Raw genomic sequence first — 72,089 nt, 5'->3', positions numbered from 1 at the left:
TGCTAAGCAAGCGCTCTACCATCTGAGCTACATCCCCACAATTTTTGCATCACAAAATCCTAAATTTCCCGTCATCAATAATAGTGAAAATGAAGAAATATTGCTACCCAACATGTCATGAATAAGGAAAATTTGAAAAGAAATAATATATTTAATAATAGATAGTCTTATTTTTGGAGGTGCGGGGTATCGATCCCCATGTACCTCTCGCATGCAAAGCGAGCGCTCGACCATCTGAGCTACATCCCCATGATTTTTACATCATAAACCCTAAATGTCCCATCATCAGTAATAGTGAAAATAAAAAAAAATATCAAAATATTAATAACAAATAGTTTGGTTTGGTGATGCAGGGCATCGATAATTGTGAAAATGAAAAAATATAATAACAAATTAAATACTTTCTTTTGGAGATGCGGGTTATCAATCCCCGTACAACTCGCATGCAAAGCGAGCGCTCTACCATCTAAGCTACAATTCCACAATTTTTACGTCACAAAACCCTAAACGTCTCGTCATGAATAATAGTGAAAATGAAAAATATCGCTACTCATTATGTCATAAATAAGGAAATATTGAATAGAAATAAAATAGTAATAACGAATAGTTTCTTTTGGAGATGAGAGGTATCGATCCCCGTATCTCTCGCATGCTACAATCCCACGATTTTACATAAAAAAACTCTAAACTTCCCGTCATCAATGATATTTAAAATGAAAAACTATCCCGGCTCATTATGTCATTTATAAAGAAAAATTTAAACGAACTAATATATTTAGTAATCGTTTCCTTTGTTGATGCATGGTATCGATCCCAGTAATTCTCACATGGGATGCAAACGCTCTACCATCTAAGCTATATCCTCAAGATTCTTACGTCACAAAATCCTAAACATCTCGTCATCAATAATAGTGAAAATAAAAAAAATAACGCTATTTATTATGTCATAAATAAGGAAAAATTGAATAGAAATAACGAATAGTTTCTTTTGGAGATATGGGGTATCGATCCGATCCCCGTACCTCTTGCATGCTAAACAAGCAATCTACCATCTAAGCTACATTCCCACAATACTTATATCAAAAAACCCTAAATGTCCTGTCATCAATTCTAGTGAAAATGAAAAAATATCTCTGCTAATTATCTCATAAATAAGGAAATGTTGAATAGAAGTAAAATATTAATAACAAATAGTTTCTTTTGGAGATGCGAGATATCTTCTTACCTCTAACATGCTAAATGAGCTCTACCATCTAAGCTACATTCCCACAATACTTATATCAAAAAACCCTAAATGTCCTGTCATCAATTCTAGTGAAAATGAAAAAATATCTCTGCTAATTATCTCATAAATAAGGAAATGTTGAATAGAAGTAAAATATTAATAACAAATAGTTTCTTTTGGAGATGCGAGATATCTTCTTACCTCTAACATGCTAAATGAGCTCTACCATCTAAGCTACATCCCCACAATTCTTGCATCATAAAACCCTAAATTTCGCCTCATAAGTTACATCCCACCATTCTTGCATAATAAGACCCTAAATTTCCCATCATAAGCTACATCCCCACAATTGTTGCATCATAAAACCCTCAAATTCCCATCATCAATAATAGTGAAAATGAAGAAAATCTAGAGATGGAGGGCTCATCAATAATAGTGAAAATGAAGAAAATCTAGAGATGGAGGGCTCATCAATAATAGTGAAAATGAAGAAAATCTAGAGATGGAGGGTATCGATCCCCATACCTCTCTCATCATAAGCTACATCCCCACAATTCTTGCATCATAAAACCCTAAATTTCCCATCATAAGCTACATCCCCACAATTCTTGCATCATAAAACCCTAAATTTCCCATCATAAGCTACATCCCCACAATTCTTGCATCACAATTCTTGCATCACAATTCTTCCATCACAACCCCACAATTCTTGCATCACAATTCTTGCATCACAATTCTTCCATCACAATTCTTCCATCACAATTCTTCCATCACAATTCTTGCATCATAAAACCCTAAATTTCCCATCATAAGCTACATCCCCATTCCCATCATAAGCTACATCCCCATAATTGTTGCATCATAAAACCCTCATCAATAATAGTGAAAATGAAGAAAATCTAAAGATGCAAGGTATTGATCCCCAAACCTCTCGCATGCAAAGCAAGTGCTCTACCATCTAAGCTATATCCCCACAATTCTCATGTCACAAAGTCCTAAACATCTCGTCATCAGTAATAGTGAAAATGAAAAACTATCCCTGCTCATTATGTCCTAAATAAGAAAAAATTGAAAAGAAATAATATATTTAGTGATCGATTCATTTGGAGATGCAAGGTATCGATCTCCGTACTTTCCACATCCGAAGCGTGCGCTCTACCATCTGAGCTACATCCCCACGATTCTTACATTAAAAAATCCTAAACCTCCCGTCATCAGTAATTGTGAAAATGAAAAATATCTCCGTTCATTATTTCATAAATAAGGAAAGATGTAATAGAAATAAAATACTAATAACATAGTTTACATATGTGTCACTTGTGTTATTTTAATGTATTTATTTACTTGGTAAATGTCTTTCATACTACAATCTCTTAAAGGTGAGAATCGAATTTTCATAGCACTAGACCAAATGCCCTTGTTATACCACTTGAAACGTATGTATGAAGCCTTAGGCCTAGGTATTATACCACTTGAAACGTATGTATGAAGCCTTAGGCCTAGGTATTAAGGTCGTATTGCAGGAAACACATGAAGTCCTCGGATGTAGAATGTCTTGGAGAATAAAGCCTTGGGATGGGATGTAAAGAAAGACTATGAGTATTAAGAGCATGATGGTAAGTGTAAAATGTCGAATATGAAGTTAAGTTGATTTCGAATATGAAGTCCTTAGATAAGAAAAGATTTAGACATAGGGGCATTTCAAGAATTGAACTCAAAACCTCTTGCACCCCAAGTGAGAATCATACCACTAAACCAAATGTCTTTTCTTAAATACCCAATATTTTTCTCTTAGTAGTTGGAGGGCTATAAAACGAAAAGTTGAATTGTGATAATATACAAGGGTTATCAAATAAACCAACAACCCAACAAAATAAACAAACTAATCAATTTTGGTTGGATTGATTCGGTTTAGTTCATTAGTTTGTTTGATTAATTTTTCTATTTTGCCTCGTATGACAAGAAAATAAAGTTGTATTGAATGCACCTTAGTTTCATTTATGAAAAACTCATACGAAACATAATTGCATTAATAGTACTCAGAGTTGGAGTCTATAAGCATTTCATGAATTTCAGCGCAATTCATGCTTCATTAAAGATGAGATAAACTTTAGTTAGGTAAGGAGAACTTTAAATTACTTCATGTGGAGCTTCAATTACTATATGCTAGTTACAATCTTTAGGATTGACTAATTGGACACGAATTCATGGATTTAAGGAAATTTTTGTGTAATTATCAACTACCACTTATGTTTTCAAATTTTTAGGACATAATTTAGGTAGTTGTTTTTATGAGTAGTAAACTTGTTTCTTTGTATAAAATGGATTTAGTTGAACTATTATTATCCATAAGATGGAGAAAGAAATTGTCTTTGAATTGACTAATAGACCTAGGTTCATCGTTGTTGTCTTTTAACTTGTGATTTTGCAAAAAGCTTAACTAATATGAACTATCATGTCCCAAGAACTTTAAGGTAAATCAAGAATATACCCTACACATCATTCAAGATGGCAATAAAATGGAGTTAAATTGAACGCACTTTAGTTTCATGTTTGGCGTGTTCAAGATAAAACATAATTGTATTAATGATATTGAGCCTGGAGTCTATAAGAATTTAATGATCTTAAGAGAAATTACTGTTTTATGAGAGGATACCAACTTTATTTATGGTACTAGGAGTTCAAGAATCTGAATTTGAATCTGGTTAAGGAACAGTAAGATTTGAAAGTTTTTGTAAAGATAGATTTATCTCTAAAGCTTTCGTCACGAAACCATGTTTAGACTAGCAGTTTAAAGTTAGGAGATGCGATCACAGGTGTGATTATTTTGGATGGGTTCGTAATAGAACTTACCGTGAGATGAGGGAGCCTTCAAAGGTTGTTCACTCACAAATGGGGTTGTTATGTAGCGTTAGTCTGTCTTTGTGTTTGAGTTTTTTTTGTACTTTTTTATTTTTATTTTTTGTAATTGTATCCCAAACACTTTTTTTTTTTGTTGGGATAAATTTGAACAACACCTTCTTATAATTTAATTTAATTTTATATTTAATGTTGTGTTGTTTTCTCAATCTCATTTTAATTTTACAACATTTTCTTATTTTATATTAATTTACTTTTATTTTTATTTGTTTTCACTCTCAATTTTAGTTTGTATTTGAGTTTTGAACCCTTAAAAGTTGGGTTGTGACAGATTGGTATCAGAGCAGCCAGATTTTAAATTATATAGATTTTTTCTTAGGATAAAGAGTCGTATATATCTATGACTCAGCTCGATGACACGTCTCTCTGCGACCAAGTAAGCAGTATATGATATGTTGTAAAACTTGTATGTATTTATTGTATGTTTTGATTTTCGTGGTAGTTATAAAATGTCCTTGGACATTAAAGAGTGAACGTTAACTATATAAGACAATACTGGATCAACGTTATAGTGTCAAGATATGGTGAGGAGGAAAAGAGTGGTCATGAGATATCTGGCTAGCCTTAGGAAAACAGAGAGTTGTCGTTGCACAGGGCGAGACCTCTAATCCATGAAATTTTGGTACTAGAAATGAAGAAACTGGAGATGGTCCCCAAACGTCTGTATGGACCATTTCCAATCGCACTTTCTTTGGTTCCCTGGCAGCGTCAACCAGATTAACCCTACGGCGTGACAATCCTTGAGCTTCCACTTCTCCGTGGTCATGGTATCCAGCTTCACCCCCAAAATGGGTTCCTGAATATCTTTCTCGTACAGATAATCTTCAATCTGCATCTTCTAGAAACTAATATCGAATTCATCAAACTTTTCAATTCAAGTCTTTGAACTTTCCATCTTCACAGATCGTGGTGAATCTCTCCTCGCTTTGATACAAGTTATTACAATCACACAACAACGCACACACTTGATCTAAATGAACACAAAGAACGTGATAGAGAAAATGTAAGAAGAAATATTGACTAATGGTTTTGTATTAATGACTTCTGGTATGCAAAGAGAGGATATGGAGAATGAGAAATGTACATTTAGGAAACACTGACTAATGGGTATACATATGATTTCAGTTTATTATATATAGCTTCACTATATGTAACCGCCTACTATAAATAATATTTAGTATATATATCTCTATCAGATTTTTACTATAAATAGTCAGCCTTCATATCCAATCTTCTAGAGCCCAAATAGTCAGGGATTGACATCCTACTAGAACACAAAGTCATGTACATGCCCCTAGAAAAATGTCTAGTAGTAACGGAGTCTAACCCAACGATCATTCAGACAAACATCCATCAACCAAGATGGGTGAAAATGATGACGATAGTACAGTTGAGAAAGAATCTTAGCCATGATGAATCTACACTTGCTGCGATTGTTGTATTTGAAAATGGGAGCTCAAGTGTGCCAACCTCAACAAAAACTTTATTGCCACTACATGAACACCACGACCCAAAACAAGAAGGTCAGATATTGGGTTTAACCCCACCAAGAGAGATAAATCACAAGGTTAGTTTTACGTCGCCTACCACAAATAGATGTCATGCGGCTCAGCCTGAGCTAGTTGAATTCTACAAATAGCAAAATGGCATGTTCACAGTCAGGTTTATTTGACCTGCAAAGGCTCTGGTCAGTGATCACTCAAATGCTTGGCAAAGCCACCAAGCCAACACCTCTACTGAAGAAGGGAGACAAAAACAAACCACTAAAGCAACACATGTTCACGCAAAAATACCATCCAGACAGATGTAGAGAAGGGTCAACCACGATAATTTCAAAGCAAATAGAGAGTTATGATAAGTTAAGGTCAGATCAACTTTGAGTTCAAAGCAACAAGAACCAAAGACTGGTGCGAAAATTCTATGGACTAGTCGAAGTTATCCACAAGATTAGGAAGACATCATATAGGATCCAATTGCTCCTATCGATACAGACTAACCCTGTTGTCCACGTCAGTAACTTGAAACGTTATTATTCCGACAAAGAAAACATCAAGTAAAAGCAGGTGGTATGACATCATGCAAAGAAGAAATTGTTTCAAGTGAAGAAAGTAGGATAAACACCAACAGAGAAGACTTGAAAAGTTAACAAACCGAGAAGTGATTTTCAATAGCTCCTAATAGGTTAGAAAAGACTCCTCAATACTGAGATCAGCTAGAAGTGCGTCGGGAGACCTAAAGTCAGCCTCATCCAACAACGTTGAGTTTATGAAGAGCCGGTTGATAGAGATATTGACAAATTGTGTAAGGGCAGATGTCGCGGTCATGATTGGCCGAGGCATGTTGCATGTGGCTGCATGTTAGATGTCTCAACTATTCTTGTAAACGATTTGTGATTCATGGTGGCATGCTCATTCCAAACACCTTTTATTGCTTTCATCTTAGATAGGCTTTTACTATTATTGTTGTGCCAATACGGGGTGTATGATTAGCTCTCAAAATCATATCTACACCCATTAGGACTAAAATGTCCCAAAATGTACTATAGGAGAACTTGACCAGTTGTTGTTTCTTCACTTTTAGCTTATAACATTGCTTTATTTGTAATTGTTTTTAACGTATTTCCTCGCTCACGTTTTCTAAAATATTTCTTTTAAATGTGATTCGAGCATACACTGCTATTGTTCGTTCAGTCTAAATTTTGCATGGTTGACTTGTTCATTGAATTAGAACAAATGTCACATAATCATTGTCTCACTACTGCAAGAGTGCGATTGTGACACTTGTCTTCCGTTCAGTTGTGGGCCGCATCTTCTGACTAGTTACGTAAGTTTGGCCTGGAGCATACGTGTAGGTTGAAAAAGAAACAGTTGGATGCTGATTGCAAATAAGGGTTGGGCCACGGAAGGTTTTTTTTTTTACCACATATGGACTATGAGCTAGTGAGTCTTGAATTTGGGTTCGTTTGAAAAAATTTGGTTTGTTTTTTAGTTCAAACGAACCCAAATTAAACCTACTAGTTCCTTCTTCCTTGCACGACTCACTCCTATTCTCTGTTTTGCCTCTTCTTGCTCTCTGAAACTTCTTTAAAGGCTATTGTTCACCGATTATTTGGGAGCATCTTCCTTAATAAGATTGTGACCATAGATGACCTATGTAGAAAATATGTACCCCCTTTCTTACAACCTTTAGCGGACAACATACCCAAAACAGATGTGCTGACCAGACTGCGCTACACCTCGTCTCACCCCCCCCCCCCGGAGCAAATGGATCCACCCAATTGATGAACACTCAAACCAAACTCGCCCATTCTTTTTGGCACACGGACGCGAGAACCAATCCGAGTAATCTACAGTGGGGAGACCCCTTAAAGCAACAAGCGAGAATGACTAGGTTGATAGCAGGGTTAAAGGAAAGGCGAGTATGAAAAGACGTATCGCATAACCGTCCCTATAAGCAGCTTCATTCTTTCTTGATCTATGAACCGACTTTATGAAAAAATCAGTCTTTCGGCTGAAAGTGTGACTGTTGGGTATAGATAAGCAGGACCTCTTGGTTTGAGGAAAACCGGAGATGTTGGTTAAGAAAGCTAAGCAAGAAAGTACAGGACGGAAAAAATGCACATACAAATTGATTGACATGATTCCTCTCCCTCTCTCTTTGGCTAGTTGGCTAGTTGCATGATAAGTGGAAAAGCATACCAGGTAGGAAAAGAATGGCTGCTCGATCTCCTGTAAGGCACACCCTCAACGGCGAGCTCACCAGGCAATGCTATAAGTCTGATAGAAGTCCAAGATTTCGTCTACTACGGACCAGGAAGCTCTTGGAGGAGCTAACATGAAATGAGAAATACATTCGATTACAGCAACTAATAGATAGCAAACTTTTTGGTAGAAACTGAATGATCCCTTGGCTCGGGCAAGAAAAGGAAAAGGTAGTCGTACTTCTACCTTTTTCGTCGGACGATAGAAAAGTTTGAGCTGAAAGATTGAATCACACCTGGTAAGAAAGGCGGGCTTAGCAGGTTTCTCCAAACATATAAACAAAAAGAGGAAGCAACTGGTCCTGAAGAGGTCAACGCATACATGCTTTTTTCTTTCGTTTAGCGAGATAGCTTACCAGCTCTTTCGGCTCATAGTAGCAGTATGAAAAGCGAAATCCTCATCCTGAGTCGAGTCCACATTGCCATACGAATCAACATCGGCCAAACCAAGAGCTACTATTTTTTCTTTAACGAAAGAGGATCTAACAGTTTCGATAAAACCAACCTCTTTTAAAGAAGGAGTCGCTCTGCCTTGATCACCGTGGATATATGCAGCTCTCGCTTTACTTTTGCCTACCATGAAAAGGAAAGTTCCCTCACGATAGGCCCTCCCAGCTCCCGAACGTCTTTCTATCAATCGAGAGAGGTATAGAATAGTACAACAAACCAACAAGACAAGAATGGACTCATAAGATTGGCGGTCAGGGAAACGATTTCATTTGTGTTATCCGCCAAGGAAATGATCAAGGAATTCTCTATACACGGTTGAGAGATGAGCGTATTTTTGCACATCCTGAATAAAGTACCGTAGGCAAGCGAAGCTTTAGAATATGAAAGCGTGTAGAACTCAGATCCACTTTCTCTTCGATTCGTAAACTTCGGATCTGATCATCCTTTCGTCTCTGGGTGACTGAGAGAGAATTTAGGCCTGGCATACATCTGATTCGGTCAACAATAAGGTACAAAGCGGATTGAAAAAATGGGCTTGAAGTTCCATTGTCGTTAGGTCGAAGATCTCTACTAGGTTTAGTGCACTTTGGTAGTTGCGAATGTTGCCGTAATCGAATGTCTTTCTCATTCGACATTCTCTCTTACCAAGCACTCATACTCGCCAGGGTTGAGGAGACAGTCCGTGAGCTAATTGAATTTCGAGATTGCGTATACGCGAAAAGAGCTCGCTTTCGACTTTCTCCTCGGTGTTTTATGCCCGGTTCTGGTTCAGGAAAGGGTCTCATCTCTTTCATTGGAGCACATTGATGTCGAAGGAGTCTTCGGAACCGGTGGAGAGGCTATGATGACTTCAGGCTATTCAAATAGCATGGCTGATACCACAAAGAAAGGGTATCTAAGTCACACTAGTGGAATAGATTTTTCATAATAATTATCTCGATATATGATACCAAAAACCTGCCTGATGACTGATAAGGTAAGGGGTTTCAAAAGACAAAAGAATGACAATTCTACGTATGATAGAAAAGGAGATCTTTTTTTTTCAGTGCGCGTGGTGACACAATCGCGCTTTCGAAGGCAGCGGACTAGCGATTGTGCGGCACTCACTTTCCAGCGACAAGTGAGCTTAAGCCAATTTGTTCTTGCGTTGCCTACTGCCAAGCGACGTACGATCGAGCCTCTAGCCTCGATTTTAAAAGAAGGTTTTAGAAAACGAGGAGAGAGAGAGATTTTAGAAAGAGAGATTTTGGAAAGAGACGTTATATAAGCAAGCAAGAGAAAGATAACAAGGGCTTAGCATATATAACCTTGGGTAGGGAGAAGTTGACAACTAGTCATATCCCCCTATAGTACATTCTGAGCCATTTTAAGTCTGGCAGGCCTAGACATGATATTTTTGAGGCGTCATACGCCCTAGAATTACAAAAGGAGAAACATTAGAATGAAAAGACATGACAAGGGTTGGCTTGTCATGGGCATGCGGCCATGGGCAACATGCCCTGGACGAGCATGACCGTGACATCCTCCCCCACCTAATTGGTTGATGACACCGTCAACCGACTACTTTCAAACCTTGCGATGTGGGTGGCGGCGGAGTTCAGATCTTCGGCGCGTTCCCAGCTTGTTTCCTCTGTAGGGAGATTCTTTCATTTGACAAGGAATTCACGAATCGTCCGTACAGGTCTTCCTATCTTCCTAACCCTGTCAGCTAGGATCTCTTCTACTTCTTTCGTTTCTTTCTGCTTTAGATCGATGCTCGGTCTTGTGGTTGCATTCTATTGGTCGTCGTCTGGGTCAGGGTGATAGGGCTTCAAGTTGCTCACATGAATTACTGGGTGGATTTTCATCCATGCGGGTAGTGCAACTCGGTAGGAGGTAGCCCCGATCTTTTTAAGAACTTCAACCGGGCCTTCATATTTTTGAACTAGTCTCTGGTCCTTTCGGCTGCGAAATCTGATCTGTTCTGGTCTCATCTTGATAAGAACTTGATCTCCTGCTTGGAATTGAAGGGGGCGACGCTTCTTGTCCGCCCATTTTTTCATATGCTTGGAAGCCTTTTCTAAATATGCCCGGGCTATATCTATCGTCTTCTTCCATTCTCTTATAAAGTTGTGAGCTTGAGGATTTTTCCCTGCATAAGGATGATCAATAATATGGGGTAAGGCCGGTTGTCGTCCACTTACAATTTCGAAGGGACTCTTCCCTGTAGACGAGCTTGTTTGACAATTGAAGCAAAATTGGGCGACATCTAACAGTTGTATCCAGTTCTTCTGGCGAGCGTCTACGAAGTGACGTAAGTATTCTTCGAGCAAGCAATTGAACCGTTCTGTCTGTCCATCGGTTTGAGGGTGATAACTCAAGGAGATGTTTAAGGTTGTTCCCAAGAAGGCGAATAACTCAGTCCAGAATGTCCCAATGAATCTGCCATCTCTATCACTGATGATGCTTGACGGAATGCCCCATAGCTTTATAACGTGTTTGAAAAACAGTTGAGCTGTGAGTTCTGCCGAGCATAATTTTGGAGTGGGGATGAATGTCGCATATTTTGAGAATCGGTCTACAATAACCAAGATGGCGTCATATTCCCCGACTTTTGGGAGGTGTGTTATGAAGTCAAGAGATACACTTTCCCAAGGTCTTGTCGGCACAGGTAGAGGTTCCAAGAGTCCAGAGACTTTGGCTTTCTCGACTTTGTCTTGTTGACAGATGAGGCACGTCTTGGTGTATTGCATGATGTTGTCTCGCATGTTTGGCCAGAAGTACCCCTTCTTTATTAGGGTGTACGTTCTTTGCAACCAAGGGTGTTCGGCCCATAAGGTATCGTGACATTCTTGAATGAGCTTCTTCCTCAGTTCCCCCGTTCTTAGGACATACAATCTGTATCCTTTGGTCAACAGAAGATCTCCCTCAACCCAAAACTGTCATGTTTTTCCAGCTTTAGCTAGTTCGACGACGGCTTTGGCCGATGGGTCTTTGTGTAAATGTTTCTTGATGATGTCGCGCATCGATCCATCGATCCTACTTGAGTGAATATGGGCTAACATGCACAGGGCCGCATGTTCGCGCTTCCGACTCAGTGCGTCGGCTGCTTGATTACTCTTTCCTGCTTTGTGTTCGAACTTGAAGTCGAATTCGGCCAACGACTCCTACCACCGGGCTTGTTTTGCTGTTAGTTTTGGTTGATCAAAAAAGTGGCAAGTGGCGCTGTTATCCGTCTTCACTACGAACTGTGATCTCAAGAGATACTGTCTCCAGACTCGAAGGCAATGGACTACAGCCAGCATTTCTTTCTCGGAGACAGTGTATCTTCGTTCGGCATCGTTGAGCTTTCGACTTTCGTAAGCGATGGGGTGACCTTCTTGAATAAGGACCCCACCTAGAGCAAAGTCGGAAGCATCGGTTTTTATTTCAAATGGCTTTGTGACATCTACCAACCCAAGGACAGGACCCCTCGTCATGATTGATTTCAGATTTTCAAAAGCCATTTGACAATCATTCGACCACGACCAAGGGTGGTCTTTCTTCAACAGCTCTGTCAATGGGGCGACTCATCGTGAAAACCCTTCGACGAACCGCCTATAGTAGTTGGCTAATCCTAAGAAGGACCGCAACTCAGATACGGAAGTAGGAACCTTCCAGTCTTGGATAGCTTTTATCTTGTCGCTATCCATACTAATTTGTCCACAGCTGACGACATGTCCAAGGAAGTTGATGCATGTTTGTGCGAATGCACATTTCTCTTTCTTCACATACAGTTGGTTCTGCCGTAGCTTGTCAAACACCAGCTTCAAGTGCACTTTGTGTTCCTCGAGGGTTGTGCTATAAACAACGATGTCGTCGAGGTATACTATGATGAACTGATCCAGGTATTCGTAGAAAACCTGGTTCATCAACATGCAGAAGGTAGCTGGGGCGTTCGTCAAGCCAAAGGGCATTACCAGGAATTCAAAGGCCCCATATCTTGTCACGCACGTCGTTTTGGGTTCGTCCCCTTCGGCAATACGTACTTGATAATACCCTGATCGTAAGTCCAACTTCGTGAAGTACTTGGCCCCGTGAAGTTGGTTGAACAAGTCGGATATTATTGGCAGAGGATATTTGTTGCGTACAGTCACCTTGTTTAAGGCTCTATAGTCTATGCACAGACGCAACGTCCCATTCTTCTTCTTCTGGAATAGTACGGGGGCTCCATAAGGTGCCTTTGCCGGGCGAATGAATCCCGCCTTCAGCAACTCATCCAGTATTTTCCTCAATTCGGCTAGCTCGAGTGGAGCCATCCGGTATGCGTTCTTTGCTGGCAGTTTAACCCCGGGGAGAAGTTCGATTTCATGGTCAATGCCTCGACGAGGTGGTAGTGTTTGGGGTAGACTCTCTGGCATTATGTCGGTATAGCTGTTTAGTACTTCCTTGATTTCCTCTGGGACAATCTCTTCGGTGGTTGCTTCTTCCATCAGTGGTATGGCCATGAATGTAGGTTCCTCTCGTGCGAGTCCCCTTTTCAGCTGTATGGCCGAGATCATTCAAAGATTACCCGGTTGCTTGATGCTTGCAGGTATTACTGTGGAGTTGCGGTCGGTGATCACCAAGCATTTGGCCAGTGGCATTGGGATGACCTTATGTTCTAGGAGGAACTCCATCCCAAGTACCACGTCGAAGTCGTCCATGCGAACCACGACAAGGTCTAGCTCTCCAGTCCAATCCCCTATTTTGAAGGGGACTCCTTTGGAAACTCCCACAATAGGCAAGGCCTCGGAGTTGACAGCTTTCATCTTCCCCGGGTCCTTTCCTATGGTGAGTCCCAATCTTCGGGCTTCTTGATCGGCAATGAAGTTGTGGGTTGCTCCAGAGTCTATCAGAGTGCTCTTGCTCAGTCGAGAATTTATTGTTGCGTCTACGAACATGAGTCATTTCTCTATTATCTCCTTCAGTTTGATTTTCCGTTGGAGGGCTGACAAGAATTTGAGTGCGCCCATTTGGGGGTTGTCGTGATCTTCTTTCTTGTTTAGCATAGTCTCGACCCTTGCCTTGTTGCACTCTTGAATGGACACTTGGAGCGCAGTGACAGAGGCCCGATGAGGACAGTAGGATACCTTGTGGGGGCCTTTACACAGTATGCATTGCAAAGGCGTCGTCGGGTGGTTCTTTTGATGGTAAGGCCCTCGAGATGTCCCCGCTTGGTTGTTCTGAGGAGGTCTATCCGTCCATCCGCTCGGTCTGTTGGGGCTTCCATTTCGATGACCTGGTGGCCTATATGTTTTGCTCCCATTGTTTGGGGCCGGTGTCATTCTTCTTTGGGATCCTGCTTCGTTCCCACAGTCTACGAGTCTCTCGACGCAGGCCATTGCGGCAGCTAGGGTTTGGACCCTGTTCTCATGTATCTTTGTTTTGGCCCATGGTTGTAGCCCATTTATAAAGAAGAACACATTGTCCTTCTCTGCTGTGCCCCTGATATCTAGCATCAGGGTTGAGAACTGTCAGACATAGTCCCGTATGTTTCAAGTGTGTTTCAGGGCTACTATTTTCTCTATTGCTATATGTCCTACGTTTTCGGGGAAGAATTGTTCCCTCAACTCTCTCTTGAGGTCCTCCCATGAGTCGATGGTGCACAATCCATCCTCGACGTCTTGCACCTTCGTACGCCACCACAGTTTGGCGTCGTCTATGAGATACATCGCGGCTACGGTCACCTTCTTGTCGTTGGTACAAGCCGTTGTGGCTTTGAAGTACTATTCGACATCAAAGATGAAGTTTTCCAACTCTTTGGCTTCCCGATTCCCTTTGAAGGCTCTAGGGTCTGGGAACCTTAGTTTGTTGGATCCTGCATTAGTTTGCCCAGCCGTGACGCCCTCCATGGCTTTCATGGTCACTTCAATTCGAGTGCTCATGGCGGCCATCCTGTCTTGGAGGTCATCGATTGTTGTTCTGAATTCATCAGCTAATCCATTGAACAAACTCATCATTGTATTTTGTAGTACGTCGAACTCTTCGCCACGTCCCTCTTTGTGCGCGACAGAGCTATCCAGACTACCAGACGGTTTTGGGCTACTCGTAGGAGCAACTCTTTCTTCGAGCGAGGTCTCTCAAAACATCAGTTCTGCGATTGGCAACCCATCCAGGCGGTTACCCATTGCATCGACTTCTACGACTTTCTCGCTCAGTTCGGTCACCCGCTTTTCCAGGAACCGGAGCGTGTCAGGGACTTCTTTGAGGAACAGCATTTCCTCCTCTATTAGCGTAAGCCGGTCGGCTTGTGCTTTGGGTGTCGACTTTGACGTCGACATGATCTTGGTCTTTATGACGTTACGGAGCTAACAAAGCTCTGATACCACTTGACACAATCGCGCTTTCGAAGGCAGCGGACTAGCGATTGTGCGGCACTCACTTTCCAGCGACAAGTGAGCTTAAGCCAATTTGTTCTTGCGTCGCCTACGACCAAGCGACGTACGATCGAGCCTCTAGCCTCGGTTTTAAAAGAAGGTTTTAGAAAACGAGGAGAGAGAGAGATTTTAGAAAGAGAGATTTTGGAAAGAGACGTTATATAAGCAAGCAAGAGAAAGATAACAACAGCTTAGCATATATAACCTTGGGTAGGGAGAAGTTGACAACTAGTCATATCCCCCTATAGTACATTCTGAGCCATTTTAAGTCTGGCAGGCCTAGACATGATATTTTTTAGACGTCATACGCCCTAGAATTACAAAAGGAAAAACACTAGAATGAAAAGACATGACAAGGGTTGGCTTGTCATGGGCATGCGGCCATGGGCAACATGCCCTGGACGAGCATGACCGTGACACGTGGCTCGCCTGCCTTCCTGACCACTGATAGGCTTTGGGGATTTGCACTTCGGCCCCTTAGAATACCACATCAAGGTGACAGGATTCGAACCTATGGCTCTCTGAATCTTCTTCATCGGTTATTTGGGCGCATCTTTCTTAAATAGATTGTGACGACAGATGACCTATGTGACAACAGCGGACAACATGCATGCCTTCCTTACCACGGATAGACTACGGGGCTTTGCATGTCGACCCCTGAGAATATCACATCAAGGTGACAAGATTCGAACCTATGGCTCTCTGAAACTTCTTCATCGGTTATTTGGGCGCATCTTTCTTGAAAGGATTGTGACGACAGATGACCTATGTGACGACAGCGGACAACATGTCTGCCTTCGTGACCACGGATGGACTACGGGGCTTTGCATTTCGGCCCCTGAGAATACCACATCAAGGTGACAGGATTCGAACCTATGGCTCTCTGAAACTTCTTCATCGGTTATTTGGGCGCATCTTTCTTAAAAGGATTGTCACGACAGATAACCTATGTGACGACAGCGGACAACATGTCTGCCTTCCTGACCACGGATAGACTACGGAGCTTTGCACTTCGGCCCCTGAGAATACCACATCAAGGTGACAGGATTCGAACCTATGACTCTCTGAAAATTCTTTATCGGTTATTTGGGCGCATCTTCCATAAAAGGATTGTGACAACAGATGATCTATTTGATGACAGCGGACAACATAATGAAAAGTTCCTAGAAAGAATACAATAGAACAATTTGTGTAATGCTCTTTTTAAAGTCCGACCCTTCCAAGAATATGTTTCATTTTGTATTCTCTTCTTCTTGGTTCAATGTTTAAAAACCACATTTTAAATCATATTATCTTGCATAATTCATTTTGATATAATATTGTTGGGGGCATTTTAAGAATCGAACTTCAGACCTCTCACACCCAAAATGATAATCATACCACTTAGACCAAATAACTTTGTAGAAGATTTATAATTCTTATTTGCTAGTCTATATATTTTCCGTGCCTCAATATATGAAAAATTTATAAAAGTTGAAGGTGCATTGCCACGCATTCCTTTGGGTTAGGCCCCATTGATAACTATTTTGTTTTTTTTGTTTTTTTTTTCTTTCAAAATTGTGATTTTTTTCTTTTGGAGGGGCATTTCGATTATCGAAACTTGAGACCTCTTGCACCCAAAGCAAGAATCATACCACCAGACCAAATGCCCTTATTAATGACTATATATTAAGTTGTTTATGGAATGTATCATCATTATTTCATTTATTTTCTTTGTTAATGAAATCCATGAGCAATTATTATTATAGATTTTAGATCTAGACCGCTGTTAAATTATTTACGTAGGGTTTGCGATAATTACTGTAGAGAGAAGAAAAAAGAATAGAAGTTAATTAAAGAATAAAAGAATAGAAGTTATTTAAAGAATAGAAGTTAATTAAAGAATAGAAGTTAATTACTGGAAAGAATAGAAGTTAATTAAAGAATAAAAGAATAGAAGTTATTTAAAGAATAGAAGTTAATTACTCGAAAGAGAAGAAAAAAGAATAGAAGTTATTTAAAGAATAGAAGTTAATTAAAGAATAGAAGTTAATTAAAGAATAGAAGTTAATTAAAGAATAGAAGTTAATTAAAGAATGGAAGTTAATTACTGGAAAGAGAAGAAAAAAGAATAGAATTACTATAAGTTAATTACTGGAGAGAGAAGAAAAAAGAATAGAAGTTATTTAAAGAATAGAAGTTAATTAAAGAATAGAAGTTAATTAAAGAATAGAAGTTAATTACTGGAGAGAGAAGAAAAAAGAATAGAATTACTATAGAGAAGAAAAAAGAATAAAAGTTATTTTCTACCGGTTAATTACGGTAGAGAGAAGAAAAAAAAGAGAAAGAATAGAAGTTAATTAAAGAATAGAAGTTAATTAAAGAATAGAAGTTAATTACTGGAGAGAGAAGAAAAAATAATAGAATTACTATAAGTTAATTACTGGAGAGAGAAGAAAAAAGAATAGAAGTTATTTAAAGAATAGAAGTTAATTAAAGAATAGAAGTTAATTACTGGAGAGAGAAGAAAAAAAAGAGAAAGAATAGAAGTTAATTAAAGAATAGAAGTTAATTACTGGAGAGAGAAGAAAAAATAATAGAATTACTATAAGTTAATTACTGGAGAGAGAAGAAAAAAGAATAGAAGTTATTTAAAGAATAGAAGTTAATTAAAGAATAGAAGTTAATTACTGGAGAGAGAAGAAAAAAGAATATAAGTTATTTAAAGAATAGAAGTTAATTACTTGAGAGAGAAGAAAAAAAATTTAAAGAATAGAAGTTAATTACTGGAGAGAGAAGAAAAAAGAATATAAGTTATTTAAAGAATAGAAGTTAATTACTTGAGAGAGAAGAAAAAAGAATAGAATTATCATTAAAACAGGTTAATTACTGTAGAGAGAAGAAAAAAAATTTAAAGAATAGAAGTTAATTAAAGAATATAAGTTAATTACTGGAGAGAGAAGAAAAAAGAATAGAATTATCATTAAAACAGGTTAATTACTGTAGAGAGAAGAAAAAAGAATAGAATTATCATTAAAACAGGTTAATTACTGTAGAAAGAAGAATAGAAGTTAATTACTGGAGAGAGAAGAAAATTACTGTAGAAAGAAGAATAGAAGTTAATTACCGGAGAGAGAAGAAAAAAGAATAGAATTATCATTAAAACAGGTTAATTACTGTAGAGAGAAGAAAAAAGAATAGAATTATCATTAAAACAGGTTAATTACTGTAGAAAGAAGAAAAAAAAGAGAATTATCATTAAAACAGGTTAATTACTGTAGAGAGAAGAAAAAAAAGACAGGTTAATTACTGTAGAGAGAAGAAAAAAGAATAGAATTATCATTAAAACAGGTTAATTACTGTAGAAAGAAGAAAAAAAAGAGAATTATCATTAAAACAGGTTAATTACTGTAGAGAGAAGAAAAAAAAGACAGGTTAATTACTGTAGAGAGAAGAAAAAAGAATAGAATTATCATTAAAACAGGTTAATTACTGTAGAAAGAAGAAAAAAAAGAGAATTATCATTAAAACAGGTTAATTACTGTAGAAAGAAGAAAAAAAAGAGAATTATCATTAAAACAGGTTAATTACTGTATAGAGAAGAAAAAAAAAAGAGAATTATCATTAAATGATAATAAACAAGGTTGTATCATCTTTTGATGACATGAACATAGGGGCATTTCGAGAATTGAACTCGGGAACTCTCGCACCCTAAGCAAGAATCATACCACTAGACCAAATGCCCTTTCTAAAAAAAATACAACATTTTTAACTCCTACTCAATATATTTTTTTCTCTCAAGTTTGAAATCTATTTTCTTGAGCGGTTGTTGGACTATAAAACAAAAAGTTGATGGTCTAGTATTTTACTTGTAAGTAAGGCTTGTAATATTGAATTGTTCTAATATGCAAGTGTTATCAAATAAACTACAACCCAACAAATGAATCAAACTAATCACTTTGGGTTGGGTTGGATTTATTCGGCTCAGTTCATCAGTTTGTTTGATTTAATTCTTCTATTTTGCTTCGTATGACAAGAAAATGAAGTTGTATTGAATGTACCATAGTAGTTTGATTTATGACAAACTCATATGAAATATAATTGCATTAATAGTACTAAGAGTTGAAGTCTATAAACATTTCATGAACTTAAGTGCAACTCATGCTTCATTAAAGACGAGATAAACTTTAGTTAAGTAATTGGAACTTTAAATTACTTCATGTGGAGCTTCAATTACTCTATGTTAGCTACTATCTTTAGGATTTACTAATTGGACAGAGTTCTTGGATTTAGGGGATTGTTTTATGTAATTTTCAACTACAACTTATGTTTTCAAATTTTTAGGTCATAATTTAGGTAGTGGTTGTATATTATGGATGAACACTAGAGTTTCTATCCCGTTCACCACAACTATTCTAGTTTTTGTTTGAAGGCTATAATTGTCATCTATGTTGTATGGCAATAAAATTTGTTTAGATGAAATTTTAGTTAAAGTTGCATATTTTACTTCTTGCGAGTAAAAAATTTGTTTCTTCGTCTAATATGAATTTAGTTGCAAAGTTTTTAGGAATAAGATGGAGAAAGAAATTTTCTTTAAAATAATAAATAGACCCAAGTTCATCTTTGTTGTTGTCTAATTGTGATTTTGCAAAAAGCTTAACTAATATGAAATATCGAGGTAAATCAAGAATATATCCTACACGTCATTCAAGATGACAATAAAATTGAGTTAAATTGAACGCAATTTTAGTTTCATGTTTAGTAGGTTCAAGATGAAGCATAATTGTATTAATGATATTAAAGAGAAATTCGTGTTTTATTAGAAGAGACCAACTTCAGTTAAGGTACTAGGAGTTTAAACTACTTCCATTGTAATTTCAATCACTCCACAATGATTACAAATTTAGGGTTGGCTAATTGGACATCAATTATCAACTTTAGGTTATAATTTAGGTAGTAGCCATTATAATATTGATAACTCTCTAAAAGTAGAGTTATATCAAGTCTTTTTATAGTTAATATTGCACCCTTATTCACAATTTTCTCATTTATTACCCATTTATTCTACTTAGTGAGCATGAAATCATTTATTGCGGTCTAACATGAAAAAAAAAATGATTTGGCATAAATCGATCATAATTGTATATTTAGTTGAGTTATATGGTAAAATTTCAGACATTTATGCTAAACCATGTAGGAGTAGCAAATTTGGAAACAAATGGGGGATGACATGAAAATTTTAAATCCACATCATCAGTCCAAGTGGGTCATTGACTACCCAATGAGAAACATCCTATGTGGACTACTTATTCCTTTTCAACCCTAAAGGGGAACCCATGCTCAATATAAAAGGAAAAGGAAGACCAACAGGAGAGAAGCCACATTTTGGGGAGAAAATCGAATTACACAGCAGCAGCCTCTCCTGTGAAACCAGAGAAGAAGAAGAAAACACTAATCCAGCAGCTGTTGACAGCAGAAAGAAAAGTTGACAAACAAGGATTGATTAGGGCAAAGAGGTGGACGTGAGAGCTCAAGAGAAGGAAACTTCCATTGACGAATTCCTCTGTTTAATTCAGTTTGTAGGGAGAGCTAAACTTAATAGGGGAGGTGAGAGAGTTTTATATAGTTTAAGTATGTTGACGGTATGATTTTAGTTTATTAAAGAGTTGTTGTTAATAGCCCTAAGCAATGCTCCTAACGTTCTATTAACGACCTTAGTTTGCTCGTTAATCTGAAGATGACATGTAGTTGAAAACAATAATTTGTTACCCAATTTATGACTTAATATTCTTATAAATAATAGCTCTAAGTAATGCTCCTAATATTTTGTTACCCAATTTATGACTTAATATTTCAAAAGTGACTTAAAAATTTAACATCCCTATCTTTTTTTGTGTGCAGTAAACATTGGCAACATTGACTACAAAACTTATAAACATCGTGGTTCATGGCAAAGGTCATATGGATCGTGATGAGCATTTTCTCCCATATGGATCATAAGGACGAAAGTTATTTTAAGGGGTAGGTAATGTAACGGAACCCAAAAAAAAATAATAAAAAAAAAAATAATGATGGTCGTCGGCAGAGCCGAAAACTCTGGCGTGCTCGCACACGACCCACAAAGGGCGGCTGAGGGCTGGGATGCCAAAAGATCGCGTCCCTGACCTTCAGCCACCCTGAAACACCTGCAAAGAAACGAGAACGGGAAGGAAAAAGGAGAGAAAACAGAAAACCGACGGAACTCCGGCGAAGCCAAAGCGTACGAATCGACGTCGAAAACCCCCATTTCACACCACAAAAGTAATCCCAGAACCCTTTACACACATCAGGAGTAGGTTTTAGACGAATCCCGTACGCTAAACACCGTCGGCAAGGAAGACGGAACGGCGGACTTTCAAACTTCTCCAGATCCCGGAGTGCGAGGCCTTTACCAACGAAATCTGTACCAAAAACGGGGTTAGGGTGAAGGATAAGCTCGGGAACGGGGAAAAAAAAAAGGGAAAAAAGGACGTCGGGACGACGTTGTCGAGGAGAGAGAGAGGCCGCCGGAAAATCGCGCAGGAGTCGGGCGAAGAGGACGAAGTCCGACCCGAGATCCAGCTCCAGAAACCCGAACCGAGCCCCGTCCCTTCGGTCGACCCAGAACCCACGTTACCCGCAGCCCAAACACCCGGCCTTCACCCCGCGGCCCGTCACCCGCGAGTCGGCCCATCACCCGCGTTCGGCCCGAGACCCGCGAGCGACCCGTTAACCCGCGCCTCGACCCGAGACGCCTGCACACGCGTCACTCTCTAATTGTGCCACGTGTCAAGTCTGCAGCGCGGCTCCTCTCGGCTCAGGCGGCTTCATCGGCTCCGGCGGCTTATTCGGCTCGGGAAACCTGTTTCCAGCCCGATTGACACCGTTCCGACCCTCCCGGACCTTGTTTCGGCCCTGTTTAAGGAACCAACCACCAACGGAAGCGTAGAACGTCCACGAGGAACTAGGAGCTTACGTTATATTCTAGGGAGTACTTCGGCTAAGGCCTACCAAGTAAGTGGCTCACCCGTCGTAGGTTACGCATTAAATGCTGTATGTTGGCATGTGCCCGTGGTTATGCACGTGCCATTAAATTGTTTGCTAGCTTAATATGCTTAAGTACGAAATCATGTGAACGTGAATGTATGTTATTTATGCTGCTTATTGGATGTGATGTGAATGCATGTGACGATGTGTGACTCGTGTACGATTATGGCTTGTTGTATGAGTATGCGAATGTGATTGAATGAATTGCATGACATGAAATACGGTAAATTGCATGATACATAACCCCGCTAGGAATATGTATGATATGTAACGAATTGAGAATGAGAATGACATGTAAGCATGAAAACGTGACACGGGGTTATGTTCATTAAATGATGACTGTAGGACTAGTGGGACCTCATGCATATTGTGTGATCATGCATTTGGGGGGATACCCCTATCCCATCACGAGGGTACGGACGCGTACATCCAAATGGCAGGACCACGATCGTTATGCCCTGCATAGCGCTGCCGTGACAGTTTTAGTTTTAACGGGTCCCGGTGGGCCCCCAGAGCATGCCCACCGGCTAGGGATAGTGGCCCAGCGGTGTGCGAACTAGCTGGTGAGCCCATACTCGCACGTATGGGCTGCGTGTAGAGTATATGGTACACGTCCACGATTACCTGTTAGGATTACACTGTTTGGAAAACGAAATGAAACGAAACGAAACGAAAAAGAAACGAAACAGAACGATAGGTCCCATCATTTCATTGCATGTGTTTGACGCATAACCCCGATAGGGGGTCACTTACTGAGTATTTATTTAAATACTCAGGCCATGTGCTACTACATTTTTCAGGTTAAGGCAAGGCATTTCTGTACGGCTGACGACGACATCGCAACTCGAGATCATGGCACATGCATAGGATAGTGGTATTTATTTTCTTAGACTTAGGATAGAATAGGATGTTTTAAACTTAAAATGCTTATTTATTTTATTTCGGGTCTTTTGTTGTGTCGTTTTAAAGATGTTTTCGAAACACGTAAGTCCATGGCTGTGTTTTTAAGTTAAAGGTTATGTCTTATGGAATTTCAATGAAGTCTTCCGCATTCAATGTTTTATGGTATGTACATAGTAGCGACCTTAAATTAAGTAGAAAATTTCGGGTCGTTACAGTATTGTGCTGTCCCACGTTGGTTGGGGAGGAGAACAAATCACCATTTATAAGGGTGTGGAAACCTTCCCCTAGCAGACGCGTTTTAAAGCCTTGAGGGGAAGCCCAAAAGGGAAAGCCCAAAGAGGACAATATCTGCTAGCGGTGGATCTGGGTCGTTACAAATGGTATTAGAGCCAGTCACCAGACAATGTGCCAGCCTTCTCGCTGTTCCCCGAAGGGGGGGTAGACACGAGGCGGTGTGCCAGTAAAGACGCTGGGCCCCAAAGGGGGGTGGATTTGGGGGCGGTCCCACATCGATTGGAGGAAGGAAATAGTGCCAGCGAGGACGCTGGGCCCCGAAGGGGGGTGGATTGTGCTGTCCCACATTGGTTGGGGAGGAGAACAAATCACCATTTATAAGGGTGTGAAAACCTTCCCCTAGCAGACGCGTTTTAAAGCCTTGAGGGGAAGCCCGAAAGGGAAAGCCCAAAGAGGACAATATCTGCTAGCGGTGGATCCGGGTCGTTACATTTCTCGAACTATATGACAATCTATTTCAATGTGTTTCGTACGTTCGTGAAAAACTGGATTGGCTGCTATATGTAATGCTGCTTGATTATCACAATATAATAATGCTGGTTCGGACAGTGGAACATTCAAGTCTTGAAGAATGTATCTTAACCAAGTTAACTCTAAACAAGTATTTGCCATAGCTCTATACTCGGCCTTCTGCTGATGATCTGGACACATTAGTCTGCTTTTTAGACTTCCAAGAAATAATTGAATTTCCGAGGAAAATGCAGAACCCAGAAATAGACCGTCTGGAAGTTTGACAACCACCCCAGTTAGAATCGCAATATGCTTGTAATCTTAAATTGTTTCCAGATGGCAGTAAGAGTCCTTGACCAGGAGTGCCTTTGATGTACCTTAGAACTCGAAGAGCTGCCTCCCAATGTGGTTTTCTTGGTTCATGCATAAATTGGCTAAGCATATGAACTGAATAAGCTATGTCAGGCCTAGTAACGGTCAAATATATTAATCTGCCAATCAACCGTCTGTATTTACTTGGATCATTCAACTTCTCTCCTTCAGTTAAAGAAAGTTTCAGATTTTGCTCCATAGGAAATTTTACTGGACGTGCTCCTGTAAGACCTGTGTCTTGAAGAATGTCTAGAGCATACTTCCTTTGAGACATAAAAATTCCTTTTCTAGATCGAGAAAATTCAATGCCTAGAAAATATTTCAAATTTCCTAAATCTATGATAAGAAATTTCTGGAGTAAACTAGTCTTGAGATATTGAATTTCTTTGAGATCATTGTCTGTCAACAGAATATCATCAACATAGATTAGAACTACAGTGAAAGAAGTACCTTTACTCTTAGTAAATAAGGAGTAATCTGCTTTTGACTGAGTGTAGCCTGCATTTTGTATAGTTGTAGAAAATATGGAGAACCAATTACGAGAAGCCTGTTTTAATCCATAAAGAGATCTATGGAGCCAACATACTGTATTCTCCCCCTGTCGGCGAAGACCTGGTGGTAAAGACATATAAACTTCCTCGTCTAGATTACCATGGAGAAAGGCATTTTGAACATCCAACTGATGGGTGAACCATTTTCGAGCAGCAGCAACAGTGAGTAAGCAACGAAGTGTAGTAAGTTTCGCTGTAGGGGAAAATGTTTCTATGTAATCAATACCTTCAACCTGAGTGTATCCCTTTGCTACAAGTCGAGCTTTATAACGTTCAACAGAACCATCAGAGTTGTATTTAATTTTGTACACCCAACGACAACCAATAGCTATATGACCAGGTGGTAGAGGAACGAGAGACCATGTATGATTACGTTCCAAAGCTGCAATTTCATCATTCATAGCCTGCTGCCATAACGGGTCGCCAACTGCCTCGTCATAGGTTTTAGGTTTTGTTTGGGATGTAATAAGAGCTAGAAAAGCACGTTGAGTAGAGAAAAACGAGAGAATGAAAGGTAATGATGAAGGGGATACCTGGTGCCAGTGTCGGGACTTGAGCTAGAGGTTAAATGATTGGCTCCAGAAGACATCTCATAATCCTTATGCCAAGCTGGAGGTTGTTTAGTACGAGTAGAACGTCGGAGTGGAGCTGATATATCAGGTGGGATAGGATTGGAATTAGTGGGCGAATCTGAAGATGGTGGAGGAGACGACGAAGTAGTAGGTGAAGGGATAGGAGGTGAAGGAGGAATAGGAGGTGAAGGAATAGAAGGTGGAGGATGGATGTTTGAGTAGGATGGATCATGAAGTGGTACAACAGGAGTCGAAGGAGCTAATGTCGAAGTTTGTGAAGCTGATGAAAAAGGAAAATCATCTTCACAAAATTTAACATCACGGCTGATAAAGAATTTGTGAGATTGCATGTCATACAACTTGTAACCTTTATGACCACAAGGATATCCTACGAAAACACAAGGAATTGCCCGATGTTCAAATTTTTGCTTAAGATGTACTCTAGTTGCATAACGTTTACAACCAAAAACTTTAAGATGATGAAAGGTAGGTGGTCATTTGTAGAATGTTTCAAAGGGTGTCTTGTTAGATAACAATGGTGATGGCGTTCTATTTATAAGATAAACAGCCGTTAAAATGCACTCTCCCAAAAAATTAAGTGGAACCTGTGACTGAAAAAGAAGAGACCTAGCTACATTTAGGATATGGCGATGCTTACGTTCTACGACTCCATTTTGTTGTGGAGTATAGACACACGTGCGTTGAAATTCAATACCACAAGAAGTAAAGAATGGTTGCAAAGATAGGAACTCAGTCCCATTGTCTGATCGAACTATCTTGATAGTAGTATGAAATTGAGTTTGAACGAATTTAACAAAATTCATTAACAAATGATGTACTTCTGACTTATGTTGCATTAGAAAAACCCAAGTACATCGAGTAAAATCATCAACAATAGTGAGAAAAAAATGCAAACCAGAATGGGTAGGAATTTTATGTGGTCCCCAAACATCACAATGTATCAGATCAAAGGCAGAATGGGTTGTTATTGAACTTCTTGGGAAAGACAACCTAGTTTGTTTTGCTAACGGGCAGGTACTACAATTATGAGAATAACTCGCATTATTAAGATGCAATTGATCAGCTAGAAATTTAAAACGAGAAAAAGAAGGATGACCTAGGCGTAAATGCCACAAATCAGATGACTGAGATACTTGATGAGCTGAAGATTTGATTGAAGATGAAGAAATATGATAGAGACCTCCAAATTGTTTACTCGAGCCAATCATCTTCCCCGTAGCCAAGTCGTGCATAACACAAGAATCAGGATAGAAGGTGACATAACAATTCAAGTTATTAGTAAGTTTGCTGATCGACATTAGGTTTAAATTGAATGAAGGCACACATAAAACGTTGTTTAATTTAAGGTTAGGGCTAAGGGAAATATTGCCCGTATGTGACACACGTGCTGTCTCTCCATTAGGCAAATTTATTGTAGACATGATGGCAGCCTTTGGTTCAGTCATAACAGAAGATTTTGATACTATATGATCCGTAGCTCCACTATCGAGAATCCATGAATTAGAACTCGCGGAGTTAATAGATAATGTAGATATGGGAAACAAACCTGCAACATTGATGTGATTGTCAGAATTACCAGAAGGGTGATGATTGATTGCAGATAAGGCTTGTGCTATCTGTCGTAATTGCTCAGAAGAAAAATTTGGAATAGAATTAGGTGACTGTTCTTCTGTATTCAACTGTGAAACATCGGTCATATTTGCAGATGATCGATATCCACGATTATTGTGTTGATTGACTTGTCTTGTCCTTCCTGAATTATTTTTCTGTCGACACCGATCTTCTGTATGGCCCCTTCTATCACAAAACTTACAGTGAAACTTAAGAATTTGACACTCATTGATTGTATGACCACTTTTATTACAGTGTTCACACGATTTGTCCTTGGCGAATTTTGAATATATTGTTTTCTTCTGCACTGCTGATGCAATCGAGAAATTCTCAGTAGGTTCAGAAGTTACCTGACGCTGCATCTCTTCTTGTACAAGTAATGAATAGGCTTGCCTCACATTAGGTAATGGAGACATCATCAATATGTTAGATCTCATTGTTTTATAAGACTCATTGAGCCCCATGAGCAATTGCATCAACTTGTCTTCTTCGCGTTGATCAATATATATTTGACGTTGATTACAGGTAAATGGTGTGCGGTACGCTTCCAGCTCATCCCAGAGTGCTTTGAGATTGGTGAAATATGTTGACAATGCCATGGTTCCTTGTGACATCGTTGCTATCGAGTTTTGTATTTGAAAAATTGCTGGAGCATTCTTTTGTGAGAATTGATCGTGAAGATCAACCCACACTTGATGAGCTGTCTTGGCATGAATAATGCCTTTAGCAATATCTGCTTCAACGGAATGAGTTAACCAAGATATTATCATACTGTTGCACTAATTCCATAGTTCGAATTCGGTTGAATTTGCATCTTGGGACGGTTCCTCAATTGTGCCATCAATGAAGCCAATTTTCTTCTTGGCAATAAGAGCATGCATAACTGATTTACTCCAGGATTGGTAATTTGCTCCATTTAATTTGATTGAAACAAGTGAATATCCTGGCTGATCAGAATGCTGAATATAGTAAGGATGTGTTAAATCAACATCCGAAATTTTGAAGCTGAATTTGGCTGATTCCGCCATGAAGGAAATTTTGATATTTAAGAACACCAAGATCGGTGCTCTGATACCATGTTAAGAATGAGAAATAGAAATAGAATTGGGATCGAAAGTATGAACTTCATTCAGGTTTACCACGTTTAAATAGGATACAAACTATCAACTAATACCTAAAAATAGAAAAAGAATATATAACTAACTAAATGTTGTAAATAAATAAAATATACAGTCAATCAAATCTATACTAAAACTTCCTAAATATCTAAGATATATTCTAACTGATTATTAAAATATATCTCCAAAATATCCTCTTAATATTAATCCACGTTCACCGCACTTGGTTTACGTTGCATAAAAAATAAACTAGTTATTATTTATTTTTAAAATTTCAACGAATAATGAATTAGCGGAAATACCTTTACACATAAATTTTGATTTTTAATGTTAGCGGGGATAGCTTAGTTCGGACTGAATATCTGAAGGTTACATGTTTAATCCACGTTCACCGCACTTGGTTTACGTTGCATAAGTTCATTAAGTTGCATAACTTTATTCAATCTAAAATTAGTGATTATTTCTTTTTAAAATATAATGAATTAGCGGAAATACCTTTACTTATGATTTTTTTTTCAAATATTAGCGAAGATAACTTAGTTTTGAGAGCGTCAGACTGGAAATGTGAAGGTCACGTGTTCGATCCACGTTCACCGCACCTGATTCAAGTCACATAACTTCACTCGTGACTATTCAATTTAAAATTAGTGATTATTTCCTTTTAAAATATCAATGAATTAGCTAAATACTTTACTAATGAGTTTTCATTTTTAATGTTAGCCGGGATAGCTTAGTTGGGAGAGCGTCACTGAAGATCTCAAGGTCACGTGTTTGATCCACGTTCCCTTCACCTGATTCAAGTTGACTAAGTTGCATAACCTGGCTATTCAATCTAAAATTAGTGATTATTTCTTTTTAAAATCTCAATGAAGTAGTGAAAATATCTTAACCGATGAATTTTTATTTTTAATGTTAGCGGGGATAGCTCAGTTTGGAGAGCGTCACTGAAGATCTGAAAGTCACGTGAGAGCATCACTGAAGATCTGAAAGTCACATGTTTGATCCACGTTCACCGCACCTAATTCAAGTTGACTAACTTGCATAACCTAAATATTCAATCTAAAATTAGTGATTAGGTAATGTGTTTGATCCACGTTCACTGCACCTAATTCAAGTTGACTAAGTTGCATAACCTCGCTATTCAATCTAAAATTAGTGATTATTTCTTTTTAAAATCTCAATGGAGTAGTGAAAATATCTTATTAATCGATGAATTTTTATTTTTAATGTTAGCGGGGATAGCTCAGTTTGGAGAGCGTCACTGAAGATCTGAAAGTCACGTGAGAGCATCACTGAAGATCTGAAAGTCATGTGTTTGATCCACCCTCACCGCACCTAATTCAAGTTGACTAACTTGCATAACCTAAATATTCAATCTAAAATGAGTGATTATTTCTTTTTAAAACTACTTAGACTATTTAATCTAAATTTAGTGATTATTTCTTTTTAAAATTTCAGAATTTTCATTTTCAATGTTACAGGGGATAGCTTGGTTGGGAGAACTTAATATTGAAGATTTGAAGGTCAGGTGTTATTCGACCTTCACCACACCTGATTCAAGTAATATAACTTACTATCTTAGAGATGATTTCTTTTTAAAATTTCAATGAGTTAGTGTAAATAATTTTAATGATGAATTTTAATTTTAATGTTAGTGTGGATAGCTCAATTGAGAGTGCGTTTGTAGATAGCGTGGATTCCTAATTCTTTATTTGACTTTAAATGCTCTATAAGACATTTAGTAAAATGACTCATTTTATTGCATGGAACAATAAAATTGATCTTCCCTTAGAATCTTCAATACATTCTACTTTCAATGTTGCTAAGTTGAGTTCTTCTGATGTAGGTGATGATTTTTCTTATTCGAGGACGAATCCTAAAGAGGGAGATGATGATAAGAATCACAGTGTACATTCTACTTTCAATGTTGCTGAGTTAAGTCCTTTTGATGTAGGTGATGATTTTTCTGATTCGAGGACGAATCCTTTTGAAGAGGGGGATGATGATAAGAATCACGGTGTTCCAACTGGACCTATTACACAACCCAAGGCCAAGAAGATTCAACAAGCATTCATACTTCATCTACAAAATTGGATAGGCTAGGTTCAACCATCATTTCATGTGTGACAAGCTGATTCGTTTGAGTCAAGACCATTTGGAGATTCAAAAGTAAATATTTGCATGGTTGAAGTAGCGGATGAAGTTGCAAGCATCATTTCATGAGTGGTTAGAAAACTTTATTTCTTATTTTAATTTCATAAAGTTTGTAATGCTCAAATTGACTTCGTCTTCTGTGGAGATCTAAAGGGATCGAGATTAAATCACGGCCACTAACTTCTTTTGTGGGGAGACTATAAATACCCACACATTATTATGTAAAAGCATATTTGTGATCAATGAAATTGATCTCTCAAGTTGAGATGATCCCTCGTGTAGAAATTCGAGCATATCTTTGTCATTTCTAAGTTTTATGCAATTCTTGTGGTAGATTGCATCTGAGTCATTCAATCAAGCCTTGATCAAGTTCGATTGTGGAGTGACTCAATTTAGAAAAAGGTTCCATAATCTAATTCTAGCTTTATCTCTTGGTTGATCCAAATTTTGTATAAGAAGGAGCGTCGATTGCATCGATTCCATCAACAGTCTTCCCATGAGTTTATGGTGCATGACCCATTTTTTATACCATTCACCTTCGAGCGCCACCATAGTTTCGCATCGTCCATGAGATGCATTGCGACCAACGTAACTCTTAGGTCCTATGAGCAAGTTCAAGTAACCTTCAAGTATTGTTCTACGTTAAAAATAAAGCTTTTTAATTCCTTAGCATCCCGGTTTCCATTTAAGGGGTTGTGTTCTTGGATTTTAAGTTTGTTAAGCCACATGAACTTGGCTTGAAGTGTGGTTCTCTACAGCCCAACTTGTCAAACTCACTCGGGTGCTCATCAACCATGATGTCGTTCAACAAGAGAGACCTCGAAAACGACTGGATTATCGCATTAACCATTTGAATCACCTGCTCATCTCAACCATGACGTCGTTCAACAAGAGAGACCTCGAAAATGACTGGATTATCGCATTAACCATTTGAATTACCTGCTCATCTCAACCATGATGTCGTTCAACAAGAGAGACCTCGAAAACGACTGGATTATCGCATTAACCATTTGAAATTGAACAAAATATCTATAACCTAACTCTAACAAAGGTACGAAGTTCATAAAAGTCTTTTTAGTCTAAGATAGAAACGGTAAAATAAAATGATATAAGAAAATAATATTCCATTGCCGGGAATTGAACCCGGGTCTCCTGGGTGAAAGCCAGATATCCTTACCGCTGGACGACAATGGATTTTTGGTGTAGATGTCCTGAAGTCTTTTGTCAGATCGCTGAAGAGTTTTAGCATGATCTTTTGCTCAATGTCTAACTCTTCGACACGTCCTTCCCTATGTGTGTTAGAGTTCTAAAGGCTACCGCGACGTTTTCAGCTGTTCGATTGTGTGGCTCTTTCTTCAAAAGAGTCAATATAAAATGTTAGGTCTTTGATTGGCAACCCATCCAGGGGAGTGTCGATTGCATCGATTCCATCAACGATCTTCCCATGAGTTTATGGTTCATGACCCATTTTTTATACCATTCACCTTCGAGAACTACCATAGTTTTGCATTGTCCATGAGATGCATTGCGACTAACGTAACTCTCAGGTCGTATGAGAAAGTTTCTGTAGCCCTCAACTCTCAGGTCGTATGATAGAGTTCTTAAAGCTACTGCGACATTTCGAGGTATTCGATCGTGTGACTTTTTCTTCAAAAGAGTCAACATCAAACGTCAGGTCTTTAATTGGAAACCCATCAAGGGGAGCGTCGATTGCATCGATTCCATCAACAGTCTTCCCATGAGCTTATGGTGCATGACCCATTTTTTATATCATCCACCTTCGAGCGCCACCGTCCATGAGATGCATTGTGGCCAACGTAACTCTTAGGTTCTATGAGAAAGTTCCTGTAACCTTCAAGTATTGTTCTACGTCAAAAATAAAGCTTTTTAATTCCTTAGCATCCTGGTTCCCATTTAAGGGTTCGTGTTTTTGGATTTTCAGTTTGTTAAGCCCAACATGAGCTTGTCTTGGGGTGTGGTTCTCTACGACCCTCCTTGTCAAACTCACTCTGGTGCTCATCTCAGTCATCTTAGCCATGATGGCGTTCAACAAAAGAGACCTTGAAAATGACAAGATTATCACATTAACCATTTGAATGACCTCAACCTCACTTAATGAAATTGACCCAAATATCTATGACATAACACTATTAAAGGTTCAAAGTCCATAAAAGTCCTTTTAATCTAAGATACTATTGAACTTGACCATTATAGTGCCTCTCAAACCAAGTTCATAAAAGTCTTTTGAATTTAAGATACTATTGAACTCATCCATTATAGTGTTTCTCAAACCTAGGTAAAGTTTAAATATAATTGGTGACAAAAGATGAACTATAAAATAAACGAAATAAGAAAATAAAATTTCATTTTCGAGAATCGAACTCGGGTCTCCTTGATGAAAGCTAGATCTTCTGTGTAATGTCTAACTCTTCGACACGTTTTTTTTATGTGTGTGATAGAGTTCTCAGAGATACCGCCACGTTTTTTGTTGTTTGATCATGTGGCTCTTTCTTCAAAAGAGTCAACATCAAACATTAGGTCTTTGATTGGAAACCCATACAGGGGAGCGTCGATTGCTTCAATTCCATCAATGGTCTTCCCATGATTTTTTGGTGCATGACCAGTTTTTTATACAATTCACCTTCAAGCGCCACCATAGTTTTGCATCGTCCATGAGATGCATTGTAGGCCAATGTAACTCTCAGGTCCTCTGAGCAAGTTCCTATAGTCTTGAAGTATAATATCAAAACATATTAACGTATTTGATATGTTAAATATTAAAATAATTGATGTGTATTATAAACATTAAATAAAAATATATATTTGAAATTTGAATGAGATTCATATTAATTAAACATATATTATGATATTCTACGACATTTTAATATTATTGAAATAAGATATTATATCTTAATGTATTAGGTATTCAAATATATAATTTGACAAAAATTATCACAAGTTCACTTTAAATAGAACCCTAGGGTTAAGTAAAAAAGCATCGAACACTAAATACTGTGACAGTTTAGATGATATTTTGCCGAGGAAGCTGATAAGGTCTTCAAAGAGCATGTGGTCATGTCTGGGATTTTAGGTTAGCAACATTGTGAAAAGAAACGAGAAATTCTGATACTGGTAATTAACTACAAACCTTTGAATAAGGTTTTAGAATAAATAAGATATCCAATCAAAAACAAAAATGATTTGATAAAAAGAATTTAGAGTCAAATGTTTTTATAAAATTGGACATGAAATTGGGATTTCGGAAAATTTTAATTTCCTAAAAGGACAAATATAAAATAGCATTTAATGTCCAATTTAGAAAATATGAGAGGTACGTCATGCCACTTAGGCTAAATAACGCTCAATCCGAATTTCAGAAGATTATGAATGATATTTTAAATCCTTTAAAAAAAATCGATAGTTTATATCGATGATGTGTTGATATTTTCTAAAACCATTAAGATCAACACTTTAAACATCTACATACATTCATTAATGTAATCAAAAGAAATCAGCTAGTTGTGTCCATACCTAAAATAAAATAATATCAAACTCATATACGTTTTCTTGGATTTTAAATTTATTTGAGCCTTATTAAAACCCATCCAATGGTCTTTGTCTCAAACTTTGGTGATGACGTATCCTAGAAAAGCAAACTTCAAAAAAAATTTAGGTTCTCTCAATTACGTGTCTTATATCCTTCAAGATATCTGGCACATTTACAAATGTCTTGATGAGTGTCTTCAAAATAATACAAAGTCTTGATTTGTAAGGGATATCTCTACAACCTAAAAAAATCAATTCATTAGTCAAATAAACTCTCTGCTTAAGTCTTATTGACCCAAGGGCAGATCTCATAATGAAACGTGACGCATCAAATATCGGATATGGAGGTATCTAAAATTGTCAAAGAGGACAGAGAATCAATTATCATATTTCATTCAAAAGCCTCCAATAATACCATACAAATTACAAAATAGTAAAAAAAAAAAAAAAAAAAAAAAAAAAAAAAAAAAAAAAAAAAAAAAAGAAGTATTATTTTAAAGAATATTTAATTAACAAAACTATTAAAATCTATTCGACAGTCAAATTTAGTTTAAGAAAAAGAAGGGAATAATCTTGTTTCAAACAAAAAAATAATTTTGCTAGATAGAAGTAAATTTTGTTGTGGTTTGATTTTAAAATTCGACCTATAAAAGAGGTTGAAAACACCTTGGGGGATTACCTATGGGAGAATTTCTAACAAAGTCTCTCTTCTCTCCTTTGTCTTCCTATACTGATACTAAAACAACCAATCATTTACATGGACTCAAAAGTTCAATTACCTATAAAAGAAGTTGAAAACACCTTGTGAAAGTATCTAAGGATACTACGACCTCTAGCTTTGCAAAATCCAGCGTTGTTGGCGCTTATCAAAATCGTTGCCAAAATAAAGTTTAACAAGTGGTTCTATGGTGTAGTGGTTAGCACTTTCGACTTTGAATCTAACGACCTGTGTTTAATTTCCGATAGGTAATCCACCAATTTATACAAAATTGGTCCATAGCCGATTCAGTAGGGTCACTTTTGGACCAATAATCTGTAGAAGGGGTCACTAAGGTTGAGATCATACAAAATGGGACCATAGCTCAATGTTAGAGTATTTGATTGCAAATCAAGAGGTCACCAATTCGAACCTAGTTGGGCCCTGTTAGGTTATGGAGCCTGCTGCTTATTTATAGCTTGGTCAACAGTTATATCCGATAAAGCTATATTTGGTAAAGCTATATTGTGTAAAGCTATATATAGTAAACTGAACCTATATATAGTAAACTGAACTATATATATATATCATCCACTAAAGCTTTGAATTCAAGTCTACAGCACAATAGACATGAACCTATGAGGGCGAAAGGAATGAAGAGGCTGGTTGCGAAAGAAGTTTTAAAGGGTCTCAAATTTGTTGATGTGGGTCGTTGTGAGAACTACGTTATGAGCAAGCAGAAACGAGTTAGCTTCACAAGGACCACTAGAGAATTGAAGAAAGTGCGATTGGAAATGGAACCAGATGTGGAGCAAGGTTTCAAGACCACGAAGCAAGTGGGAGTTAAACTTGAGTTGTAGGGAAACTCACCTAGTGATGTTGTAGAAGATACTCAAGAAACTCCTGAGACTACTGCTGGGGAACAAGATGTGGAGCAAGGTTCCAAGACAACAAAGCAAGTGGGAGTTGAGGTTGAGTTGCGGAGAAAATCACCAAGTGATCTTGTAGCAGATACTCAACAAACTCCTGAGGTTGTTGCGGAGGAAACAGCAGTGGAGCAACTGACACCTGAACTGGTGTTGAGAAGATCATCCTGTACTATCAGAGTACAAGATATGTATGTACCTTCATTACACTATCTATTGCTAATGAAAGGGAACCACAACCCTTTGATGAGACCCTACAGTTGGAGGATACAACCAAGTAGAAGCAAGCCATGGATGATGGGACGTCTAGGCTTCAAAAATGCGTTGTACTGAGATTGAGTACGTGGCAATAGTTGAAGCTGGAAAGAAGACAATATGGATGACTGACTATCTGGTAGAATGGGCAAGAAGCAGCACGAAGATTCTTAACAGAAATAGTCAGAGTGTCATACAGTTGGCGAAGGAACCCGGTCTATCATTTAAAGAGAAAACACATAAGACGATACCATTTCACTTGCAGGTTAGTGAAAGATGGTGATGTGTTTGGAGAAGATAGAGGGTGCAAAGAATCCAGCAAACATGTTGACAAAATGTGTTGATGTTGGAATATTGAGGTTGTGCAAAGCCTCAATTGATATGGTGACATGAAGACCATGAAGATGCTCATGGTCGTTTGAGAATGAAATTCTTGGTTGACTAGATCAGTCTCCAAGTGGGAGAATTGTTAGGTTATGGAGCCTACGGCTTATTTATAGCTTGGTCAACGGTTATATCCGGTAAAGCTATATTTGGTAAAGCTATATCCGATACAGCTATATTTGGTAAAACTATATCCGATAAACCTATATATGGTAAATAGCTATATATAGTAGATGGTTAAATCGGGTAAAGCTATATATAGTAAATGACTATATATAGTAAATGGTTAAATCTAGTAAACCTATATATAGTAAACTGAACTATATATATATCTCGTCCGCTAGAGCTTTGAAGAGTACTTTCTATTCTCTGTAATTCTCTCTTACTGTACATACGTGAAGTCATCAATAGAAAAATTCTTTTAGCCAGAGTTCTCCTTGCACTTTTCTCTATCATGTTCTTTGTGTTCATCTAGATTGAGCGTGTGCGTTGTTGTGCGATCCTATCAGGCCCTTCTATCTTGGATAGAAATTTGTTACACTTTTTGGACCGACACTATGTCTAAGGGGTCACTAAGGTTAAAATCCTACAAAATGGATCCATGGCTCAGTGGTAGAGAATTTGACCGGTCACCCGTTTGAACTTGGTTGGACCCTTTTATTTTGGAGAGACTTTTTACACTTTTAGACTGACACTCTGTAGAAGGGGTCACTCAGGTTGAAATCATGCAAAATGGGTCCATAGCTCAGTGGTAAAGCATGCAGATCAAGAGGTCACCCGTTCGAATTTGGTTGGGCCCTTTTATCATTTTACTTTGTTTTCAACCTCTTTCTTTTAACTTGCAATCGTGCTTGGAGAACCCACCGAAATGTGAGTTTGTAACCCATCCGTTAGGGTTCTTGGAATGATTCTCTAGATTATCCCTTCCATGTTGGGAGTCGGGCCATGGGTCTTGGGTGAAGGAACCGTTGGTTTTCTCATTGTCTTTGAGATAACAATTCTTTTCAATTTTATATAAATTTTTTAAATATGGGTTCATTTTCAAATGCATGCTAACACCCTTATTGTTGAATAAATGACATGAAACTAGTTTCACATAGTAACGTTGCCTTTTGCTCCTATTGGTGGAAGGATAATAGGTCGATTATACCTATAGAGTAGTTTTAAGCGTGACAACGAGACTAATTTTTTTTTTTTTTAGTTAAAAATTAGAATTATAACAATCTGCGTAAAACCCTCAGACTAATTTTGCTTCATTTCTAAATGCAAGCAGACAAAGTAGAAAAATGAAAACATGTAAATGGTAACATTTCAAAGAAATAAATAAGTTTTGATGGTACCAATGCTAACCAGAAAACAATCAACCAAATTTATTTCGAACATAGAAAACTTCATGTCTCAATCTTCTAAAGCCAATAAACCAAAGGGCCTAATATAGTAGAGAAATAAAAAAAAAAAATTACCCACATCTGTGTTGTGCTGTGCCATAAGTGATCAATGGATTTGACCAATTCCTACTATTTTTTTTTTCTATATTTTGAAACTATTTTAAACACTTTTTTCTTGTACTCCTTATAATTTTACCTTTTAAGGTTGTAAATATTTGTGCACCGGTGACTATTATGATTATTAGTCAACTGAGTTAAGTGGAAATAAATTTTGAAGATGAAATTAAAGTATTAATTTTGATGCCATCTTTACCTGAGTTTTGGGATATTGTTATTAATGAGATTCAATCTAATGCCATCAGTAATTCACAATAATAATATTCAAAATACTTGACAAAAAAGAATGGTCAACGTAAGATATTTGAAACAAATGAATATTTTGTCTCTATGATATATCAAATCACTCATTTGAAATTCCTTAATAATAAGCCTGAAGTCTTACCTCTTTTATAGTGAAAAGTTCCTTAAATAGAAGTCTTATTAGATACTTCTAAGAATTTAGAGATCAGCTAGACACAAAGCTAAACATTCTAAAAAAGATTAGGGGTTAAACTTTTAAGTTAACTTAATTTAAGAAACTTTTGATTTTTATATTATCAAGAGTTTAATTGAGCTACGTCAATTCAATCTAGTGTTCCCAAGAACTGAACCAAACCAAACCAACTAGTTAGTAACATGATTTAGTGGAAGCATTTTCACACAAAGTAGAAGCAATAATGGAGGGTTTGAAATAATATAGTTTTCACCCCTTGTTTCTCGAGTGAATATTGAAATAATATAGTTTTCATGTTAAGTTTTGTACAGAAGAAAGAAAGACGGGGATGTAAAGTATTATTTCAATTTTTTTGTAATATACAACAATATATAAATTAACTATAAGAAATATATAAAATTACATGTTCTCCACGAGCTTCAATCAACACCGGAGGGTTACTTCTGCAACCACTCTAAAGGTGCTCAAGATCACAAGGAGTTAGATAAAACAGCTCTAGAACTTTGAATCCAATAACTTGAGTTTGACTCATGATAGGATCTCCCTTCTTGTGGAATCGGCATAAAATAGGAAAACAATTCCAAAATAAATTTTTACAAGGGGTTCTATGGTGTAGTGGTTAGCACTTTGGACTTTGAATCCAACGACCTGGGTTCAACTCCCGGTAGGACCTTTATGAAATGACCTTGATGTGAAAACACAGAATAAGGAACGACAACGTAAGACATTTTAAAACAAAATGGTGTTACCACTTTCATTGAGTGCATAGGTGGCGTTGTCATACTCGTGGCATCCTGCTAGCAAATCTTAGCCTAAGATATTCGCTACCAAAGTTCATCCAAAATCTGATGTTCATCCAAAATCTGATTTATGTCTTCAGGCTAAAGGAATTGGTGGTTTGGAGGAACGTCTTTGAGTGTAGGTGTCTTCAGGCTAAAGGAATTGGTGGTTTGGAGGAACGTCTTTGAGTGTAGGTGTCTTCAGGCTAAAGGAATTGGTGGTTTGGAGGAACGTCTTTGAGTGTAGGTGTCTTCAGGCTAAAGGAATTGGTGGTTTGGAGGAACGTCTTTGAGTGTAGGTGTCTTCAGGCTAAAGGAATTGGTGGTTTGGAGGAACGTCTTTTTGAGTGTAGGTGTCTTCAGGCTAAAGGAATTGGTGGTTTGGAGGAACGTCTTTTTGAGTGTAGGTGTCTTCAGGCTAAAGGAATTGGTGGTTTGGAGGAACGTCTTTTTGAGTGTAGGTGTCTTCAGGCTAAAGGAATTGGTGGTTTGGAGGAACGTCTTTGAGTGTAGGTGTCTTCAGGCTAAAGGAATTGGTGGTTTGGAGGAACGTCTTTGAGTGTAGGACCTTAGATCGTAGATAGGAATTGGTTTGGAGGAACGTCTTTGAGTGTAGGACCTTAGATCGTAGATAGGAATTTTGACTCTTATACCCAATTTAATTTTGAAACTTATTTCCTTCAATTTGGCACGCTCTCGAGATTATTTTTCTTTGTGGTCTTCTATGGAAGCATTCCTTGGAGGTACAGAAACTGATTGGAATCATTCTTGCTCAACGAGTCATCATGTATCGTCGGGTTGGATTTTCAAGTTTTTCTTAAAGTTCTTCAATGGCAGATTGAATTGGGGGAATGGTTTCTAGGCACTTTCAGCACTCTATTCCTTCATAGAACTTGTGGGTAATCTTGTTGAGAAACGGTAGGAATAAGTTTGAAGAGAAATGGTGGAGGATTGCTCTCGAATTTGGAAGAAATCTGAGAGTAGGAGACCCATAATCTAAACGCCTTTCAGCACTCTATTCCTTCATAGAACTTGTGGGTAATCTTGTTGAGAAACGGTAGGAATAAGTTTGAAGAGAAATGGTGGAGGATTGCTCTCGAATTTGGAAGAAATCTGAGAGTAGGAGACCCATAATCTAAACGCCTTTCAGCACTCTATTCCTTCATAGAACTTGTGGGTAATCTTGTTGAGAAACGGTAGGAATAAGTTTGAAGAGAAATGGTGGAGGATTGCTCTCGAATTTGGAAGAAATCTGAGAGTAGGAGACCCATAATCTAAACGCCTTTCAGCACTCTATTCCTTCATAGAACTTGTGGGTAATCTTGTTGAGAAACGGTAGGAATAAGTTTGAAGAGAAATGGTGGAGGATTGCTCTCGAATTTGGAAGAAATCTGAGAGTAGGAGACCCATAATCTAAACGCCTTTCAGCACTCTATTCCTTCATAGAACTTGTGGGTAATCTTGTTGAGAAACGGTAGGAATAAGTTTGAAGAGAAATGGTGGAGGATTGCTCTCGAATTTGGAAGAAATCTGAGAGTAGGAGACCAATAATCTAAACGCTTATTGCCTTCGATTGGGGAATCGACCTTTCTCGAATCTTATTCCATATTGTTGCTCCTACTTTAGACTTTATAGGAGGAGCTTAAACCGACATTGAGAGCTCCAGATTCTTCATTATTTAGAAGTTTGAAGAGAAATGGTGGAGGATTGCTCTCGAATTTGGAAGAAATCTGAGAGTAGGACAAACACAATCTAAACGTTTATTGCCTTCAATTGGGGGATCGACCTTTCTCAATTCTTATTCCGTATTGTTGCTCCTACTTCTGACTTTATAGGAGGTGCTTAAACCGACATTGAGAGCTTCAAAATCTTCGTTATTTTGAGATCGATCTTTCTGGATAATTTTTTGGTGATATCAACTCCGATCATGGCCTTATCGACCTTGGCTTTACATACTAGTCGTTGGATGTGATGATCCGTGCGTGTTCGTTCTAGATCATATCAAATTTTGGAGGAGATCCGACGGTTGAGATTTGAGTTCAAAAGATTTTGCTCGGATGGTCACGGTAGATGCTCTGATTCTAATTAGAGTGACATTTCTGTAATAATCCAATCTTCTAGGGGTATTTTGGTAATTTGCCACCTTCCGAATATTTTATTATTATTTTTCTTGAAAAATCCAAAAATTTTCTACAAATTTCTCATGGCTTTTTTATTATTTTTCCTTTTTTTTTTTTTTAAATCTTGAGATTCCTTCTAGATAAGGAATTACAAATCCGGAAAGATTTTTTATAATTGATAAAATGACTTTTTTGCCCTTTTGATTTACTTTTTCTTTTCCAATCCTTTTCAAAAGGCCTTTAACTCCTTGAAATCACTTATTAGAGTACACGAGTGACTTGACTAAGTCCTTTGTTCTTGCTTAATCCTTTAATTTTTTTTCCTTTCTATCCATGGGTCTTTCATAAGTGGCTTATTCTTATGGGAGATAATTTCCTTCATTTTTTGGGTGTTACATATACATACTTGTTACAAACACAAAATAATAAGCAGACTTAAAAGAAGAACAAAAAATACTAGATTAAAAACAGAGGTTAGTCCATGGCCCACACTCCAAAGTCCGCTCTCATCCACGACCAACTCTTAGTTACTTGAAAAAAAATTGATAAACATGGGGTGAGTAAAATTTAGTAAGTAGCCTACTAGTAGGTTCTTAATGGCGACCTTAAGCTAGGATATCACTTCTTGTTATGTTTTCAGGATCTTATACAAATCTTGAAAACCTTCTCCTAAAATAACCTTCAATTTTCTCCCTATCTATCTTTTTTTAAACACTTTTGAAAGTTAACTAGTAGTTTTGAAGCTTTTTTTTTTAAAAAAAAAAAATTAAAAAAATAAATAAATAAATATAAAGAATTTAATTAGCGTAAAATTTATTAACCTCTCCATCTATCTTAGCCTAAAATTTAATTAGCGTAAAAAATTAAATATAAAGAATTTTCTCCCTATCTATCTTTTTTTTTAAACACTAAAAAATCAATTTATTTTAAACTAAAAAATTAATTTATTTTAAAACTAAAAAGTATACTTAATTTGACTAAAACATCCCTTATCCCAACTATAAAGAATTTAATTCCAAGCTCTCTTCTAATAGACAAACGATTTATTAACATCTGTTGTAAAATTTCACTTCATCAATTTAAGTAGCGTTCAACTATAAATATCGAATTTTAAAGTATTCCTCGGCAAAGTAAATCTGTTGAAACTATCTATCAAAGGTGTTCCATAATGAGTTGTGGAGAAGTGTTTCCTTCAATTCTAATTTCAATTAAGGATGTCAATGACAAAAAAGTGCAAGAGGCTAGAAGGTTTGTAGTGGAAGAAAATAACAAGAGTCATGGACATCGTTTTGTTTACAAGCTGTATCATGTGTCTTATTCATGGTTACTTAAATCTCGTTGAATTGGTGCGCCTTTCACATCAGAGACATTTGTGCCTTAAACCGAGCTCTTTGCAATAGCAAACTTATTAAAAACTCTTTGCTTGCTACAACATTTGCTTGACATAATTGGACCAAAGGACGTTATGGACGACCATAGGTCACTGTATTGGTCTCCAATCATGAAGTGTGACATCGGATCTTTGTGCATACCATATTCATTAACTATAACATGGCAAGAAATTTTTTATGTTTTGACTGGCCATGACATATTCTGTTGTACTTATATATCTTTAATTACCTGTGATTAAAGAAAAGAAGTATAGACATGGTTTCCAACCAACCCTTCCTTTATAGTTAGTTCGACGAATGGGTTTTTGTTATCATTTTATCGTTAACCCTTCCGCTCGATTTTGTGTTATGATATCATACAGGGAATGAGAAGCGACCTTACTTGGACAAAATTATATACCGTTTGATAATTATTGTTGATAACAAAGATATATTGAATTATAAGCATTTTAAGTTCAAAAGTAACAAATTACTTATACATCTTTTACTTATAATCTTCATATTCTTTATATAACGATAAGGAAAGGAGGGATAGAAAAGATACTCATAATATCATTATGACTATGCCATATTTCATTAATAAAAGAGAGTAATACATCACAAACACACACATATATATTTCGAGAGAGAGAGGGCTTTATTATAAGTAGAGATAGCATTCTAGTAGTTGTATTGCTACTTGGGGACAAGGAACTCGAGAACTTCTTTAAAAGTTATGCACCTTTGTAATAAAAGACCAAGAATATCATCGTTATTTATAACTTCTATCACAATAATATAAATTCTGCGAGGACGACGTTCTCTAGTCATACCAACCAGACCGTTCACCACACGCTTGTAGATGAAACGATGTCCACTATTCTTGTTATTCTTTTCAACTACGAACCTTCCTGCATTCTGCACTACTAGGATATTGACATCCTTAATTGGTACTAAAGCATCTAAAGGCAACCCTTCCACACGGCTCATTCTAACAGCTTTGGTAAATAGTTCCAAGAGACATTGTTATGCCAATTTTGTTCATGAATACTTAAGAATTTGATATTTATAGTTGTAGTTGAACGCTACTTAAATTGATGAAGTGAAATCTTACAATGGAGTCTAATAAAGCGTTTGTCCATTAGAATAGGTTGAAATTAAATTCTTTATAGTTCGAGATAATAGTTGTATTCTCTAAGTCATTGAGACTAGTTTTACTAGTACTTGTTAGTATATTTGAGTATAAATATTAAAATGATTAGTTATTAAATATTGTTTGAATTAAAGCGTTTATAATTCAAATGATCTTCATAACCCTAATTCATAAAAAAATAAATAAAATAATTAGGAAGCATTTATGTGCTAGATCAAAATAAAATGCATAAAAAGAAGTTGAAGTAATTACTTTATTCATGGACCTTTAATCTTAAAAGTAACTTAAAATATTGCAATATTGTGATTCAATAGCCTATTATGAAATTAGGCCCGAACTAAAAAAATAATATTTTTAAAAGATGGAAAAATTCATAAGCCAACCAAAATATGTATTCAAAGATGAAAAACTCACAACAACAATCACAAACAATATTAGCATCTTGTCTTTTGGTTTGTCACATTTTCAAACATGAACAAACCTCAATTTCGAGTGCGGTGAGTATTATGGATCATAATCAACAGTACTTTGCAAGTAGCTTTGAGCATTCACAAAAGGTCAAAAGTTGAATTTCTTTAGAATGGTAACCAAATAACCCATGATTATTGTTAAATTTCCAAAAAAATACACCACAAATTTCGTTTATAGATATAAATGGAACCATTGATCTAATACCCTGATTATATAATTGCATCTTCACTAACAAACCCACCTCCGAGTGATCATCTTCACCAGAGGCTGCAAATTAAGAAGCCTTCCAGGATTACTCAAAAGTGAACGTTTAAGACAAATGAAGCTATATTTGAGCAAGAAAAATCATGTTACATGTGTCTGGGATACCAAGGAGACACCAATGCATGCAATCGCTACCACCCGAAGTTTCTTTGATATTGTAGTTGGATCTTTGAGACTCATCCCTCAGATTTGAAAGAGTAGTTATATCCAACATTCTTAATTGTGTGCCTCTTACAGTACTCTCAACAAATGGATCGCTTGATCTATTCTACTCTACTTTACTTCCTCTTGATAACGGTGTGGTATTGACACAACTCATATTGCTGATCATCATCACTTACATCCAAAAAAAGAGTATAGCGGTCGACTATCGTCAAGGACCCATTCACCATTTCCATTCCTACCTACGGAAAAGTTTTATTACATTCATTTCTTTCTCCTTTCTAACTTCTTCATTCTCACATTAAACTTTTTTTTATTTAAAAAAAAAAACGTGAAAAGGGAGAAAGAAGGAAGAAGAAAAGAGAAAACCCTTCATTTTGAAAGCTTATCAAATACTCTTTGACTGATGTAAAGAAAGCTCGAGAATAATTTATTCTCACGTCCCTCTTAGACACTTGTTGGATATATATCCGTCCTTCACATGTCGTATCATAATCATATCATGTCATAAAAACTTCGTGATTATATCCTTCCCTAATTTATCATAGCCTTAACGTCCTTAGACATATCATAGTTGTGTCGTTACCTGAACGTACCTTAGTCTTAACGTTACAGGAACGTATCCTAACGCTATCGTTCTATCAATCTATCATAATCCTATCCCTTTCTACCCATAACGTTACAGGAACGTATTGTTTTATGAATCCATCGTGACCATATTGTTGTTATCAATCTGTCATACCCATAGCACTTCGATACGTAACCAAACCATAACGTTTCATGAACATGTCTTACTCCTATCGTTACATTACGTTTAGTGCATCCTTCTCGTATCCTATCTCAAATATACCATTGAACACATGGTACCGTAAGTATTATCATACAATTCACATATTATAACATATCATAAGCATATTGATTCACAAATATTTCACACATATCAATATATATGTCACTTGCAGAACCACGAGCACAGTCAACATCAAATATAACCATACGGATGGTAAGGCCACCTACCTGATTAGCTTAGGCTGGTGTCCCCAATTTATCCTTAAGAAAGTTCGATTTGTCTTTTGTATTAAAGTCAACCTATATGAACATGACATCAATTTCAATCATTTCTCTAAATTTTATGATGCTCTAGTGTTAGATTTCATGGGAAAATTGCACGAATAAGGTCTTGAAATGTTTATATATCAAAACTGTTTAACACTTTCCAAATCTTGATTTTTTGGCTGTTTGTGTTTGTGTTTTTTTTTTTTTTTTTTACTTGTGTTCCTAATCTTACTTTGTGTTTGTTACTTTTTTTTTTAATTATGTTAGCAATTAGCCAATAATCAATTCATCCTTTATGTTTCTTTCTTTTTTTAATTATGTTAGTCATTACTTTTGGCTAATTTAAAATATTCTATTTATATTATTTTATTTTATTTTTTTGCTGTTGATGGACGTATCTTTCTAAAACATACTAAATAAAACTAAATAATTGGTTAAGAGAGGATATGAGATATAACTTAAGGTTAAATCTCTTTCCATATGAGAATAACTCATTCTCATGTCCATCTTTGCTACCATATACTAAATGAAGGATTTTATTTCTCTTGGGTCAAAACCATCCTTAAAGCACAAAATTGAAGTTGTAGTTAGTCAATTATAATATTTGACGTGCTAGTTTTCAAACTACTTTAAATGGGTGCAAAGAGAGCATGAGAATAACTTAGTTTCACTAATCTGACACGTGTTGGGCATGTACTGAACACTTGTTAATACGATGGATACATTACAAATTTATAATCCATCGTATCAGACACTTGACTTTGAATATATTTTGAGAGTGAAACATACATTAAGCTTTTTTTTAAGTATACAAATATATAAACTTATTTATATGAATTTATTTCTAATATAAAATTGATAAATTTTTGAAATAATTCTTTTTAATTAATGTATCATTGTCACATCGGTATCCTAGTTTTTTAAGAATGACATGTTACTGTTAGTAACAGAAAAAGAAAACGGTAAGATCAGAAGAATTGGGAGAAATCTCTCATCCAATTGAAGAATGACTAAATCAAATCTAATTCAAATAACTAGATCAAATCTAATCCAAATAACTCAATCAAATCTAATCCTAACAATCCCTCCCTTAAACTGAACACGAATAGTAATCAGTTTATATCTACGATCTCAGACAAAACTTCCACCAGGTAACTTCACCAATTCCCATGTGCCATTTCTGTTTATTGCTCTAGATCCCTTGCGTGCCTCCATTTCTCACTCTTCAATACTTCTCTAAAGTTCACAAAGTTTGCAGGTTCAGTAGGGGTAAACATGGCTGAGCTTCATCATCTTCTTTTCAAAAAAAACTTCTCCTATTGCATAGTCTCTCATCCAGACTGGTGGTCTCTTATTCCTTGCCTTATTCGAGCTAGGAGAGCTTGCTTCAGCCAAAGAGCCAGATGAAATATTTTTCTCTGCAGTATTTTCATCTGCCGCTTCTATATCCTTATTTTCATCTGTCGTTACTATATCATAAAGTCTGTAAGCTTTTGACTCTTCACTAACTCCCAGCAAAACATAACTCAAACTCTTATCATCTAGCTTAGTTCTCTGAGCTGCCACCTCTTTTTGTCTCTGAATCAACTCGAGCCCACAATATTGTTCTTCTTCCTTCCGCTGCAGCTCCAGAACTAATCATCGCTGTGCTTTTTCTACCCTTCTTCTATTCTCTTCCAGCATTTTATCTAGCTCTTCTCTCTCTTTTCGTGCTTGTTTTTCTTTTTGTCTTGTAGCAGTAAGAGCGGCTTCTTTCTCTTTCTCAAGCTGCACATCAACATCATCAAACAACTTCGTGCGACCTTCCTCTATTCATCTCTGTATTTCTAATTTAGTCTCTTCAGAGTTTAGCCTTTCTTCAACATTCTTCTGAATTAGTTCTTCCATCCTCCTAGCTGCATCTTCTTCTAACTTCTTCAACTCTGTTTCACGCCTTTTCTTCTCTTCTAACTCTTTCTTAAGCTTCTCTATGGAATGATTCCGATCAGTGGATACACGACTAGGACTGGAACTGGACGATTTGGGGAAAGGAGATAACGAGGAAGACCTACTTATGCGTTGGCGGCTGAGGGAACTTGAACGGCTGCTTCTCCTCGAATTGGTAGTGGAATGATAGGGGAAAGAACTTGGGTCCCTTATGCTTCTCTGACTATGGCGATAGGAATTGGAGCGGTGAGTGTACGACAGAGACCTTGAAGCACTTCTCCCCATATGTTTCTATTGAGTTCGAACGGCTGCTACAGGCTGAGATATAGCATGCAATACGAACATTCAATTCAAAGACATCTTTGTCTCCATGATTAAGCCTCTCTCAGGATGAAACACCTTGCATGTTCCATTCTGAAACAAAAAGGTAACCCCTTTGCTTGCAATTTACCAATACTCAACAAATTGTTCCTCAGGTCTGGCACATAGAACACTCCTGTGATTATCATTATGATTCCATTCACTTCCAGCAGTACATTACCCTTTCCGGTTACAACCATGCTTCAGTTGTTGCCCAGCTTCACTGAATCTCTGAAACTTCCATCAAAATCTGAAAAATATTCCTTCTTCTCACACATATGATTGCTACATCTCGAGTCAAGGAACCACATATCTTCTCTATTGGCCTTATTCATATTCACGTAAGCCTCAGCGACATCTCTTCTTGACTCTCTGCATAGTTTGTCTCCTTCTCCTTGCTTTGACATTCCCATTGAAAATATCCTAGCTTGTGACAGCTATAGTACTCCACTGTGGCTTTGTTGAAGGTTTGTCTGCCTCGTCTGGTATTGCTTTGACATTTCCATTGAAAATGTCCTAGCTTGTGACAGTTATAGCACTCCACTATGGCCTTGTGAAGGTTTGTCTGCCTCGTCTGGTATTGCTTTGACATTCCGATTGAAAATGTCCTAGCTTGTGATAGTTATAGCACTCCACTATGGCCTTGTTGAAGGTTTGTCTGCCTCGTCCCCTTCCTCTGCCTCTAAAGCTTCCACGACCTTGACTTCTTCCTCCAGCAGACTGCACAAGTGGACTCTCCATTGACATACTTTTATTATGACACACGTAGAAGACTGCTGCTTCTAGTTTTAACTAGTTTAGAGCATGACTCTGATACCAAAATGTTAGGAACAGAAAAAGAAAACTGGAAAGATCAGAAGAATCGGGAGAGATCTCTCATCCAATTGAAGAATGACTAAATCAAATCTAATTCAAATAACTAGATAAAATCTAATCCAAATAACTCGATCAAATCTAATTCAAATAACTAGATAAAATCTAATCCAAATAACTCGATCAAATCTAATTCTTACATTTATCATATCTATTTGGTATCATATTTATGTCTCGTATCTCTATCTCATTTTTATTTTTGTGACTCTGAGATATTTTGCTTTTATAAATAGATATTTTCACGAAAATAAGTTTAATTTATGTTGAGATGGAGAATAAAAATTGACACTTAAGAACGTTGATACTTGGGACTTTGATTCCTCTAGGTGTGAAGCTTGCATCTTGCAATTACTTGAGTAGAGAATGTGTTTCACTTAAAATTCACTCAAGAGAAAATAATCAAATAACGAACCATATTTGAGAGAGGATAACTTTTTTTTTTTTTAATCTTCGAGAAATAAGAAAGAATAAAACTTAAACATGGCAGGAATGACGTCTTCTTGAATCTTTGTTTTGTTCTCCTAAATGTATATAAAAAAAATAAAAAATAAAAATCTTATATATTTTTAGATATAATTTTAGTACCTATTTAATAAAACTTCATCCAAACTTCTACTCATAAATTTAATTATTATTTGTATACAATTGTTAATATGTAAGAAAATACACGTACAAAATGTTTATACTATTGGTAATACACTAGTCTCGGTTGTTTGACTAAAACAATGCAACCATTGTCCAAACTAAAGAATTTGATTTGAGGCTATCTCCTAATACAGTGAGGCTCAATTAGACCTTGTTGTAAGATTCGACCATATCAATTTGAATAGCGTTCTCCAACTATAAATATTGAACTCCAAAGTATTCACGAGCAAAGTAAGTTTGTTGAAACTATCTATAAAAATGTTACAAAGTGAGTCGTGGAGAAGATTTGCCTTAAAATTTAGTTCCAATTAAGGATGTCAATGATGAAGAAGTGAAAGCTGTTGGAAGGTTTGCCATGGAAAATTTCAGAGGTGGTAGATATAATTTAATTTACAAGCGTGTGGTGAATGGTCTTTTCAGTCCCATATAGGCTTTGACCCCAAATTTTATAGTATTGTGATAGAAGCTATAAATGACAATAATATAAATTGGTTAGATATTGCAATTGTGAAGAAGTTTCGTCATATGCATCGGACGCTACCGTCATCCTATAAGCTCTTATCTTTTGAGGAATTCATCAAATTCCCTCTTCACAAGTAGCAGTATAACTACTAGATTGCTTTCTTTACTTACAATAAGTCCTCTCTCTATATGTGCTTGTGGGACATTACTCTCTTTTATCTATAAAAATGGCATAGCCATAATGATATAATAATTCTTATATAAGTATCTTTCCTTTCTCTATATGTGCTTGTGGGACATTACTCTCTTTTATCTATAAAAATGGCATAGCCATAATGATATAATAATCCTTATATAAGTATCTTTTCTTTTTCTCTCGTACCCACGGATACATAACATGTTAAATTAACTCATACTTAAAAAAATAATTTCTCTTTTGGAGTCCTTTCTCTATATGTGTTTGTGGGACATTACTCTCTTTTATCTATAAAAATGGCATAGCCATAATGATTTTCTCTATATGTGCTTGTGGGACATTACTCTCTTTTATCTATAAAAATGGCATAGCCATAATGATTTTCTCTATATGTGCTTGTGGGACATTACTCTCTTTTATCTATAAAAATGGCATAGCCATAATGATATAATAATCCTTATATAAGTATCTTTTCTTTTTCTCTCGTACCCACGGATACATAACATGTTAAATTAACTCATACTTAAAAAAATAATTTCTCTTTTGGAGATGCGGGGTATCGATCCCTGTACCTCTCGCATGCTAAGCGAGCGCTCTACCATCTGAGCTACATCCCCACAATTTTTGTATCACAAAATCCTAAATTTTCCATCATCAATAATAGTGAAAATGAAGAAATATTGCTACCCAACATGTCATGAATAAGTAAAAATTAAAAAGAAATAATATATTTAATAATAGTTAGTCTTATTTTTTGGAGGTGCGGGGTATCGATCCCCGTACCGCTCGCATGCAAAGCGAGCGCTCGACAACCTGAACTACATCCCAGAGATTTTTACATCATAAACCCTAAATGTCCCATCATCAATAATAGTGAAAATAAAAAAATATCAAAATATTATTAACAAATAGTTTGGTTTGGTGATGCGGGGGCATCGATAAGTGTGAAAATAAAAAAATATAATAACAAATTAAATACTTTCTTTTGGAGATGCGGGTTATCAATCCCTGTACAACTCGCATGCAAAGCGAGCGCTCTACCATCTAAGCTACATCTCCACAATTTTTACGTCACAAAACCCTAAACGTCTCGTCATGAATAATAGTGAGAATGAAAAATATCGCTACTCATTATGTCATAAACAAGGAAATATTGAATAGAAATAAAATAGTAATAACGAATAGTTTCTTTTGGAGATGCGAGGTATCGATCCCCGTATCTCTCGCATGCTACAATCCCACGATTTTACATCAAAAAACTCTAAACTTCCCGTCATCAATGATATTGAAATGAAAAACTATCCCCGCTCATTATGTCATTAATAAGGAAAAATTTAAATTAATAAGGAAAAATTTAAAAGAACTAATATATTTAGTAATCGTTTCCTTTGTTGATGCATGGTATTGATCCCAGTACTTCTCACATGGGATGCAAACGCTCTACATCTAAGCTATATTCTCAAGATTCTTACGTCACAAAATCCTAAACATCTCGTCATCAATAATAGTGAAAATAAAAAAATAACGCTATTCATTATGTCATAAATAAGAAAAAATTGAATAGAAATAAAATAATAATAACGAATAGTTTCTTTAGGAGATATGGGGTATCGATCCGATCCCCGTACCTCTTGCATGCTAAGCAAGCAATCTACCATCTAAGCTACATTCCCACAATACTTATATCAAAAAACCCTAAATGTCCCGTCATCAATTCTAGTGAAAATGAAAAAATATCTCCACTAATTATGTCATAAATAAGGAAAGGTTGAATAGAAGTAAAATATTAATAACAAATAGTTTCTTTTGGAAATGAGGTATATCCCTTTACCTCAAACATGCTAAATCTCTAACATGCTAAATGAGCTCTACCATCTAAGCTACATCCCCACAATTCTAATAGTGAAAATGAAGAAAATAGACCCTAAATTATGAGGTATATCCCTTTACCTCAAACATGCTAAATCTCTAACATGCTAAATGAGCTCTAGTGAAAATGAAGAAAATAGACCCTAAATTATGAGGTATATCCCTTTACCTCAAACATGCTAAATCTCTAACATGCTAAATGAGCTCTACCATCTAAGCTACATCCTCACAATTCTAATAGTGAAAATGAAGAAAATAGACCCTAAATTACCCATCATCAATAATAGTGAAAATAAAGAAAATATAGAGATGCAGGGTATTGATCCCCATACCTCTCGCATGCAAAGCGAGTGCTCTACCATCTAAGCTATATCCCCACAATTATTATATTACAAAGTCCTAAACATCTCGACATCAGTAATAGTGAAAAATGAAAAACTAACCCAACTCATTATGTCCTAAATAAGAAAAAATTGAAACGAAATAATATATTTAGTAATCGATTCAATTGAGATGCAAGGTATTTTAGGTATTGATCCCCGTACTTTCCACATGGGAAATTAACGCTCTACCATTTGAACTACATCCCTACGATTCTTACATCAGAAAACCCTAAACGTCCCTTCATCAATAATTGTGAAAATGAAAAAGTATCTCTGCATATTATGTCATAAATAAGAAAATATTGAATTGAAATAAAATATTAATAATAAATAGTTTCTTTTGGAGATGCGAGGTATTGATCCTCGTACCTCTCATATGCTAAGTCGTACCTCTCTTATGCTAAGCGAAGCTACATCCCCACAATTCTTGCATCACAAAACCCTAAATTTTTCATCATCAATAATAGTGAAAATGAAGAAATATCGCTACTCAACCTATCATGAATAAGGAAAAATTGAAAAGAAATAATTTTCAATAATATATTTAATAATAGATAGTTTTATTTTGGAGATGCGTGTGGTATCTATCCCCGTACCACTCGCATGCAAAGCAAGCGGTCTACCATTTAAGCTACATCCCCACGATTCTCACGTCACAAAATCCTAAACGTCTCGTCATCAATAATAGTGACATGAAAAACCATCCCTGCTCATTATGTCGTAAATAAGAAAAAATTGAAAAGAAATAATATATTTAGTGATCGATTCATTTGGAGATGCAAGATATCGATCTCCGTACTTTCCACATCAGAAGCGAGCGCTCTACCATCTGAGCTACATCCCCACGATTCTTAAATTAAAAAATCATAAACCTCCCGTCATCAGTAATTGTGAAAATGAAAAATATCTCCGCTCATTATTTCATAGAGTAATTGTCGTTGCACAGGGCGAGACCTCTAATCCATGAAATTTTTGTACTAGAAATGAAGAAACTGGAGATGGTCCCCAAACATCTGTATGGACCATTTCCAATCCCACTTTCTTTGGTTCCCTGGCAGCGTCAACCAGATTAACCCTACGGCGTGACAATCCTTGAGCTTCCACTCCTCCGTGGTCATGGTATCCAGCTTCACCCCCAAAATGGGTTCCTGAATATCTTTTTCGTACAGATAATCTTCAATCTGCATCTTCTAGAAACTGATATCGAATCCATCAAACTTTTCAATTTCAGTCTTTGAACTTTCCATCTTCACAGATCGTGGTGAATCTCTCCTCGCTCTGATACCAGTTATTAGAATCACACAACAACGCACACACTTGATCTAAATGAACACAAAGAACATGATAGAGAAAATGTAAGAAAAAATATTGACTAATGATTTTGTATTAATGACTTCTGTTATGCAAAGAGAGGATATGGAGAATGAGAAATGTACATTTAGGAAGCACTGACTAATGGGTATACATATAATTTCAGTTTATTATATATAGCTTCACTATATGTAACCGCCTACTATATATAATTATTTAGTATATATATCTCTATCGGATTTTTAGTATAAATAGTCAGCCTTCATATCCAACATTCTAGAGCCCAAATAATTAGGGATTGACATCCTCCTAGAACACAAAGTCATTTACATGCCCCTAGCAAAATGCCTAGTAGTAATGGAATCTAACCCAAGGATCATTCAGACAAACATCCATCAACCAAGCGGGGTGAAAATGATGACGATAGTACAGTTGAGAAAGAATCTTAGCCATGATGAATCTACACTTGCTGCCATTGTTGTATTTGAAAAGGGGGAGCTTAAGTGTGCCAACCTCAACAAAAACTTTATTGCCACTACATGAACACCACGACCCAAAACAAGAAGGTCAGATATTGGGTTTTAACCCCACCAAGAGAGATAATCACAAGATTAGTTTTATGTCACCTACCACAAATAGATGTCATGCGGCTGAGCCTGAGCTAGTTGAATTCTACAAATAGCAAAATGGCATGTTCACAGTCGGGTTTATTTGACCTCTAAAGGCTCTTGTCACTAATCACTCAAATGCTTGGCAGAGACACCAAGTCAACACCACGACTGAAGAAGGGAGACAAAATAAACCACTAAAGCAACACATGTTCACCCAAAAATACCATCCAGACGGATGAAGAGAAGGGTCGACCACGATAATTTCAAAGCAACTTTGAGTTCAAAGCAACAAGAACCAAAGACTGCTTTGAAATTATCGTGGTCGACCCTTCTCTTCATCCGTCAGTGACTTGAAACGTTATTATTCTGACCAAGAAAACATCAAGTAACAGCAGGTGGTATGACGTCATGCAAAGAAGAAATTGTTTCAAGCGAAGAAAGTAGAAAAGACACCAACAGAGAAGACTTGAAGAGTTAACAAACCGATAAGTGATTTTCAATAGCTCCTAGTAGGTTGGAAAAGACTCCTCAATACTAAGATCATCTAGAAGCGCGTCGCGAGACCTAAAGTCAGCCTCATTCTACAACGTTGAGTTTATGAAGAGACGGTTGAGAGAGATATTGACAAATTGTGTAAGGGCAGATGTCGCGGTCATGATTGGCCGAGACATTTTTCCTGTGGCTGCATGTTAGATTTCTCAGCTATTCTTGTAAACGATTTGTGGTTCATGGTGGCATGCTCATTCCAAACATGTTTTACTTGGTTTCATCTTAGATAGGTCTTTATTATTATTGTTTTGCCAATACGGGGTGTATAATTAGTTCTCAAAATCATATCTACACCCATCAGGACTAAAATGTCCCAAAATGTACTATAGGAGAACGTGACAAGTTGTTGTTTCTTCACTTTTAGCTTATAACATTGCTTTATTTGAAATTGTTTTTAACGTATTTCCTCGCTCAAGTTTTCTAAAATATTTCTTCTAAACGTGATTCGAGCATACACTGCTATTGTTCGTTTAGTCTAAATTTTGCATGGTTGACTTGTTCATTGGATTAGAACAAATGTCACATAATCATTGTCTCACTACTGCAAGTCTCACTACTGCAAGAGTGCGATTGTGACACTTGTCTTCCGTTCAGTTGTGGGCCGCATCTTCTGACTAGTTACGTGAGTTTGGCCTGGAGCATACGTGTAGGTTGAAAAAGAAATGGTTGGATGCGGACTGTAAATAAGGGTTGGGCCACGGAAGGTTTATTTTTTTTACCACATATGGACTTTGGGCTAATGAGTCTTAAATTTGGGTTCGTTTGAAAATTTTTTGTTCGTTTTTTAGTTCAAACAAACCCAAATTAAACCTACTAGTTCCTTCTTTCTTGCACGACTCACTCCTATTCTCTATTCTGCCTCTTTTTGCTCTCTGAAACTTCTTTAAAGGCTATTCTTCACCGATTATTTTGGAGCATCTTCCTTAAAAGAATTGTGACCACAGATGACCTATGTAGAAAATTTGTACCCCCTTTTCTAAAACCTTTAGCGGACAACATACCCAAAACAGATGCGCTGACTAGAATGCGCTACACCTCGTCTCAACCCCCCCCCCCCCCCTCGGAGCATATGGATCCACCCAATCGATGAACACTTAAACCAAACTCGCCCATCCTTTTTGGCACAGGGACTCGAGAACCAATCCGAGTAATCAACAGTGGGGAGACCCCTTAAAGCAACAAGCGAGAATGGCTAGGTTGATAGCAGGGTTAAATAAAAGGCAAGTATTAAAAGATGTATCGCGTAACCATCCCTGTAAGCAGCTTCATTCTTTCTTGATCTATGAACCGACTTTATGAAAAAAATCAGTCTTTCGGCTGAAAGTGTGACTGTTGGGTATGGATAAGCAGGACCTCTTGGTTCAGGGGAAACCGAAGATGTTGGGTAAGAAAGCTAAGCAGACAAGTACAGGACGAACAAAATGCACATATAAATTGATTGACATGATCCCTCTCCCTCTCTCTTTGGCTAGTTGGCTAGTTGCACGATAAGCGGGAAAGCATACCACGTAGGGAAAGAAAGGCTGCTCGATCTCCTGTAAGGCCAACTCTCAACGACGAGCTCACCAGGTAATGCTATAAGTTCAATAGAAGTCCAAGGTTTCGTCTACTACAGACCAGAAAGCTCTTAGAGGAGCTAACATGAAATGAGAAATACATTCGATTACTGCAACTAATAGATAGTGAACTTTTTGGTAGAAACTGAATGATCCCTTGGCTCGGGCAATGAAAAGGTAGTCCTACTCCTACCTTTTCCGTCGGACGATAGGAAAGTTTGAGCTGAAAGATTGAATCACACCTGATTAGAAAGGCGGGCTTAGCAGGTTTCTCCAAACGTATAAATAAAAAGAGGAAGCAACCGGTTCTAAAGAGGATACCGATACGCATACATTCTCGCATGGAATAACCTAGCTGAACCGGATCAAGGGTCCTAACCTAGTCCGACGGACCTTCTTTGGCTGGCCCCCGCCCCTTGTAACAAGGTCAATGCGTACGTGCTTTTTTCTTTCTTTTAGAGAGATAGCTTACCAGCTCTTTCGGCTCATAGCAGCAGTATGAAAAGCGGAATCCTCATCTTGAGTCGAGTCCACATTGCCATACGAATCGACATCAGCCAAACCAAGAGCTCCTATTTTTTCTTTAACGAAAGCGGATCTAACAGTTTCGATAAAACCAACATCTTTTAAAGACGGAGTCGCTCTGCCTTGATCACCGTGGACATATGCATCTCCCGCTTTACCTTTGCCTACCGTGAAAAGGAAAGTTCCCTCACGATAGGCCCTCCCAGCTCCCGAACGTCTTTCTATCAATCGAGAGAGGTATAAAATAGTACACAAACCAACAAGACAAGAATGGACTCATAAGATGGGCGGTCAGGGAAGCGATTTCATTTGTGTTATCCGCCAAGGAAATGATCAAGAAATTCTCTATACACGGTTGAGAGATGACCGTATTGTTGCACATCCTAAATGAAAGTACCGTAGGCAAGCGAAGCTAATGAAATCGTGTAGAACTCAGATCCACTTTCTCTTCGATTCGTAAACTTCAATTATAATTTCAATTGAGGATGTCAATGACAAAAAAGTGTAGGAGGCTAGAAGGTTTGTAGTGGAAGAAAATAACAAGAGTCATGGACATCGTTTCGTTTACAAGTTGTATCATGTGTCTTATTCATGGTTACTTAAATCTCGTTGAATTGGTGCGCCTTTCACATCAGAGACATTTGTGCCTTAAACCGAGCTCTTTGCAATAGCGAACTTATTAAAAACTCTTTGCTTGCTGCAACATTTGCTTGACAGAATTGGACCAAAGGACGATATGGACGACGGATCATGAAGTGTGACGTCGGATCTTTGTGCATACCATATTTATTAACTATAACATGGCAAGAAATTGTTTATGTTTTGACTGGGCTTGCCATATTTTGTTGTTCTTATATATCTTTAGTTACCTGTGATTAAAGCAAAGAAGTATAGACATGGTTTCCAACCAACCCTTCCTTTATAGTTAGTTCGACGAATGGGTTTTTGTTATCATTTTATCGTTAACCCTTCCGCTCGATTTTGTGTTATGATATCATACAGGGAATGAGAAGCGACCTTACTTGGAAAAAATTATATACCGTTTGATAATTATTGTTGATAACAAAGATAAATTGAATTATAAGCATTTTAAGTTCAAAAGTAACAAATTACTTGTACACTTTTACTTATAATCTTCATATTCTTTATATAGCGATAAGGAAGGGAGGGATAGAAAAGATACTCATAATATCATTATGACTATGCCATATTTCATTAATAAAAGAGAGTAATACATCCACAAACACACACATATATTTCGAGAGAGAGAGAGAGGGCTTATTATAAGTAGAGATAGCATTCTAGTAGTTGTATTGCTACTTGTGGACAAGGAACTCGAGAACTTCTTTAAAAGATGAGAGCTTATGAGTAGGTGGCGATGGATATATCACATGCACAAAAAGAAAGTTCTGCAGCTTTGTAATAAAAGACCATGGAATATCATCGTTATTTATAACTTCTATCACAATAATATAAATTCTGCGAGGACGACATTCTCTAGTCATACCAACCAGACCGTTCACCACACGCTTGTAGATGAAATGATGTCTAATATTCTCGTTATTCTTTTCAACTACGAACCTTCCTGCATTCTGCACTACTAGGATATTCACATCCTTAATTGGTACTAAAGCATCTAAAGGCAACCCTTCCACACGGCTCATTCTAACACCTTTGGTAAATAGTTCCAAGAGACATTGTTAGGCCGATTTTGTTCATGAATACTTAAGAATTTGATATTTATAGTTGTAGTTGAACGCTACTTAAATTGATGAAGTGAAATCTTACATTAGAGTCTAATAAAGCGTTTGTCCATTAGAATAGGTTGGAATTAAATTCTTTATAATTCAAGATAATAGTTGTATTCTTTAAGTCATTGAGACTAGTGTTACTAGTACTTGTTAGTATATTTGAGTATAAATATTAAAATGATTAGTCATTAAATATTGTTTGAATTAAAGTGTTTATAATTCAAATGATCTTCATAACCTAATTCATAAAAAAATAAATAAAATAATTAGGAAGCATTTATGTGCTAGATCAAAATAAGATGCATAAAAAGAACTTGTGGTAATTACTTTATTCATAGACCTTTAATCTTAAAATTAACTTAAAATATTGCAATATTGTGATTCAATCGCCTATTATGAAATTAGGCCCGAACTAAAAAAATAATATTTTTAAAGGAGGGAAAAGTTCATAAGCCAACAAATATATGTATTCAAAGACGAAGAATTCACAACAACAATCACAAACAATATTAATTAGCATCTTGTCTTTTGGTTTGTCACATTTTCAAACATGAACAAACCTCAATTTCGAGTCGGTGAGTATTATGGATTATAATCGACAGTACTTTGCACGTAGCTTTGAGCATTCACAAAAGGTCGAAAGTTGAATTTCTTTAGAATGGTAACCAAATAATCGATGATTATTGTTGAATTTCCAAAAAATACACCACAAATTTCATTTATAGATATAAATGGAACCATTGATATAAAACCCTGATTATATAATTGCATCTTCACTAACAAACCCACCTCGGAGTGATCATCTTCACCAAAGGCTGCAAATTAAGAAGCCTTCCACGATTACTCAAAAGTGAACTTTTAAGACAAATGAAGCTATATTTGAGCAAGAAAAATCATGTTACATTTGTCTGGGATACCACGGAGCTACCAATGCAAGCAATCACTACCACCCGAAGTTTTTTTGATATTGTAGTTGGATCTATGAGACTCATCCCTCAGATGTGAAAGAGTAATTATATCCAACATTCTTACTTGTATGCCTCTTTCAGTACTCTCAACAAATGGATCGCTTGATCTATTCTACTCTACTTTACTTCCTCTTGATAACGGTGTGGTATTGACATAACTCATATTGCTGATAATCATCACTTACATCCAAAACAAGAGTATAGCTGTCGACTATCGTCAAGGACCCATTCACCATTTTCATTCCTACCGACGGAAAAGTTTTATTACATTCATTTCTTTCTCCTTTCTAACTTCTTCATTCTCACATTAAACTTTTTTCTATTTAAAAAAAAATTAAACGTGAAAAGAGAGAAAGAAGAAGAACAAAGAAAACCCTTAATTTTGAAAGCTTATCAAATACTCTTTGACCGATGTATAGAAAGCTTGAGAATAATTTATTCTCACGTCCCTCTTTGACACTTGTTGGATATATATCCGTCCTTCACATGTCGTATCATAATCATATCATATCGTAAAAACTTCGTGGTTATATCCTTCCCTAATTTATCATAGCCTTAACGTCCTTAGACATATCATAGTTGTGTCGTTACCTGAACGTACCTTAGTCAAAACTTTACAGGAACGTATCGTAACGCTATCGTTCTATCAATCTATCATAATCCTATCCCTTTCTACCCATAACCTAATCGTATTGTTTTATGAATCCATGTAACCATATCGTTTTTATCAATCTGTCATACCCATAGCACTTCGATACGAAACCAAACCATAACGTTTCATGAACATGTCTTACTCCTATCGTTACATTACGTTTAGTGCATCCTTCTCGTATTCTATCTCAAATATACCATTGAACACATGGTACCGTAAGTATTATCATACAATTCACATATTATAACATATCATAAGCATATCGATTCACAAATATTTCACACATATCAATATATATGACACTTGCAAAACTACGGGCACAGTCAACATCAAATATAACCATACGGATCGTAAGGCCACCTACCTGATTAGCTTAGGCTAGTGTCCCCAATTTATCCTTAAGAAAGTTTGATTTGTCCTTTGTATTAAAGTCAACCTATATAAACATGACATCAATTTCAATCATTTCTCTAAATTGTATGATGCTCTAGTGTTAGATTTCATGGCAATATTGCATGAGTAAAGTCTTGAAATGTCTATATATCAAAACTGTTTAACACTTTCCAAATCTTGATTTTTGGCCGTTTGTGTGTGTGTTTTTTTTTTTTACTTGTGTTCCTGATCTTACTTTGGTATGTTTGTTACATTTTTTTTACAATTATGTTAGCAATTAGCCAATTTAATCAATTCATCCTTTATGTTTTTTTTTTTTTTTAATAATTATGTTAGTCATTAATTTTGGCTAATTTAATCTATTCTATTTATTTTATTTTATGTTATTTTATTTTTCTTTTGCTATTGATGGACGTATCTTTCTAAAACATACTAAATAAAACTAAATAATTGGTTAAGAGAGGATATGAGATATAACTTAAGGTTAAATCTCTTTCCGTATGAGAATAACTCATTCTCATGTCCATCTTTACTACCGTGTACTAAATTAAGGATTTTATTTCTCTTTGGTCATAGCCTTCCTTAAAGCACAAAATTGAAGTGGTAGTCAATTATAATATTTGACGTGCTAGTTTTCAAACTACTTTAAATGGGGGTAAAGAAAGCATGTGAATAACTTAGTGTCACTAATCTGACACGTGTTGGGCATGTACTAAATACTTGTTAATACAATGGATACATTACAAATTTATAATCCATCCTATCAGACACTTGACTTTGAATATATGTTGAGAGTGAAACGTACATTAACCTTTTTTTTAAGTATACAAATATATAAACTTATTTATATGAATTTATTTCTAATATAAAATTGATAAATTTTTTGAAATAATTCTTTTTAATTAATGTATCATTGTCACATCGGTGTCCTAGTTTTTTAAGAATGACATGTTACTGTTAGGAACAGAAAAAGAAAACTGGAAAGATAAAAAGAATTGGAGAAATCTCTCATCCAATTGAAGTATGACTAAATCAAATCTAATTCAAATAACTAGATCAAATCTAATCCAAATAACTCAATCAAATCTAATTGTCGCTGTTGCCCAGCTTCACTGAATCTCTGAAACTTCCATCAAAATCTGCAAAATATTCCTTCTTCCCACACATATGATTGCTACATTCCGAGTCAAGAAACCACATATCTTCTATATTGGCCTTATTCATATTCACGTAAGCCATTAGTGACATCTCTTCTTGACTCGCTGCATAGTTTGTCTCCTTCTGCTTGCTTTGACATTTCCATTGAAAATGTCCTAGCTTGTGACAGTTATAACACTCCACTGTGGCCTTGTTGAAGGTTTGTCTGCCTCGTCTGGTATTGCTTTGACATTCCCATTGAAAATGTCCTAGATTGTGACAGTTATAGCACTCCACTATGGCCTTCTTGAAGGTTTGTCTACCTCGTCCCCTTCCTCTGCCTCTAAAGCTTCCACAACCTTGACTCCTTCCTCTAGCAGACTGCACAAGTGGACTCTCCATCGACATACTTTTATTATGACACACGTAGAAGATTGCTGCTTCTAGTTTTAACTAGTTTAGGGCATGGGTCTGATACAAAAATGTTAGGAACAGAAAAAGAAAACTGGAAAGAGCAGGGCTCTGATACCAAAATGTTAGTAACAGAAAAAGAAAACTCGAAAGATCAGAAGAACTGGAAGAAATCTCTCATCCAATTGAAGAATGACTAAATCAAATCTAATTCAAATAACTAGATCAAATCTAATCCAAATAACTCAATCAAATCTAATCCTAACAGTTACCATATCTATTTAGTATCATATTTATGTCTCGTATCTATATCTCATTTTTATTTTTGTGACTATGAGATATTTTGCTTTTATAAATAGATATCTTCACGAAAATCAATTTAATTTATGTTGAGATGGAGAATAAAAATTGACACTTAAGGACGTTGATACTTGGGACTTTGATTCCTCTTAGTGTGAAGCTTGCATCTTGCAATTACTTGGGCAGAAGATGTGTTTCACTTAAAATTCACTCAAGAGAAAATAATCAAGTACTTGGGTAGAGGATGTGTTTCACTTAAAATTCACTCAACAGAAAATAATCTTTCACTTAAAATTCACTCAAGAGAAAATAATCAAATACTTGAGTAGAGGATGTGTTTCACCTAAAATTCACTCAAGAGAAAATAATCAAATATTTGGGTAGAGGATAACTTTAAAAAATAATGATTTTTACATGTAAATTCACTCCAGAGAAAATAATCAAATACTTGGGTAGAGGATGTGTTTCACTTAAAATTTAGATGTGTGAGGATGTGTTTCACTTAAAATTTAGATGTGTTTCACCTAAAATTCACTCCAGAGAACTTTCAAAAATAATGATTTTTACATGTAAAGCAAACCAAGCAAACCATAAAATAATAACAAATATTTCTCTTTTTTGGAGATGCAGGGTATCTATCCCTGTACCTCTCGCATGCAAAGCGAGCACTCTACCATCTGAGCTACATCCCAATGAATTTTACATCATAAACCCTAAATATCCCATCATCAATAATAGTGAAAATAAGAAATATCAAAATATTAATAACAAATAGTTTGGTTTGGTGATGCGGGGCATTGATAATTGTGAAAATGAAAAAATATAATAACAAATTAAATACTTTCTTTTGGAGATGGGGTTATCAATCCCTGTACAACTCGCATGCAAAGCGAGCACTCTACCATCTAAGCTACATCTCCACAATTTTTACGTCACAAAAACCTGAACGTCTCATCATGAATAATAGTGAAAATGAAAAAATATCGCTACTCATTATGTCATAAATAAGGAAATATTGAATAGAAATAAAATAATAATAACGAATAGTTTCTTTTGGAGATGCGAGGTATCGATTCCCGTATTTCTCGCATGCTACATTCTAACGATTTTACATAAAAAAAACTCTAATCTTCCCGTCATCAATGATATTGAAAATGAAAAACTATCCCCGCTCATTATGTCGTAAATAAGGAAATATTTAAAAGAACTAATATATTTAGTAATCGTTTCCTTTGTTGATGCATGGTATCGATCCCAATACTACTCACATTTGATGCAAACGCTCTACCATCTAAGCTATATCCTCAAGATTCTTATGTCACAAAATCCTAAACATCTCGTCATCAATAATAGTGAAAATAAAAAAAATAACGCTATTCATTATGTCATAAATAAGAAAAAATTGAATAGAAATAAAATAGTAATAACGAATAGTTTCTTTTGGAGATATGGGGTTTTGATCCGATCCCCGTACCTCTCGCATGCTAAGCAAGCAATCTACCATCTAAACTACATTCCCACAATACTTATATCAGAAAACCCTAAATGTCCCGTCATCAATTCTAGTGAAAATGAAAAAATATCTCCGCTAATTATGTCATAAATAAGGAAAGGTTGAATAGAAGTAAAATATTAATAACAAATAGTTTCTTTTGGAGATGGGGATATCCCTTTGCCTCTTGCATGCTAAATGAGCTCTACTATCTAAGCTACATCCCCACAATTCTTGCATCATAAAACCCTAAATTTCCCATCATCAATAATAGTGAAAATGAAGAAAATCTAGAGATACAGGGTATCAATCCCCACACCTCTCACATGCAAAGCGAGTGCTCTACCATCTAAGCTATATCCCCACAATTCTTATGTCACAAAGTCCTAAACATCTCGTCATCAATAATAGTGAAAATGAAAAACTATCCCGCCTCATTATGTCCTAAATAAGAAAAAATTGAAAAGAAATAATATATTTAGTAATCGATTCAATTGGAGATGCAAGGTATTGATCCCCGTACTTTCCACATGGGAAATGAACTCTCTACCATTTGAACTACATCCCTACGATTCTTACATCAGAAAACCCTAAACATCCCTTCATCAATAATTGTGAAAATAAAAAAGTATCTCTGCATATTATGTCATAAATAAGGAAATATTGAATAGAAATAAAATATTAATAATAAATAGTTTCTTTTGGAGATGCGAGGTATCAATCCTCGTACCTCTCGTATGCTAAGCCGTACCTCTCGCATGCTAAGCGAAGCTACATCCCCACAATTCTTGCATCACAAAACCCTAAATTTTTCATCATCAATAATAGTGAAAATGAAGAAATATCGCTACTCAACCTGTCATGAATAAGGAAAAATTGAAAAGAAATAATTTTCAATAATATATTTAATAATAGATAGTTTTATTTTGGAGATGCGTGGTATCTATCCCCGTAACTCTCGCATGCAAAGCAAGCGGTCTATCATTTGAGCTACATCCCCACGATTCTTATGTCGCAAAATCCTAAATGTCTCGTCATCAATAATAGTGACATGAAAAACTATCCATGCTCATTATGTCGTAAATAAGAAAAAATTGAAAAGAAATAATATATTTAGTGATCGATTCATTTGGAGATGCAAGGTATCAACCCCGTACTTTCCACATCAGAAGTGAGCGCTCTACTATCTGAACTACATCTCCACGACTATATTAGAAAATCCTAAACCTCCCGTCATCAATAATTGTAAAAATGAAAAATATCTACGCTCATTATTTCATAAATAAGGAAAGATGGAATAATATATTTAGTGATAATGAAAAAATATCTCTGCTCATTATTTCATAACTTTAGTGATCGATTAATTTGGAGATGCAAGGTATCGATCTCCGTACTTTCCACATCGGAAGCGAGCGCTCTACCATCTAAGCTACATCCCCACGATTCTTACATTAAAAAATCCTAAACCTCCCGTCATCAGTAATTGTGAAAATAAAAAATATCTCCGCTCGTTCTAACATAGTTTACATATGTGTCACTTGTGTTATTTTAATGTATTTATGTACTTGGTAAATGTCTTTCATACTACAATCTCTTGAAGGGGCATTTTGAGAATCGAACTTTCATACCACTAGACTTGTATGGATGAAGCCTTAGGCCTAGGTATTAAGAAAGACTATGAGTATTAAGAGCGTGATGGTAAGTACAAAATGTCGAATATGAAGTTAGGTTGATTTCAAATATGAAGTCCTTAGATAAGAAAAGACTTAGACATAGGGATATTTCAAGAATTGAACTCAAAACCTTTTGCACCCCAAGTGAGAATCATACCACTAAACCAAATGCCTTTTCTTAAACACCCAATATTTTTAGCTTCTACTCAAATATATTTTTCTCTTAGTAGTTGGAGGGCTATAAAACGAAAAGTTGAATTGTTATAATATACAAGGGTTATCAAATAAACCAACAACCCAACAAAAGAAACAAACTAATCAATTTTGGTTGGATTGATTCGGTTCAGTTCATCAGTTTGTTTGATTTAATTTTTCTATTTTGCCTCGTATGACAAGAAAATAAAGTTGTATTGAATGCACCTTAGTTTCATTTATGACAAACTCATATGAAACATAATTGCATTAATAGTACTTAGAGTTGGAGTCTATAAGCATTTCATGAACTTCAGTGCAATTCATGCTTCATTAAAGAGGAGATAAACTTTAGTTAGGTAAGGGAAACTTTAAATTACTTCATGTGGAGCTTCAATTACTATATGCTAGTTACAAGCTTTAGGATTGACTAATTCGACACGAATTCATGAATTTAGGGAAATTTTTGTGTAATTATCAACTACAACTTATGTTTTCAAATTTTTAGAACATAATTTAGGTAGTTGTTTTTATGAGTCGTAAACTTGTTTCTTTGCATAATATGGATTTAGTTGAACTATTATTATCGATAAGATGGAGAAAGAAATTGTCTTTGAATTGGCTAATAAACCTAGGTTCATCGTTGTTGTCTTTTAAGTTGTGATTTTGCAAAAAAGCTTAACTAATATGAACTGTCATGTCACAAGAACTTTAAGGTAAATCAAGAATATACCCTACACATCATTCAAGATGACAATAAAATGGAGTTAAATTGAACGTACTTTAGTTTCATGTCTGGCGTGTTCAAGATAAAACATAATTGTATTAATGATATTGAGCCTGGAATCTATAAGAATTTAATGATCTTAAGAGAAATTCCAGTTTTATTAGAGGATACCAACTTTATTTATGGTACTAGGAGTTCAAGAATCTAGATTTGAATCTGGTTAAGGAACAGTAAAATTTGAAAGTTTTGAATTCTAGACCAAATTTGTACCTAATTATTTCTTTTTATGACTAATTATAAATTAAGAGAAAAATATTTTTGTAAGGATAGATTTATCTCTAAAGCTTTGGTGACGAAATCATGTTCAGACTAGCAATTCAAAGTCAGGAGATGCGGTCACAGGTGTGATTATTTTGGATGGGTTCGTAATAGAACTTACCGTTGGGATGAGGGAGCCTTCAAAGGTTGTGCACTCACAGATGGGGTTGTTATGTAGCGTTAGTCTGTTTTTGTGTTTGAGTTTTTTTGTTTTTTTGTTTTTTGTTTTTGTTTTTTTTTTTTTTTTTTTTTTTTGTAATTGTATCCCAAACACTTTTTTTTTGTTTGGATAAATTTGATCAACACGGTCTTATAATTTAATTTAATTTTATATTTAATGTTGTGTTGTTTTCTGAATCTTATTTTAATTTTACAACATTTTCTTATTTTATATTAATTTACTTTTATTTTTATTTGTTTTTAGTCTCAATTTTAGTTTCTATTTGAGTTTTGAACCCTTAAAAGTTGGGTTGTGACAGATTGGTATCAGAGTAGCCAAATTTTAAATTATATAGATTTTTTCTTAGGATAAAGAGTCGTATATCTCTATGACTCAGCTCGATGACACGTCTCTCCGCGACCAAGTAAGCAGTATATGATATGTTGTAAAACTTGTATGAATTTATTGTATGTTTTGATTTTCGTGGTAGTTATAAAATGTCCTTGGACGTTAAAGAGTGAACGTTAACTATATAAGACAATACTGGATCAACATTATAGTGTCTAGATATGGTGAGGAGGAAAAGAGTGGTCATGAGATATCTGACTAGCCTTACGAAAACAGAGAGTTGTCGTTGCACAGGGCGAGACCTCTAATCCATGAAATTTTTGTACTAGAAATGAAGAAATTGGAGATGGTCCCCAAACGTCTGTATGGACCATTTCCAATCGCACTTTCTTTGGTTCCCTGGCAGCGTCAACTAGATTAACCCTACGGCGTGACAATCCTTGAGCTTCCACTCCTCCGTGGTCATGGTATTCAGCTTCACCCCCAAAATGGGTTCCTGAATATCTTTCTCGTATAGATAATCTTCAATCTGCATCTTCTACAAACTGATATCGAATCCATCAAATTTTTCAATTCTAGTCTTTGAACTTTCCATCTTCATAGATCGTGGTGAATCTCTCCTCGCTCTGATACTAGTTATTAGAATCACACAACAACGCACACACTTTATCTAAATGGACACAAAGAACGTGATAGAGAAAATGTAAGAAGAAATATTGACTAATGGTTTTGTAGTAATGACTTCTGGTATGCAAAGAGAGAATATGGAGAATGAGAAATGTACATTTAGGAAGCACGGACTAATGGGTATACATATGATTTCAGTTTATTATATATAGCTTCACTATATGTAACCGCCTACTATATATAATTATTTAGTATATATATCTCTATCAGATTTTTACTATAAATAGTCAGCCTTCATATCGAACCTTGTAGAGCCCAAATAGTCAGGGATTGACATCCTGCTAGAACACAATGTCATGTACATGCCCCTAGAAAAATGCCTAGTAGTAATGGAGTCTAACCCAACGATCATTCAAACAAACATCCATCAACCAAGAGGGGTGAAAATGATGACGATAGTATAGTTGAGAAAGAATCTTAGCCATGATGAATCTACACTTGCTGCCATTGTTGTATTTGAAAAGGGGGAGCTCAAGTGTTCCATCCTCAACAAAAACTTTATTGCCACTTTATGAACACCACGACCCAAAACAAGAAGGTCAGATATTGGGTTTAACCCCACCAAGAGAGATAAATCACAAGATTAGTTTTATGTCGCCTACCAGAAATTGATGTCATGCGGCTCAGCCTGAGCTAGTTGAATTCTACAAATAGCAAAATGGCATGGTCACAGTCGGGTTTATTTGACCTGCAAAGGCTCTTGTCAGTGATCACTGAAATGCTTGGCAAAGCCACCAAGCCAACCCCTCTACTGAAGAAGGGAGACAAAAACAAACCACTAAAGCAACACATGTTCACGCAAAAATACCATCCAGACGGATGTAGAGAAGGGTCTACAACGATAATTTCAAAGCAAATAGAGAGTTATGATAAGTTAAGGTCAGATCAACTTTGAGTTCAAAGCAACAAGAACCAAAGACTGGTGCGAAAATTCTATGGACTAGTCGAAGTTATCCACAAGATTAGGAAGACATCATATAGAATCCAATTGCTCCTATCGACCAAGAAGCTTTTGGAGGAGCTAACATGAAATGAGAAATACATTCGATTACGGCAACTAATAGATAGCAAACTTTTTTTGTAGAAACTGAATGATCCCTTGGCTCGGGCAAGAAAAGGAAAAGGTAGTCGTACTCCTACCTTTTCCGTCGGACGATAGGAAAGTTTGAGCTGAAAGATTGAATCACATCTGGTAAGAAAGGCGGGCTTAGCAGGTTTCTCCAAACGTATAAACAAAAAGAGGAAGCAACCGGACCTAAAGAGGTCAACGCGTACGTGCTTTTTTCTTTCGTTTAGCGAGATAGCTTACCAGCTCTTTCGACTCATAGCAGTAGTATGAAAAGCGAAATCCTCATCCTGAGTCGAGTCCGCATTGCCATACGAATCAACATCGGCCAAACCAAGAGCTACTATTTTTCTTTAACGAAAGCGGATCTAAACCAACCTCTTTTAAAGAAGGAGTCGCTCTGCCTTGATCACCGTGGATATATGCAGCTCCCGCTTTACCTTTGCCTCCCGTGAAAAGGAAAGTTCCCTCACGATAGGCCCTGCCAGCTCCCGAATGTCTTTCTATCAATCGAGAGAGGTATAGAATAGTACACAGACCAACAAGACAAGAATGGACTCATAAGATGGGCGGTCAGGGAAACGATTTCATTTATGTTATCCGCCAAGGAAATGATCAAGGAATTCTCAATACACGGCTGAGAGATGACCGTATTGTTGCACATCCTGAATAAAGTGTCGTAGGCAAGCGAAGCTTTTGAAAATGAAAGCGTGTAGAACTCAGATCCACTTTCTCTTCGATTCGTAAACTTCGAATCTAATCATCCTTTAGTCTCCGAGTGAGTGAGAGAGAATTTAGGCCTGGCGTGCATCCGATTCCGTCAACAATAAGGTACAAAGAGGATTTATTAAATGGGCTTGAAGTTCCATTGTCGTTAGGTCGAAGATCTCTATTAGGTTTAGTGCACTTTGGTAGTTGCGAATGTTGCCGTAATCGAATGTATTTCTCATTCGACATTCTCTCTTACCAAGCACTCATACTCGCCAGGGTTGAGAAGACAGTCCATGAGCTAATTGGGTTTCGATATTGCGTATGTGCGAAAAGAGCTCGCTTTCGACTTTCTCCTCGGAGTTTTATTCCCGGTTCTTGTTCAGGGAACCGGTGGAGAGGCTATGATGACTTCAGGCTATTCAAATAGCATGGTTGATACCACAAAGAAAGGGTATCTAAGTCACACTAGTGGAATAGCTTTTTCATAATAATTATCTCGATATATGATACCAAAAACTTGCCTTATGACTGATAAGTTAAGGGGTTTCAAATGACAAAAAAATGACAATTCTACGTGTGATAGAAAAAGAGATTTTTTTTCAGTGTGTGCGGTTCGCCTGCCTTCCTGACCACGGATAGGCTTTGGGGCTTTGCACTTCGGCCCCTTAGAATACCACATAAAGGTGACAGGATTCGAACCTATGGCTCTCTGAAACTTCTTCATCGGTTATTTGGGCGCATCTTTCTTAAAAGGATTGTGACCACAGATGACCTATGTGACGACAGCGGACAACATGCCTGCTTTCCTGACCACGGATAGACTTTGGGGCTTTGCACTTCGGCCCCTTAGAATACCACATAAAGGTGACAGGATTCGAACCTATGGCTCTCTGAAACTTCTTCATCGGTTATTTGGGCGCATCTTTCTTAAAAGGATTGTGACGACAGATGACCTATGTGACGACAGCGGACAACATGCCTGCTTTCCTGACCACGGATAGACTACGGGGCTTTGCAATTCGGCCCCTGAGAATACCACATCAAGGTGACAGGATTCGAACCTATGGCTCTCTGAAACTTCTTCATCGGTTATTTGGGCACATCTTCCTTAAAAGGATTGTGACAACAGATGATCTATTTGACGACAGAGGTTATTTGGGCACATCTTCCTTAAAAGGATTGTGACAACAGATGATCTATTTGACGACAGAGGACAACATAATGAAAAGTTCCTAGAAAGAAGACAATAGAACAATTTGTGTAATGCTCTTTTTGAAGTCCGGCTTGAAGTCCGGCCTTCCAAGAATATGTTTCATTCTCTATTCTCATCTTCTTGGTTCAATGTTTAAAAACCACATTTTAAATCATATTATCTTGCATAATTCATTTTGATATAATATTGTTGGGGGCATTTTGAGAATCGAACTTGAGACCTCTCACACCCAAAACGATAATCATACCACTTAGACCAAATGCCTTTGTAGTAGATTTATAATTCTTAGTTGCTAGTCTATATATTTTTCGTGCCTCAATATATGAAAAATTTATATAAGTTGAAGGTGCATTGCCACGCATTCCTTTCGGTTAGGCCCCATTGATAACTATTTTTTTTTTTTTTTGTTCTTTTTCTTTCAAAATTGTGCTTTTTTTTTCTTTTGGAGGGGCATTCCGAGAATCAAACTCGAGACCTCTTGCACCCAAAGCAAGAATCATACCACTAGACCAAATGCCCTTATTAACGATTATATATTAAGTTGTTTATGAAATGTATCATCATTATTTCATTTATTTTCTTTGTTAATAAAATCCATGAGCAATTATTATTATATCTTTTAGATCTTTTAGATCTAGACCGCTGTTAAATTATTTACATAGGGTTTGCGATAATTACTGTAGAGAGAAGAAAAAAGAATAGAAGTTAATTACCGTAGAAAGAAGTAAAAAGAAAAAGAATAGAAAGAAAAAAGAATAGAAGCTATTTAAAGAATAGAAGTTATTTAAAGAAAGGATAATACACTAGGTTGGAGTTGAATTGCAAAGAAAAAAGAATAGAAGTTATTTAAAGAAATGATAATACACTAAGTTGTAGTTGAATTGCAAAGAAAAAAGAAGAATAGAAGTTATTTAAAGAAATGATAATACACTAAGTTGTAGTTGAATTGCAAAGAAAAAAGAATAGAAGTTATTTAAAGAAATGATAATACACACTAGGTTGTAGTTCAATTGCCTTCTCTAAGGCTCATCTTTTTGATGATGTGAACATAGGGGGCATTCCAAGAATTGAACTCGGGACCTCTCGCACCCTAAGCAAGAATAATACCACTAGACCAAATGCCCTTTCTAAAAAAATTGCAACATTTTTAACTCCTACTCAATATATTTTTTTCTCTCAAGTTTGAAATCTATTTTCTTGAGCGGTTGTTGGACTATAAAACAAAAAGTTGATGGTCTAGTATTTTACTTGTAAGTAAGGCTTGTAATATTGAATTGTTCTAATATGCAAGTGTTATCAAATAAACTACAACCCAACAAATGAATCAAACTAATCACTTTGGGTTGGGTTGGATTTATTCGGCTCAGTTCATCAGTTTGTTTGATTTAATTCTTCTATTTTGCTTCATATGACAAGAAAATGAAGTTGTATTGAATGTACCATAGTTTGATTTATGACAAACTCATATGAAATATAATTGCATTAATAGTACTAAGAGTTGAAGTCTATAAACATTTCATGAACTTAAGTGCAACTCATGCTTCATTAAAGACGAGATAAACTTTAGTTAAGTAACTGGAACTTTAAATTACTTCATGTGGAGCTTCAATTACTCTATGTTAGCTACTATCTTTAGGATTTACTAATTGGACAGAGTTCTTGGATTTAGGGGATTGTTT

The 72,089-nt window shown here is 36.4% G+C and overlaps 4 non-coding genes and 1 pseudogene across 4 annotated transcripts; 1 reads left to right on the top strand and 4 right to left on the bottom strand.

Annotated features, from left to right (window-relative positions):
* Positions 1 to 27,328: 27,328 nt before the first annotated feature.
* LOC147790523 (uncharacterized) lies at positions 27,329 to 47,156 on the bottom strand (annotated as a pseudogene).
* TRNAE-UUC (transfer RNA glutamic acid (anticodon UUC)) lies at positions 30,944 to 31,015 on the bottom strand. The gene has a single exon. It is a non-coding gene; the product is annotated as a tRNA-Glu (tRNA).
* On the top strand, positions 38,172 to 38,243 carry TRNAQ-UUG (transfer RNA glutamine (anticodon UUG)). Its single transcript has one exon. It is a non-coding gene; the product is annotated as a tRNA-Gln (tRNA).
* A 2,795-nt stretch (positions 47,157 to 49,951) lies between the features above and the next one.
* TRNAA-AGC (transfer RNA alanine (anticodon AGC)) lies at positions 49,952 to 50,024 on the bottom strand. Its single transcript has one exon. It is a non-coding gene; the product is annotated as a tRNA-Ala (tRNA).
* Positions 50,025 to 70,857: 20,833 nt separating this feature from the next.
* TRNAP-UGG (transfer RNA proline (anticodon UGG)) lies at positions 70,858 to 70,929 on the bottom strand. The gene has a single exon. It is a non-coding gene; the product is annotated as a tRNA-Pro (tRNA).
* Positions 70,930 to 72,089: the final 1,160 nt, after the last annotated feature.

The sequence above is a fragment of the Cucurbita pepo genome, chromosome 10, assembly GCF_057944985.1.
Source record: "Cucurbita pepo subsp. pepo isolate OVF chromosome 10, ASM5794498v1, whole genome shotgun sequence".
NCBI lineage: Eukaryota > Viridiplantae > Streptophyta > Magnoliopsida > Cucurbitales > Cucurbitaceae > Cucurbita > Cucurbita pepo.
The sequence above is the reverse complement of the archived record's forward strand: the minus strand, read 5'-3'. Positions and strand labels throughout refer to the sequence as shown.